This window comes from Danio rerio, chromosome 18, assembly GCF_049306965.1.
Source record: "Danio rerio strain Tuebingen ecotype United States chromosome 18, GRCz12tu, whole genome shotgun sequence".
NCBI lineage: Eukaryota > Metazoa > Chordata > Actinopteri > Cypriniformes > Danionidae > Danio > Danio rerio.
The window spans coordinates 30,577,588-30,649,676 of NC_133193.1; the positions used below are offsets into that span (position 1 = coordinate 30,577,588).

At 36.1% G+C, this 72,089-nt stretch overlaps 1 protein-coding gene across 8 annotated transcripts; it reads left to right on the forward strand.

Annotated features, from left to right (window-relative positions):
• The first annotated feature begins 13,449 nt into the window (after positions 1–13,449).
• Positions 13,450–59,716, forward strand: ppfibp2a (PPFIA binding protein 2a). 8 transcript variants are annotated; one of them, XM_005159197.4, is made up of 23 exons: positions 13,450–13,667; positions 17,919–18,005; positions 19,384–19,497; positions 24,462–24,593; positions 30,491–30,646; positions 31,437–31,529; positions 34,516–34,627; positions 35,626–35,658; positions 36,099–36,160; positions 36,943–37,018; positions 38,804–38,898; positions 41,827–41,894; positions 41,988–42,030; positions 42,392–42,518; positions 54,493–54,616; positions 54,736–54,855; positions 54,944–55,091; positions 56,592–56,703; positions 56,928–57,016; positions 57,111–57,233; positions 58,348–58,473; positions 58,917–59,105; positions 59,196–59,716. In XM_005159197.4, the coding sequence occupies exons 1-23, from the start codon at positions 13,620–13,622 to the stop codon at positions 59,397–59,399; spliced, it is 2,481 nt and encodes an 826-aa protein (XP_005159254.1). In that variant the 5' UTR covers positions 13,450–13,619; the 3' UTR covers positions 59,400–59,716. The 8 variants fall into 8 exon arrangements, with proteins under 8 accessions (XP_005159254.1, XP_068071013.1, XP_073786456.1 ...); XM_068214912.1 differs by having other exon boundaries at positions 13,450–13,538; XM_009293643.3 differs by lacking the exon at positions 13,450–13,667 and adding an exon at positions 14,862–14,947.
• The last annotated feature ends 12,373 nt before the right edge of the window (positions 59,717–72,089 follow it).

Here is a 72,089-nt window from a genome sequence, read left to right on the forward strand (position 1 = left end):
TAAAAACCTACAAATATCAAGATCAAGATAAGCAATTCTCTCAAGAATTCCATATTTTCAGCTTCCAACAGTTTGTAGTAACTTTTGTTACTTCTCACTTTCATTTTCACTTTTTTTCTCCATATATGGCAGGGTAAACCAACCTATTAACATATTAATGTTTTGAGAAACAAAACCAAAAAAAAAAAAAAAAATCAATAAATAAATAAAAAATAAAAAAACAAATCCAACATCCAGGTCTTAACACACAAACCAAAGTAAAAAAAAAAAAAAAAAAAAAAAAAAGAGCAATAAGTCTGCAATTCCATTTGCATCCACACAGAGGCAGTAACTTATTAAAAAGGCATAGGAAGATTTTCTTAAAAAACAACAGCAGAAGTTACTAGTGCTAAAATCAGCTTTTTCTTAGTGCAGCACAAAATTACTGTCAATGAGTTCTTCAGGATGACAACTGCAGTTAAACAGAAAGTATGAAAAATCCTAGTACTGCACTCTGTTCAGACAGAACTCTCACATAGCATCATTGCAGCCATCACTACAAGCAATGCCACCCACCCCCCACCCCCATTGAATCACCTTTAATTGTTGTGAAAACATAACAACGTTTTACAAATAAATTTCAATTAATGCTTAAATATGCAGGCAACAAGTCATAGACAGTATCGATATTTTTACTGAATATAAATTATATTCTGGAATATAATGGGTCGATCATGTTATATTGCTTTGATATTTTAAAAGGGAAATGGTAGAAAAGTTACTTTTGTAGGAAGAAAAAGACAGGGTCGACAATATCAGGTAAGCAGATATATATATATATATATATATATATATATATATATATATATATATATATATATATATATATATATATATTTTTTTTTTTTTTATGGTCACTTCTTGTTTGTGTGTGTGTGTTTGTGTTTGTGTGTGTGTGTGTGTGTGTGTGTGTGTGTGTGTGTGTGTGTGCGCGCGTCGAGTCTCTGGTGTTAGGCTCTCCTCTCTCACAGTTGCTCCTCTTATGAGAATGTGTCTCTGGCCCAATTACTAGAAAATACAGGTGTTACTGATTATGTATAATTGGACCACTGACCAGCCGCTGGTCTCCCCACCCGGGAGATGAAGTCAGCTACACCCATCTGTGCACCCGCCCTGTGGAACACCTTGCATTTAAAAATTAGATAAAACAAATATATCAACAGGTGATGCCACACGTTGGTATACATCATGCGGTGAAGCCACAAGAGGGGGGCATAATACGAACAGATTCTCTGCTCAGGGTATTATAACAGGGAGTTCTTTTTCGATGGGACTGTACTTAAGGAAACCAAAATTAGAAGTGTGTGATACTGGCCCACTGCAAAGTGCAGCTTTAACCTTGGTGAAGGCCTTTTGGCACTGCTCTGACCACTAGACGGTATCTGGTTCTTCCTTTTTTATTGAGATCAGTTAGGGTACTGATGAGGGCTGAATATTCAGGGACAAACCATCTATAATATCCCGCCAGCCCCAAAAACTGTCTCAACTCCTTTTTGGTCTTGGGCTTTGAGCAGGTTGCAATAGCTGCAGTTTTAATAGTTGGGGGCTGCACTTGCCCATGACCGAAGTGCAGGCCCAGATACCTCACCTCCACACGCCCAATTGCACACTTAAAATACTGATAATACTGCCTGCACCAATAATACTGCCTGCAAATGCTGCATATGACAGGCAAGTATTTTATCCATTAGGTGTTTAAATGTGGTCCCCAACAGCCCGTAAGGAAGCATCACAAACTGATGTACTCCAAACGGTGTCCTGAGGGCCATTTCTCTCGAGATATGGCAGTTTAAGGGAATTTGTCGATTTGCAGCATTGGATACGCATCAAATTTTGATACAACATTCAGTTTGCAATAGTCCACACAGAACCAGACCAAAGTAGTCATTTAAAAAGTGAAACCAAGTACTATCACCCAGTATGGTGCAGCAGGGGCCCCACTGTTGAGTCAGGCTTAGAGTTAGAGCTCATATATGACGCCTGTTGGCCGGGTTTTATCCAACAAATCCTAGCAACCATGAGTTTTCTTTAGTTTATGAGAGCGTCATCTTCCTGCGACTGTGGGTAATCTCACAGCAGTGTGTGCTTGGGGGCTGAATACCAGTGGAGAGTATCTGGCCTTCTTGGAGTCCTTATGAGGGGTGCAGAAAAGTTCTCCAACTGGGGGATTTTAATGCCCATGTGGGTACATACAGTGATACATAGAGAGGCATGATTAGCAGGAACAGCCTCACTGATCTGAACCCTCAGTGGTGTTTTGTTTTTGGATATCTGCACTAGTAAGTGTATTTGCCTAACAAACGCTATGTTCGAGCATAAGGGTGTCCATCAGACCTCATGCTAGGCCAGAATTTGAAGATTTCCTTTGATTGTTTTATAGGATCTTTGACCATATGTCTTGGACACTCAGGGTAAGGTAGTGCTGTTAATCTAATCATCACCTTTCAACTAATCATCATAGGAACCAAGACAATTGGGCTGGCCTAGTCAATATGTGTCAACAAGAAGGTGTGCGATGAACTGCTCCAGTATCCGCCACCTGGAAGATGTCTTGCCCATCCTGGATCAGTCATCTGCAGCAGGATTCCCGGAGCAGCTGGGCAAACACGAAGTGCCTGGAGGATGGGTATGGAGGATTGCTCGCTTAAGGTACACCAGGAGATTCTGGGCCAGTAGCTGCTTTGCTCGACAGCAGCGGGATGACTCGTACTGGCTATATATAATATAAACATTTAGTATATGTTTGGGGTCACCCTAACCCCATATATAATGACAGACTGCAGAAATAAGCAGAATATAAGGGTTAAACCATCTAATGCACATCATACACATCAGAGGTGCCACACCCCTGCTAAATTTTCAATGGCCAGAAGGACCCACAGCGGTCTGACCACATAATAAATGGAAACTCTAAAGCCATAAACCACATCCATAGTGAGAATAAAGAGCAGTTACATCAATAGTTACTATTTTTCAGGACTTTTTTGTGTGTGCTGACTTTGGATTTGTTTGTATGTCTTACAGTGATGGTTAAAGACCATCAGATAAATCGTCATCATAACATCAGATGCAAGTTCCATGCTGGAGTCTGCTGTCAAGCAGATGTATGGCGTCATAGTGAGTAAATTTAATAACTTTAATGTATCTAATGATTTGACTCCTACCTACTATGTGTTGCATGTCTGTAATCTTCTATTCTGTATGATTTTAAAAGTGTCACAGATACAATGTATGTTCTTACAGTATGATCTATTTACAGGTCTTTTTTTTTTTACAAACAGTGTTACATTTAGGACAGCTGTGTTCATCAAAACCTCAGAACTATCACACATAACTCCTAATGGCCTTGCATTAGAACAAAACTAAATAAAGCACAAGGTCATATTGCTTTTACAACTCAATGGTTTCACACACAAGTACAAAGTAGTTGAATTCTGTGGAAAGAAAAGTATTAGTTATTTTGTATGGTAATAATGGTTAGTGATATGGATGCCACTGTCAAATCCAATTTCCTGATGGAACTTTGTATACACATTTTAACAAATTATTTAATGTAAGTGGTTCCTGTATATGGACTTTAACAGCTGCGCACCCCTGCTTAGTATAAGTATGTCACACCATTATATTTCACACATGAGTTATGTTTACTAATTTCCTCTCACTTGTGACATCTCTAATTATGTATGGTATTCATTGACCATATATCTCTTTGTCTATTTCTTTGTTTACTCATTGTCTCTATTTGTTCTTCCTTATACTGTATTTAGTTGTGGTTTTCCTTGTTACTTATTCAGTTGAATTTTTATTATGGCAGTTTGTTTTTCTCTGTTGCTTTATTTTTATTTATTTATTTATTTATTTTTGTTACTATAAATCATATGCATTTAGCCACGTCTTCACAAAGAAGTAGCCTTAATAAAGGCAATGCAGTTTCGCATTTCAGCTTTTATTAAATGCCAAAGTTTCATAAGATGTCCGTTCATTCAGGGAGCTTTTTTTTCCTAGCCATGCACAAAATCATTTCTCTAACTCACTTAAAGCCTTCCTCATTAAAATCTTCTTTGAGACTTGAATAGTCACACTCACAATACTTTGATCTGTTTATAGACAGTGGTTTAACATTATAGAGGAGGGAATTTATTTAAAGATTTGCTATGCAATAGGTCTGCCAGTTAAGTGACATTTAATTTGACCCTTAATTCTCCCTTTTGTAACTAATCAAAAATGCGTCTTACAATCAGAAGATGAATAAAAACCAGAGGCGTTTGTAGATAGAATAGGTGATTTGATTAAATTTCTTGCTGGCAATTCAAGTTTTGAAGATTTTCTTCTGTGTTACTTAAAGTGTCCAGTGCATGTCCACAACTATTCAGGTTTATCTAGTATTAACATAGTGAACTTGACACCACGAGGTGGTGCAAATTCTGCTGTTGTCATAGCAGTATAATCTATAAACACTCACCGACCATTTTATTAGGTACACCTTATTAGTACCAGGTTGGACCCCCTTTTGCCTTCAGAACTGCTTTAACCCTTCATGGCATAGGTTCAACAAGGTACTGGAAATATTCCTCAGAAATTTTGGTCTAAATTGACATGATAGCATCACACAGCTGAAGATTTGTCGGCTCTGCATACATTATTATATGATGCTAATCTCCTGTTTCCCCACATCCCAAATTTGCTCTATTGAATTGAGTTCTGGTGACTGTGGAGGCCATTTCCGTACAGTGAATTCATTATGTTCAAGAAACCATTCTGAGATGATTCACACATTATGACATTGCACATTATCCTGCTGGAAGTAGCCATCAGAAGAATGGTACACTGTGGTCATAAAGGGATGGACATGGTCAGCAACAATAGTCCAGTAGGCTGTGGCATTGACTCAGTTAGTGCTAATGGGCCCAAAGTGTGCCAAGAAAATATTCCCCACACCATTACACCACCAGCATCAGCCTGAACCTTTGATACAAGGCAGGAAGAATCTATGCTTTCATGTTGTTCAGATCACCAGTTTCTGAAATACTCAGACAAGCCTGTCTGGCACCAACAGCAATACCACATTCAAGTTATTAAAATCACCTTTCTTCCTCCTTCTGATGTTTGGTTTGAACTGCAGCAAATTGTCTTGACTATGCCTACATGCCTAAATGCATTGAGTTGCTGCCACGTGATTGGCTGATTAAAAATTCCTGTCAATAAGCAGTTGGAGAGGTGTACCTAATAAAGTGACCGGTGAGTGTATCTCACTAGTGTATCTCACTCAGATACATTTTCTAAACTAACTTGAAGAGGAGCATGTGATATGATTCATCGTGGCTGGTCTCTCATCTGCAATCATTGATAAACCAATCAGATTAATCAAAGACTACAATAAATAGTTCATTTCAGCTTACTTTTTTGAAGAATCCCCTCGTCCACCTAATCAACCCCCTTTACCCACCTGATCTTGAACCCCTTTATGCTAAAATGACCAGGTTCTCTCCTGGGACAGCATGTCAAACCTGCAATTAATATCAAGCAATATCCAAGTATGAACTCTTGAAATAAAACGAAGCAAACAAAACTTTTTTTTTTTTTTTTGGCACAGCACTGATAGTCAAGTGTATGTAAGTCAACATGTATGTCTAATTGGTAAGTCAGCCAATTAGAATCATGCACTGGAACTAGCTGTTTTATGATAAAAATAATCTACACCCAAAGAGGTAATGTGGACACAACACAACCAAATTCAAGTATCTTCACATTTTCTGCAGTAGCCTCTCACTTTTTTTGTCAATTCTAGTACAGGGGATTCAGAGCGCTTCGGTTCGAGTCTGGTAAATTACAGTTCCTGAAAATAGGTAAACACATTGTAAAATCATGATAAACTATGTGACTGTTAGGCAATTTTCTTGTATGTTTGCTTTTGTAATCACTTTCGTTTGGATTTAGGGTAGGTTTAGGTCAGTTGATGGCAAAGTGATTTGTACGACAAGTCTTATATTCTCATGGACTGGACATGAACAAGAAGGACATGTAAATAAGACCACCCTCCAGTTGATGTATTATCAGAAGCTCCAATGAAGCATAGCTGAAGCAATGTATTTTATGTTTCACAGAATTGTAGCGTGAGACACTTGTTTTATGAGTCTGGGTTGCACTTACTTGTAGGTTTCAGTTAAGCCAGAATAAATCAATTAGTTTGATCAGGTGTGTTTACTTAGGGTTAAAGCAGATTTTGGCAGAGCTTTGGCCCGTTTGGGTCTTTGCCAATGTCACTTTCAGCTTTCAAGACATAATGGTCTTGTCTGTCTTTCACTGTTTCATGCATGTTTATCTTGTGCATGTCCACCTGTCTCTGTTGGCTTTCCGTTGGCCATACACTCCCTGTCTCACATCCTTGTTTTTATTTAACTACTTTTTAATCTCCTTACTTTCTTCCTTTGTGCTTATTGTCATGCTTATTATTGATGTGTGCTCTTGGTTCGCTTTTGTCTAGATCTACATTCCAGGCATTTCCTTCAGATTTTTTTTTCTGTTTTCTTATGTTTTGTCTTTGGTCTAGTTCCAGTCTTTATTTCAGTTTTACTAAACTTTTGCTTTTATTTATGTTTTTGGATTTTATTTATTTATTTATTTATTTATTTATTTATTTATTCAATCTGTAACGAAGGGTCTGACACAGAGGGATCCATTTGCAGTACAAACGAATAAGAAGCCTGCAGATGCGGGTGATGTTGAAGGGCGTATGAATCCTTTTTCCAAGTCCTCTTGAATATAAGAGTAAATGGTCTCATTTATGAAGGCCCGGAGGACGGAAAGGGCTGTTTGCTAGGCCGAATGGCATTACGAGGTACTCGTAGTGGTCGTTGGCAGTGGAGAAGCCCGTTTTCCATTCTTCACCTTGTTTTATCCTGATGAGATTATAGGCGTTGCGGAGATCAAGTTTAGTGAAATACCGGGCTGAACGTAATTGTTCCAGGGCTGCTGGGACCAAAGGCAGGGGATAACGGTATTTTACAGTGATCTCGTTCAAACCTCTGTAGTTGATACAAGGATGCAAGCCTCCATCCTTCTTTTGAACGTATAAGAAGCCTGCAGATGCGGGTGACGTTTCCAACTCCTCTTGAATATAAGAGTTCATGGTCTAAGTTTCTGCTTGAGACAAAGGAAAGATTCCAGGAATCTAGTACCAGGAATTAGTTCAATAGCACAGTAATCCTCATGGTGAGGAGGGAGCTTGGTAGCTTTCTGCTTATTAAATGCCTCTGCTAGGTCACTATAAGCCTTGGCAATACTTGGATTCACTGGTGGTTCAGCACTTGTGGACATGGCATTGAGCTGGATGGGAACAATAGAATGTATACAGTTATTCAGACATGAGTTACTCCATCTTGTTATCTCAATCTCTTTCCAAGAGATGTTGGGATCATGGGTGTGTAACCAGGGCCATCTTAAGATTATGGCATGTTGAGGAGAATGTATGATGAAGAACTCCATTTGTTCCTCGTGGAGAGAGCCTATTTTGAGGGGAGTTTGGGGGAGCGGTAATTTACAGTTCTCTCCCCCAGGGGGCGTCCATCTATCGCCGTGATAGCTAAGGGGGAATCACAAGAGGTTAATGGAACAGAGTTGTTAATGGCAAACGTATAATCCATGAAATTGCCTGCAGCTCCTGAATTAACCATCACGATTGTCTGGATGGAGGTACTTTAGAAACACAGAGAGATGGGTACAGATAAAGTTTTGCTGGCATATGAAGGGAATGTGGTTGAACTCACCGATAGTTTTTTAAGAGGAGGTTTATTGGGGCATTGGACCTTGATGTGACCAGAAAGACCGCAATACAGGCACAAATTATTCCTGAGACGTCTGTCACGCTCTTCGATCGATAACTGGGTACGGCCGAGCTGCATTGGTTCACTGGTACCTGAAGATGCTAGGGTGATGTCAGGTGCGGGACAGGAGGAGACCATGTGAGATGGTCTTCATGTACGGAGTAGATTATCCAGCCTAATGGAGAGTTCAATGAGTTGATCCAAGGATTTCCCTTTATCTTGGCAGGCCATCTCTGTCTGCAACTCGGGGTTTAGAGCTTTCCGGTAAAGGGTCTTTAGGGGATCATCAGACCAGCCAGTTTGTGCAGCCAGTGTGTGAAAGTGCAAAGCGAATTCGGCTGCAGGTTGATTTCTTTGTTGGATGGTTAATAATTTCGGCCACCTTCAGGGTGATCAAACACCACGCAAAACCTTTGAATAAAGTCCTTGAATGTTGGAAATGTGGGAGTGCTTTCTGGCCAAATAGCGGTAGCCAATCGAGAGCTTTTCCGGCTAGCAGGGAGCACACAAAAGCAATCTTGCTGTTCTCATCCGCAAACATGTGAGGTTGTTGCGTGACAAACAGTTTGCATTGCAACAAAAAAACCCTTGCACTTGGTTGGATTGCCTGTGATCTTCTCAGGAAACGCTAGGCAGGGACTGGAGAGGTTTTGTGCAATGGTTATCGGCGGATGGCTGGGAGAGTAGTTAGCGATGGGTTGCGCTGAGGTTGAGACATTCAATATCTGAAGGGCTTTTACTAGCTCCTCCATCAACCGAGTGAGGTGGAATAATTGCTACTGATGTGTCGCTAGTACCTGGGCTTGGGTAGTGAGTTCAGTGGACAAAACTTGCATGGCTGCTGGATCCATGCTAGGCGAAGTCTTCTGTAACGAAGGGTCTGACACAGAGGGATCCATTTGCAGTACGTTTATTAAACACAGTTAAATAACAAGCACACAGTAGATACTGGTGTGCGAACTCACATGAAAAACAGGCTTATAAGGTCGATAGGCTAGCAGCTGGTAATCATAAGTCGATGTAGCAGGCATGGGTCAGAGGCAGGCGGCGATGATCAAAGTCAGTGATACAAAGCAAGATTCTAGACAGGCGGCAAGCAAGACAAGGTCGAGGAACAGTCCGGGTTAGCAACAGGAGATCAGGCAAGGAGGAATAACGCTCAGTAATGTCAGCAGGGCAAAACAAGACTTCGCACTGAAGTGTGAGTGAGAGCTGCTTATGTGTGTGAGTGTGATGAGGTAACGAGTCTCAGGTGTTGTGTAATCAGTGCCTGAATGGGTTGTGGATGATGTAATGCTCATTAGTCCAGTGATGATGACCTCTGCTAGCCAGCGAGGGGAATGACTGGGACCGAGTCAGTGACACATTCATTCATTCATTCATTCATTCATTTATTCATTCATTCATTCATACATTCATTCATTCATTCATTTATTTATAATAATAATAATTATTATTATTATTATTATTATTTATTCATTTGGTGGTTTTTATGGCATGAAATTGATTTTTAATGTTAGCTTTTTTTTTCTTTAGGAATAGATTTTTTCACATTTCTTGTTATTCTGTGTTTCTTGTCTTCTGTATGTAATGTTTTGTTTGAAGGGTTCTTTCTGGCCACTGTCTCTCACCACCTAGTAGCAAGACTGGCATAGGTCTCTGATTTTCAAGTGTCTAGCCTCTGGATATTTGAGCTTCTGCCAGGATGCTTCATCATTCTGACTGTTGCTGTCTCTTTCTCTGCAGACTTCAGTGTTTGAATGTTTGGGTTAGCTGTCGAAATCAGATTCAGAAGAACAGACAAAGTAAACATGTTCTCCAGCGTACACATGTAAAGCCCAGATGTATAAGAAAGAATATATATATATATCATTCATTCATTTTCTTGTCGGCTTAGTCCCTTAATCCGGGGTCGCCACAGCGGAATGAACCGCGAACTTATCCAGCAAGTTTTTACATTTTTACGCAGTGGATGCCCTTCCAGCCTCAACCCATCTCTGGGAATCATCCACACACACACACACACACACACACACACACACACACACACACACACACACACACACACACACACACACACACTCATACACTACGGACAATTTAGCCTACCCAATTCACCTGTACCGCATGTCTTTGGACTGTGGGGTAAACTGGAGCACCCTGAGGAAACCCACACGAAGGCAGGGAGAACATGCAAACTCCACACAGAAACACCAACTGAGCCGAGATTCGACCCAGCGACCTTCTTGCTGTGAGGCGACAACACTACCTACTGTGCCACTGCCTCGCTATATATATATATACAAACAGATACTATTTCTTTTGTGGTACATTTTCAATATATCAAGCACGAATGGTGGTAGAATGTTGTTGTTCTATTTGGTTCAGCATTAATTTAGTTCAATGTGAATGTCGCTATTAAATATTGAATGATGATTCACTGAAAAAAAAACTTTACTGAATCCAACCATGCAAACCAAAGGTTACAAAGGCAAGGAACCAAAACTCTCCAAATGAACAATAGAGAAAAAATTTTTGGGGGAAAAAAAGGCTCAGTTGGGTGACCAGATGTTTTCTGACCAAATATATAAGAGGCAGAGGTGTAGTCTAGAAATTGGTGAACATCTTTTTAGCCTTGTGAATAATGAGATTTAAGAATGTTCCAGATGAGTGTTCAGTCTGGACAATGGGATGTATTTAAAAGAGAGTCATACCATTACTGAGGTCTTTCCTGAGAATCAATCATGTGGGCTTGACACATCGATGTCCTCTCTAACCATAGCGTTGGATTTTGAAATTGGTTTTAAGGTGGTCCTCTGTGCTTGACAACTATCTTGTCAGGATATGAATTGGATCCAGTATTATGTGACACAATGGTTAGAGTGTTGGACTTGTCATATGGTGCATTTTAAAGTTTTTTCATTTGTGATGAATTGTGTTTTCAACTAAAACGAGTTTATTAATAATAAAAATAAAACAAAACGGCAACAAAAACAAGCCAGAGGGGGAAAACATTAACAAAACACACAAACAAACCTAACTAGGCAGACTGACCGGGATCAGGGCCAGAAAGACAGGACTAGGCAATAAACGAGGACGAACTGGCACAGAACAGCATACAGTAGAAGAATATAAGCAGAAACAATTACCAAATAAACAAGAGAACTGAATAAACCAATAATGGGATAAGAAGGACGGTGGGACTAGACAATAGACAGGAGAGCACATGTCACAAAGAAACAACACAAGTCATGTGCTCACATAAAACAATACTAAAACACGTAGCCAATGAAAGAACTCATTAACCGTGTGTTCACGTGAAACACTAAAGTGCTAAACACAACACCAACAGAAGACTGAACATAAGACATGAGCACACAATAAATAAAAAAAAAACACTTACCATGCACTCACAAGTGACATGCATGTTCTGATCCCAGTGGCAAACGAAACCAACTAGACCGGAGAGCTGAGGAAGAAAAACACCAAATTGTGAACAAAACAACAAACACACCAGAACAAGAGTGTACATCCTGAGCACTCCTTGAGCACGGCCCGAGCACAGTCAAAATGGCGCTCATACAAAAAGCCACCAGTGACAGAAAATGAGTGCTCAACCCGTGAAAACTCAAGCTGAGCAAAGCATACAAAACATGACAGGGCTAGTGTCTGGACTCAATAAAACAAGAATTAACAAGACCAAAGTGACAGAATCCTGACATTTATAGCAATAACTGTGTCCAGCACCCAATCCACAGCAAATTAAATGTTCAGGGTGCAGAGAGAGCAAAACACAATTGGCTTCTTATGTGATGTTGACATTCAAGGGAGTATTTGAAAGCTGCGTCAATCAGTTGATCTGTCAGTGGATCAATAAAGGTGGCTTTCTTAGTGACCTCATCTTAATTTAGATGAATTTTGAATCAAGTGCATCAAAGACCATTCTAGCAAAAATCAAAGGTATTTGTGTTAAGGGTAAGAACACCACGGTCAGTCGACCCATGATTCCTTAAAGACCACAGTAACAGACGAGTTTTCGCATTGTTCCTGTGGGACAGCCTGATTACCCGCAAGTGACCTACTCACACCTGCAGTTCACACAATGAATGTCCAGCGTTCTCCAGCGCCTAGACTGCAGCTCTGCACAAAAATTTTGGCCAGAGGAGAAATGGTCATGCCCAACAGAGCCTGGTTTCTCTAGAGTTTTTTTCTTCCTTCACTTTCGTCAATTGGTGAAGCTTGTTTCTCGCCACTGTCACCATTATCTTGCTAGGTTGTGACTTGTGGAGCTGTCAATCAGTGGATTTGCTCTTTAGTGTTTGGAATTTCAGCAGTAAAATTCAAACCACACTAGACTGAACTAAACTGAACTGAACTGGACTCACAGTTTTAATTTACTAGAACATCTATGTTAAGCTGCTTTGACGCAGTCTACATTGTAAAAGTGCTATATAAATAAGCATAAATTGAATTCCTGCTGACCAGTCCAGAATTTTTGGCATTGTAGATATTGGATTTTCTTGTGTGGTGTCCGTCATGTGTAAGCAAATCTCTTTGATTTGCTGTACACTACTTCCACATTTAGTGATAAGAGCCTATAGCCTACTGATTTTCCCCAGATTACAGCCTGATCTGTTGTCAAGCTCATTCAGTTGTAGCACAAAGACTACAGATTACAACAGAAACTTCTGAAACTGAAGCTGTTTGTAGAAAGCTCAACAAGCCCTGATAAACCTTTGCTTTCAGTCTACCATGAAGCTGTTTCAGCAGTTCATGTCATATTACTGAAAAGTTTACAAATCATGACACTTCTTCCTTCACCTTTCACTGTCTTTATTCACATATTTGTCAGAGTAAATTAAACTCACTTCTATCACTAAAATAAGCATTGATCCAGTTCTTTATCCCTCCTCTACAAATATTAGTCTAGATTTGGTGCAACCAGCTTCGCTGCTGAATTTATCATCCAATTGTCCTCTGTTCTGGACAACCTACAGAGGGTTTTAGTCACTTAAACCAGCCTACAATCCTGCAAATTCAGCAAAAGCTAAAGTGTCAGGCTGATAATTAATAAATTGGAGTCATCTGAAAGTCTTCTCTTTCAAATATCTTAAAACTTTTTTTTTTAATTTATTGGAGTTAGTGAGTGTGTATGTGTGTGTGTCAGGATAAAAACTTCACCCTCATGTTTCCATGAGGTTTGCCCAGCTAATTTCATGTCAGGAAATGTCCTGCTGGTAAATTCTGCCCAGTTTGTTTTGACACTGTCACACATTCAATACAGTGCAGGATGTACTACTTCTCAAGTGGACGCTGTGGCCTCTCTGAGGGGTACTACTTCTCTGGGGCACCCATCTTGCACAATCCATGCATATTCTTTTCGTGTGTCTGAGAGTTTTCCCCCCACAGAAAGCCTCTAAACACAGCACTTATTAATAAAAGAGAGCAAAAGGGGAAGAATAAGTTTAGAAACAAAAAGAAAAAAAATGGTTTGGCAAAGGAAAAAAGAGAGGAGGAGGAGAGTATAGGAGGAGAAAAGGGAGGGAATAAAAAAAGAGCAGCTGGCAGGAGTGAAGCCTGATATTACAGACCGCTGCTCCAAACCAGATGCTGAGGAACTTAAACCAAAGGCTAAATCCAGACGAAAGAAGGAGACTTGTAGTGTGTACTCTAAAGGTGAAAAGAAATATACCTTTATTTCAGTGTAAAGTGTTAGTGGTAGTATCAGACTGAAGGATCTTATAATGGCCAAGCAAAATGGAAGGGGACGTTGATTTTTACAAACATTTTGCATGGTTAAAAAAGGTAAGCATGCTGTCTGTTTCTGTTCTTAGATTCTAACTTTACCAATTGGCAAATACACAAAGAACACTTTAAGAACCGCTTCATAAGCAGATATAACCTTGAATTAGGGCTCATAAGAATATTATTCTCATTCTAGGTTTAGAATTTTGAGGGATAACATAGCTGGGACAGGTAACATCAAATGAGATGCATACTCCTGCTAGCAGTTTAAATGGTTTATTAAATTGTAATAACTTTATTAAATATGTTTTAGCTATATGTTTGAATAATAAAGTCCACAGACATTATTTTATGTTTGTGTGATGCTGTGCAGTCCCAGTATAGTCTGCCAGTATAGTGTTTTACTATATTTTTCAATGTGTGTGCATGTGTTTTTATGGTCCCACTTTCCAATAAGGTACTTATTTACTATGTACTTAGGTAACACTTTATTGATGGTCCCTTTGAATATAAGTGGACTGTCTGCTTAATATCTGCTGATACTGCTCCTTCAATGGACATTTAACTGACTAAGAAACTTTGCAAGTACATGTCAACAGGGCCAGAGAGGGACTCATTTTAAGCCTTGGAGTTTCAAGCCTTGAACCAGCCCAACTGAGTTTACGACTGACTATATTAAAATAATGTCATTTCAAATTCAGTTTCTAATGACACTATCATGTCTTTTTCAAGGACACAGCTGCTTTAGAACTTCAAATGTTTTTCATAACTATGAGATCATTAAAGGGTAGCTAAAACTCCAACACTGTTCTTTAAAACATCACAATGTTCTTTCCTGCAATATCTGAATATATATTCTATATAATTCTTTATTGATATCCAGTCTTTTGTAACGGTGGTCACACACAAAACAATAAAATAAAATATGTACACCTACAGTATATAAGTAACCCAAACAGTATTATATGTCTTAACACTAAAAATGAAGAAAAAAATAAATAAAAATTACTCAGGTAAGGGTTCGATCTCGGGTCGGCGACATCATAACGCAAAGTGCTATTATGGTGGTGCGTTTCGTAATATCTTCCTCTAATGCCATCAACCTCGGACACACAAGTAAAGAATAAAACAAGTGTTGCTCTTGTTATCTGCAAGACTCTTTCAACCAGAGCATTACTTTCTATTGATGGCTTAATCTTGTTCTCTCCTTTTTAGATTTCTGTTCATCTTATGTCAGATTCATGGTGTGTTAAGCTCATGACTGGTGGCTCTTCACTGTAAGCAGCAAACTGGACAAGAGGCTGCTGCTGCTGAAGAGCTACAGTACAAGAACACGTTTGGTACTGTGGTTTGCAGACATTGTTGCACTGCTCCTAACTAGCTTAACATTAACTTCCATCATCTTTATGTGATGTTGTACTCTTACTGCCACTGGTTTTGATGAAAAATATACTTAGCTTTTTTAAATTCTGGCCTTTTTAGCACCACCTTTGCACTTTTCATTATCAATTTTTCAGCACTCGCATGTCTCTTAAATGATTTTGATGATTAGCAAGGTGACGCTGTTAGGGAGTTGAATGATAATTACGTCATCATTAAGCTGCAGAATGCATTTTGCTCATGGGGCTGTGAGAAAATAAATAAAAAGAAAGTGTGAGCTGTATTTATATTTAAATTAACAATAATTTACTACAATGCACTTATTATGTTCTTATATGGTTTTACATTGTACATTCATTAGCATGTAATTACATTTATTATGTAATTACATTTAAAAATAGACTGTTGCCCATCCCTTACACCTTAACCCACCTATACCACTATACCTGGGCCAAACTTTGCCCATATCGCAGTAGGACCATACATGTTAGTAAATAAGGCCATTTAAAACAAAACCATAGTTGTGTATTATTTGTCTGTATTTTAAAGCTTATTATGTCTAAATACCAACAACTACCAAAACAGTGACAAAACCATTATTACATTGCTTTGAGATTTAGCTTGATATTTTGCTTTTGAAATAACACAATCAATCAATCAATCAATCAATCAATCAATCAATCAATCAATCAATCACAATATAAAAAATAATTTTCTTTTCCTAATTTTATCTCAGTCATTCTATTATCTTGAATAATATAGGGTTAAAGCTAAAATGCAAGGTAAGGAGGCTAGGAAATGTATGCAGTAATATGAAGTGATAACCCCTCCCAGTGTTATGTAGAGCCTATAGCTTCTTAATCAAATACTGCTGATCCTATAGGGCAGCTAAAAGTCAATATAGTGAAGTAGTTTGAAAATAAAACAAAATTGCTGGACAGTTCGTCTCCCGGTGAAGAATTGAAGATTCTTTTGGTTTTGGTTCGTTTTGGTGATCGGCCGATACTGAGTATCGATTCTAATGCTACAAGCTTTATAATGCATTAAGCACATTTTCACTCTAAGTATGATCCCAGCAAGCACACAAAATCATAAGACGTTGATATTGGGTTAGATTAAGGTCATGACGTCAGGTGATCAAAATCCAGTTATCTAGCCAGTTTAAGGACAACGCTATTTTAAAGTCTAAAAACGATGTCAAATTACGTTAATATTTGGTTGATTCTAGGTTGTGTTAGAAAGTTATCAAAATCCAATGTCTGACAGATGTCATAGTGGTAACGTTTACACAATGTCAAGGTGTAACATGATTAGACGTTGATATTTGGTTAATTTTAGGTAGGACATTGGTGTCATTGTTGGGTTCTAACATTAACCCAATTTTCATTTCCAAACAAAATTCAACATCCCCACAACTTTGGGGTATGTTGTAGTGCCTGCAGGGATACTTAATTGGAAATTTATTCTTTTATCCTTTTGCCAATTATCCTTTAAACATGTCTTTTACACCATTTAGGTGTGATCATGTCACTGTCAGAAGCAGCTTTAAAGAAAATAATAGAGATTTGCAGTGATTACTGCTCTATTCATTTTACCTAACCAATGTAATGCTTAGAACATCACTGTGCCTCTCGAAATTTGTTAACTTGCCCATTCACTCTCGTTGCTATGAATTTTTATTTATTTATTTTTTACTAAACTGCGGGTGTCACAGAGCCACTATGAATAAGTGGGAGATTAGCGGAGCTTCTGGGAGAGATCATTCCATTGGACACTAAATAGGGGCGATCGCTCTACTCACTTTACAGCAGCTCAAAACAATGGACATGCAAAGGTTACACTTGCAACTAAAAGACCATCACTCGCGTCATTCGCCAAAAGTAATTTTAAACAGTGGTTGCACTACATCTGTATGTATTTTAGCTGCTGTGTTAGGAGCACAGTAATCGCTTATGCCCCCCACACATCATTTCCCCCCTCTGGTGTTTTAGCTTGTAACCTAGGTATATAACCTAGGTGCGCACTTATGTCTTCTTCTGTTTGTAAACTCATAACACTTGCAATTGTTTCATGATATTATAGTATTGATCGAGTCATTAAATGTGATTATCAGCCGAATCCAATCTCTAGCCGAACGAACGGAGCATCCTAAATATTTGCATATACTGTATACACAAACACACACACATATATATATATATATATATATATATATATATATATATATATATATATATATATATATATATATATATATATATATATCTTTGACATGTCAACAGCAATGTCACTCATTTCTGTTGAGCTTATTAATGCAAATCAATCATCAATGAAATCAGTGTGGGTTAATTGACTGTTTTTAACTAAATACTGAACAACTGCAAGTTCATCTTATAAACAAATGTTTGATCAACATTTTTTATTTATTTTACATTCACTTTCTCTCTCACTCACGCACTCGCTCACTCACTCACTCACTCACTCAGTGCTACAGCAGAATGGACTGCCAATTAATTAAAATTAACAATTTACTTTATTTATTTTATGTATGTATTTTTACCGGAAGATGCATTTCCTAATACATAAAAATAAAAAAATAAAAATACAATCATATGACATATTCAAACAGTACTAGTCATAAGTCTCTCAGCATTACTGCATGGAGCCTGTGCACAAAAACCTGATTAGGAAATAAACCTCTTAAGAAATTTCTTTTTCAAACAATATGTGGGTTGGGTAAAGTAAAGCTCTGCTAACACCCTGTGACATATTCAAAAGAAATAGAATCAAATTGGATTTTGGGATCTATAAACAAGTTTCTGTTACACTGCCATCTGTTCAGGTAGCTGTGGGCCTTGCTTCATTGTTTATAGGGTTTCGCTTTCATCTCTGTTGATTGTAAGCATAACTCTAGCCACATGTGAACTACAGGTCAACGTGCACAGCGCATGCAACGGTGAGACCTACCAGGAGCGACTGTCTCGTCTAGAAGGAGATAAAGAGTCACTTGTGTTACAGGTAAAATCTTACAACATTTTTTTTCAAATGTGCTTCAACATTGTGCGTGTGAAAAAAAAAAAAGATACATATTACTGATCTGAATTATTTTTGTTAGCATACAAGTAGACTTTCTGACTGACATTGGTAGAATAAGATGAATGAACATAAAGTTGTCCATTGGTAGTTTATGTTAACTTACAGTAAATTTAATAATGTTAACATCATGGATTTGGATTTTTTGAATGCATTAGTAAATGTTGAACTATATTAATGTATGCTGTACAAGTTTTGTTCATTATTAATTTATGTTATTAAATATATTAACATAAACTAATGACACCTTATTGTAAGGTATGACCAATAGTTCAAGAAGTCTACTAATATCCCAGTACAGTAATATTAAAATAAATGGTATTACCAAAACAGTTTAGATAGTGTATGAATTCAGTATGGTCACATGAATAGTACATTTTTATAGCTCTGCTTAATATATTTAAAAATGTTAAAATGATTAAATAGTTATATTAAATAGTTTAAGTAGTATGTTTAAATGTTTGAGTTAGTAGTATAAAATAACCCTGATATAATTACACCACTATCACCAGCCTGAACCATTGATACAAGGCAGGATGCATCCATGCTTTCATTATGTTAATGCCAAATTTTGAACCTACCATCCGAATGTCGCAGCAGAAATCAAAATTCATCAGACCAGGCAACGTTTTTACAATCTTCTGTTGTATAATTTTGGTGAGCATGGGCAAATTGTAGCCTCAGTTTCCTGTTCCTGGTCCTCTGTTCCTGGTCTAGCCCATCTGCTTCACGGTTTCTGCATACCTCAGTTGTAACTGGAAATGGACATTTTACTATTGCGTTATACTGTATGAATATATTGCAACATCTGCAGTAAGATGTTTGTTTAGGAAACCATTCATAAATGGATTATAGTACTGTATATGTTCAAACATCTCAAACAGCTAAATGTCAGTTTCATAACGATATTTCATAAGAAAAGTTTCAGTTGTAGTATATCAAATAACCGAAGAAAGCCATTGTGCTACATGTGTACAAAGTGCGCCTATCCAAGCCAGTGTAATTGTAATGATTCATGGGAACAGACAGGGCTTTGAGGATTAGTCTTGTTCTGGCTTGTTGGGTTTTTGACAGTAAGTAAAGGTGCTTGGACTGTATATTCCTGATTAACTAGGCTGTCAAGAAGATATTGGATTGCTTTAATTTGTCTGAGGCTCTGTATAATACAGTGTTTTTAATCCAACCGATTATATATTTATGTAGTGTGACTATTATTAATTTGATAAAACTGCAAAGAAATTGACAGCTTTATCTTAGGTGATGCATCTAAATTGAACTAACTTGATTTAAACCTGTTTCTCAGGTCAGTGTTTTGACGGATCAGGTGGAGGCTCAGGGAGCGAAGATAAGAGACCTGGAGAATTCTCTTGGGGAATATCAGCACAAGCTGAACTCCACTGAGGAGATGCTTCAACAGGTATTGGTAACATTTACATACATAATAGAATATTATACTTTACACATTGCCATCCTAGAATTATAAGGTTCTATCTGCCATTTTTGTCAAAATTGAGTTATTCAAAGCTTATTAAATGACATCTTACTTACATTATGGGATTGTTGTTTACATTTCAGGATTTAAAAAAAAAAAGAAAAAAAAAAGTTTTATCTACCAAGTTGAACTCAAGTTTGGCTCTAAAAGATTCTTTTTGTGAGTCTATCAGCATTTCAAAAGCACGCACAAGGACCAATCAGGACCAGTTTTCTTTGTCATTCTGCCAGACTGCTCCATTGCTAGTGGGAAAGACCAGAAAGAAACACAAGATCAGAGTCGACTAAATAATGCGAAGAATTAAACTAAAAATTGAGAAGAAACCTGAAACTGAAAAGATGTGTATATTAAAAGTAAATTATTTTTATTTGTGTATATATACTAAGTGAAACATTTTTTAAGTGTTTATTAAACTCATTTGCTCATTGTTTGATTTCTTTTTAAATTTGATATTAAGCCTTGAACGACAAATACTTAATTTAAACTATGGGACATTTAATTCAATAAATATAATTCAATAGTTCATATAAAACATTGTCATATTAATGACATTAACAGCTGCACTGGATAAAACATTTAGCACAGCCTTGTATACTTAATTTGAAAAAGAAAAATGTCCATCCTAAAACATTAAATACATTTAGCAAAAAGCAAAAAATTTTATAAATGTCTCAAACATTCACATATTGTTACAACACCAATTTATATAATTTTTGTGATTGTATTTCTTGAAAATAATGCTTCAATTAATGCTTTGGCAGATAGAACCTTCTAATTACAAATGGAAGATGTTTTTTTTTTTTTTTTTTTTTTTTAATTAGAAAGTTTTATCTGCATTTTCCCTGTTTGTTTTACCCAACTTGCAAACTTAAGAGAATCTGGAGAATTCACATTTAGAGTACATTTAGGGTCTCTGTCATGTCATTGTATTTAAGAGAACTGCTACACATATATTGTTTACTATATGGAATTCAAAAACTTTGAAGCTCAATATCTTAAAATCATTTAGAAAGCAGATAGAAACTTATTTCCAAGGTGACAACATTCCTCCTACATCATTATTTCTGTCGTTTATGACTAATATCCTGCTTAAATTGCATCACCATGATCAGGAAAATCAAGTTTCTTATTCTGTTTGGTACATGTCTAGATGAAAAGCCGTACCCAAACAACTTTGTCTTTCTGATAGGAGTTTACAATACTTTTTATTTTTTATTTATTTTATTTTTTTTAGGCTTCATGTTTAGTAACATCTTCTTTTGCAGCTACATGTCAACTACCATTCATGTTTGTTTATCATGACTGCTTACACGTTATCTTGATAGTATACCAAAGATGGTCTGACTATTACGTTATTATATCAACAGTCTATGAATGTCCTACTCATACTTTAATGAGAGTTAGTTCATGTATATTTGGAAATTTACATACAATCGACAGAATGTCTAACGAGAAACTGAAGAGTTTAAATGCAAAATGCTGTAGAATAAGCATTTTTCCTAGCCTCCTTTGTTTACGATCAGTTATTTCACTTTGAAGCCAAGGGAAATAACCTATGATTTACACTAGGATTAAAATTACTACACACAACAGCCTGAGAATTGTTTTATTTCAACTTTAGATTATTTTCTTTTGTTTGTTCTTTGCATCCAAACTCTTCAACTTTACCCTTGTGACATTGATTTTATTTTCCAGAGAACTTAGAAATATTTAAAGCTGAGAATATCGTAAAGATTTAGTATTGAGATTGTCTCTTTCAATTTTGTTCTTTGGAACCAAACTGATAGCTTTAATAGGGCACCGGCTCACATCTGTAGAATAATCTGCACCTGATGTGTCTGCAAAGGAGCATTGGCATCTATGAGGAAATTCTTTGGTAGGATTCCAGGAGACTGATCGCCCCGTCACCCCGGTAACCCAAATATTAAGTGGTGGTGGTGGTATTTCAAGGCCTGATTGATGTGGGCATTGGAATTAGCTTGGGAATTGGTTCACAGCAAGTAACCTACTTTTTCTTTTCTAATAATCCAGACAGAGAAGGTGGAGGGAAAGGGAAAATATATTTTGAACTGTGTCCAAACACAAATAAATATATGAATAAAAAAGTGAGAAAATCAAAGAGTGGTTTTGAGGCTTTGGCATTATAGTAGACCTGCTTCATTTGAAAAGGACAAATTATTAGATTCAATCTTAATGAATGGTATAGCTGCTGCTCTTACACAGTGCACGCACACGTTTAAAGGGCTAAATTCACATTCCTCTACTTGTAAATCTCATTTTCCTTATAAGCTAATTGCATATTTCTGTTGAACTCGCCTTTGCTTTGAAAGCCTTATGGCTGATTAAATCCCCAGCATTCAGAGGGGAAGCTTTTTAGGGCATGTGCTTGTGGTCATTGAGGTTTTGGCCTTCAAAGGCAAATCCAATTCCAGTGACACGGGCCTAATATTTTCCATATGCCGTTTTTGAAAGTCTCAAAGCTCACGTAAAACTCCTTAGGACAAGCTACTGACATTTCAAACTGGTTTTCGAGCTTCTGTGTTGTGAAAAAGAGACCTGTTCAGTGTCTTTGTTTAACTATTCTGATCAAAGAAGGTAAGGCTGCTTTTATGTTTTACACCAAAGGTGCTCAAAGTTTTATGGTAAGAGATCAACCATATTTCTAGTTAAATGGCACTAAAGCGACACAGCCAATCTCTTATATCTGGGGCTCTAAGTGCTGGTGGCATGCAGTCATTTAAGAGATCATTAGTTAACATTAATTTGGATTTGTCAATTTTTTTAAAAAAATAATATTTTTTAGATGTTAGAATCGATCTCTTAAGTCAATCTAAAGTCTAGTGTGCAGTAAAACAGAGACATAATTTGTATTTACATTGCTCAGCATAATTGAGTACACCCCTTTTTGAAAGTGGATATTTTTATCCATTTCTCAGTCAATATAGGCAATGTATTTTTGGTCCATTTAAACAAAACATATTTATTAAACATATATTTATGAAAATAATATTTTAGTCACCAAACATATTTAGAAATTGAAAGATAATACAATTAAATTCTATCAAAATATTAATAAAATAATTAACATTTTTAATATTAATAAAAATTACAACCTACAAACTACATTTGTCAATTATTTTATTTATTTATTTTTTTTTTTTTTTGCTTATTTGGATTTGTCCTCTTTTTAAAATTGTATTTAACATTTTTCTATTACATATAAATTTGGGTGTACTAGTTTTTGGAGCATTATCGTAAGTTGTTTTGTTAGATCAACTCTAGATTTGTCTTTAGTACTGACTAATCTAATGTATATACACAAATATGATATTTTATAGCTTCCTATGAAAAATATTAATTTAAAACATAGATTTGTGAGGGGTGTACTTATATATGCTGAGCACTGTGTGAAGATATGAACATTTAAAAATGTAAGCTTGTCTCAGTTTTTATTTGGTGAATAGAAAAAAAGCATTTTTATTACCATGGACCGGTCAAAATTTGATCATTTTGATTAGTCAGTTGTTGTGACAGGCGGTGCACTCGCGGGATTGATTTAACTGGATGCTTGCAAGCCGAGCACCTCCATTGAAAATAATGAACTTGTGCAAACTCTAGAAAAAGATTCAAAGTAAATCGGCACACTGCCACTTTAGCTCTCAAAAAATTTTTAATGTCAATATTACAAAATCACAACGTTTCGACCGACATGGTCTTTATCAGGTTTTTTGCAAACTCTAGAAAAGACATGATATGTGAACGGCTGTCATATGCGATCTCCAGCAGTTGATCTTCTTGCACAGACATGGTGGATTTACCTGATTTGTTGACAAATGCGTTGAGGATCTATTCCTTGGCAGTTCGCGGGTCCTTCACTGGGACTTTTTCCCTTAGAAAATAAATTTTCCAAAGGCGTCTGTTTCTTACTGTTGTTGCTGCTTGTGGGTTAAATTTTGGCGCTCATGTAAACAAGAGAATATGCTAATTTTTCTAAATAAAAGATTTTTCTAAATAAAACATCATTCAGACATAATAAATAAAACGGAAATAATTAATGATTTCTTCTGTGGCCTGGTACCAATTGATTCACAGAGCGGTACCGTGATCTGACCTCATTTGGCGTAAATGTCTGCTATTATGTTTATATTACATGAACCCCCACAGCATGCAGGTCTGCTTCATCCCGCATAGGCTACGCACAGAGCATATCATATGTGCGAGTCTGACCCATTTGAATGCTGAATGTTGTATTTTAAATCAGAGAAACGTTGAGTCATACTCAATGATGAATTCACATTTTAAAGTGCTTAACAGAACCTATAAGAGACAATACAGTTTCTAACAGGTTTGCAGAGTCAAATTTTTTATGCTAACTGCAGACTTTAATATCGAAAAACTTTAAACAGTACATTGGCTAAAAGTTTCCCCAAATTCTTGACATACATTTTCCTAGATATAGGTAAATTTGCAGTTACAACCTATTCTCATCATAACCTAAAGCTCCTAATGACTAGTAGTTGACATGTTAATTGACTTTTAAAAATAAAGTGCAACCAAAATGGTGTCTCATCCATTAATTTTAAACTTTGGTCCAGTGTTTGATATAAAACATTCTTTTTAATCCCTGTATTTTAACACCCTTTGTTTACTGTTGTCAAATGTAATACTTTTCCCACCACTGTCAGAGCACACAGTCTGTGTCTTACTCTCTCTCTCATGTGTCAGTCCCTGTGAGAGGAGCTGGTAAATATAGCCCTCACAACCTGTGTATATTTAGCCATTGTGGGACAGCAAAGTACAGATATTTCGAACAGACTGTGCCCTCAAACAAGTGCGCAGTTTCTTGTTTGCCTGTGTTCACATGTAAGTTTTTGTGTGGACTCTTGTAGGAGTTTTTCAGCAGAAGTTCTCTAGAGTCACAGAAGCTGGGGTTGATGGAGGAAGTGTCCTGTCTGAAACTGAAGCTGGGGGACATGGAGGACAAACACATCAACTGTGCCGAGAGACAACATAAAGCTGAGGTACAACTCTTATAAAGTCAGAATCAGCTGGTGAAAGTGTTGAACAGTTGAATTGTGAGCATTGCCATTTTTAGTAATTTTCAGGGGGTAAGCTTATTCGTTCAGGAGCAAAAATGTAAGTGTGTGCTGAATAAAACGTGTATTTATGTATACAATATAACATAAACAAAACTTTGTTAGTTGCACAGGTTCAAATTCTGCAGAAGTTTTTCCAACAAAATGTGGTTTTCGATGCCTTGAGTTAATAATGGTAATAATTATGAAGATGTAATGGATTGTTCAATAGCTCTTTAAAGAAACTACTTCACAGTTTTTGAATGACCATGTTTAGAAATATTTAAGATACATAAGAAATAGCTATGGAAACTACGTGGGAATGTAAACCAAAAACATATTCAAGTAAAAGTAAAACTGTTGATCCACATTAGTAAAGTATTTTTTTAAATAATGTGTCAAATTTAAGCCAGGCTCAATCTGAAAACATACCCCTATGCATTTCTGGAGAGCGGCAAATACCACCAGAGGCTGCTGAGTACACTTTTTGAGATCTCACATTTTTCTTGCGAGTGCCATTTGCACCTGCTGTTCTCGCATAAATCCACCAGAGGCCACTGTCGACTGACTGATCGACTAACCCATCCTCCTCCTTCCTAAACCCAAACAATAGTGTTTTCAAAAGCACAGATTGACCCTCCAATCCACTTTCCTTAACTTAACCGACAGGTTTAAAAAGCAATCCACAAAAAGAAAAGCCATCATCTGATTTTTACCACATTTTCAGATTTTACAACATTCTCACCATGTTATTTACTTGTTTATTTTAGTTTTTGGCTTCTGTTGTTGTCTTACCCAATCTCGTCGTTGTTGTCAACTCCTTTTTGCGTCTCAAGTCCGCAGATGTACGTAGCAAGCTAACTGAACAAACTGGTAACAGTGGGAAAGCCGTCCACATGCAGGTAATAATAATAATGATAATAATAATAATAATAATAATAATAATAATAATAATAATAATAATAACACATTTCATTTGTAAACAGCACCTTACTGGACCCCCAAGATTGCCTTAAAACAAGCATCAACAGTCATACCGGAATAAATTAAAACAATTAACAAAACATTAACAGGGGTAAGCGGTCAGCTGATAAGCACAAAAAGTAACAGCATCATGTCACCTCGTAGCATTCATTTTAAAGAGTAAATGCAGCCATAGATACTTGTGGCTACATATTTTGTGATCTCCCTAAATGTATACAGGGCTACATTTTCGGATTGAGTTTATGTTGGTCAAATTACTGCTCTAAAATTTATAATCTACTAATAAAAAATCTAATAACATTTAATAGTTAGTCATACTTTATATTAACACTACTCAAAGTCAAGAAAATGTCTATAGCAGACTAAATAAAGTGTAACCAAGTTTGTGGTCAACTGAGGGTGTGCTTAAGCTTATATAAGTATTTAAACTTATGTCAACAAATGTGTGCCTTTTAATTGACTGTGTGCTATATTTTTCATATAATTACTATGCTCAGAGTTATACTACTGCGGTACGGGACCGGTTGATCTAAAATATACCTTTTCTCTAACATTACGATGTGCTGGCATAAGCAGTACATGTTTATGTGGTTGTGTACCTTTAATTTAAACACAACAGGCCTCATTCAAAACAAACAGAACAAATTTATGGTCTAGAGAGGTTTAGAAGTGGAACCTAGCTGACAAATAGCCAGAGTGTTTTTAGCATGGAGAGAGTGTTAAGAATGACCTCAGCGTGACGTCTGACAACTGCTGTGCTTCATACGGTGAAAGAATGGCACCAATCCGCTCGTGAGCATTCCAGTCACATGCCTTTCTCTCTCTCTCTCTCTCTCTCTCTCTCTCTCTCTCTCTCTCTCTCTCTCTCTCTCTCTCACGAGGTCTTGGCCTCTATAGATAGGCCAGTTTACTATCTAGTCCACCATGCTGTTGGTGTCACATGACATCTCTCTTAAAAGTTGTGTTGTCCACAGGCTGGACACAGTACATAACTATAAAACTTTTATTAGAACACTTCCTTTGCTGCAAAAAAAATAAAAAAAAATTAAAAATTAAAAATAAAAAAGTCCAACTTCTGAATATTAAGAACTTTATTGCATTCTTTGGTTTTAAAAGTTTTTTGTTTCTGCTTCTGATGCCTGACATATTGAATGTTTTGCTGTTATTTTAAGTTACAGAGCCATTATTGTGCACACAGGAAGTCAACTTCCTCAGCTAATGACAGCTTTATGCAAGAAATTACGAGTTCACTTGATATGTTTTTGAAGATTAGTACCCAGACGATGAAGCTATTTCAAACGCAACATTGGAAACTGGTTTGAGTTCAGGTTATGATTACCAATGCTGTGTATCCTGGAAAATGAAATTTGCTTGGCTCTTTAACAAAGCCTCTTATACTGTACAGTATTTGAGACCTTGGCTTGTGTGAAATGGGTCAGTGAAAAATGAGCTTCCCTAAAGAAGATGATTTCAAACTGACGGGAAAAGACAGCATGTTTTCATATTGCGGTTTGCTTAGCTAGTATTTGGGATGTTAAATGATGCTATTGAATGATCCTGCAATTGTCCATCCTATTAAACTAAGCAAGTGACCTGGAAAATAGCTATAAAATACTTGTTTTATATGAAAACTCACATTTCTATCATGATTTGTTTTAAAATGCCCCTTTTTTGCTATTTTAAATGATCCCAATTAGCTCCTACAACAGGTTTATATTAACAATAGGTTTCCTCCTGTTGCTCCGGTTTCCACACAAGTCCAAAAACATGCACTACAGGTGAACTGGGTAAGCTAAACTGTCCGTAGTGTATGTGTGTGAATAGGTGTGTATGGATGTTTTCCTGTGATGGGTTGCAGCTGGAAGGGCATATATATATATATATATATATATATATATATATATATATATATATATATATATATATATATATATATATATATTTATATAATTATTTATTTAGAATTACTATATTTAATAATATAATAATATATTTAATATGCAATAAATACTGCAAAAAGGGGCGGGATTAAACAAGATGATTAGGTCCATATTTAGGGCGAGGCAGTGGCGCAGTAGGTTGTGCTGTTGCCTCACAGCAAGAAGGTCGCTGGGTCGCTGGTTTAAACCTCGGCTCAGTTGGCATTTCTGTGTGGAGTTTGCATGTTCTCCCTGTCTTCGCGTGGGTTTTCTCCGGGTGCTCCGGTTTCCCCCACAGTCCAAAGACATGTGGTACAGGTGAATTGGGTAGGCTAAATTGTCCGTAGTGTATGAGTGTGTGAATGTGTGTGTGGATGTTTCACAGAGATGGGTTGCGGCTGGAAGGGGGTCCGCTGCATAAAAACTTGCTGGATAAGTTCCGTTTCATTCCGCTGTGGCGACCCAAGATTAATAAAGGGACTAAGCCGACAAGAAAATGAATGAATGGTCCATATTTAAAACTTCTGTCCAGAGAGTCCATGTTTTGATCATGCAGTTAAGTTATGCGATTTTGCAGGTCAGAGTTTACCAAGCTTGAACTTTGCAATGCTGCGAACTGCGAAACTTGTCGCACGAGCTTGCATTTCTGGTTTGACACATTCACAGCATATGAAATTAAGTCTATAAGAAGAAAAGTGCAGTGTGACCGCAGCTTAATGCCGAAAGGTTTGATTCCACCCTAATCAAACACAGCTGATCCAACTAATCAAGGGGTTTAAGACTACTAGAGACTATTAAGCAGATGTGAGTTGGAGGTGGTTGGAGTTAAACTATGAAGAACTGTGACCTTTCAGAAGTTGAGTTTGAGACCATTGATTTAAGGATTCAGTCTCAAACCCCTCCCTTCTGAAAGTCTGTTCTGCTCTGATTGGCCTAATCTGTTTACATAATGCTATATTACCTGTTCCAGGCTAGTATTTGGCGCTGTCACTTTTTAGGTAAACAGTTGGTATAAGAAAAAGATGGCGATGTTCTGTTGGTACAGTAGCTCCGCCCTCATGTTAATATAGGATTTTATTGTAAGATGCATCTCTGCTGTAGCTAAAATTACTTAATTTTGTTCTGTCCACATACTTCCTTCATGTCACTTATTTTGTGTTGTATATGATCTTGCTCAGTGAGCGTGAGCAAATGGGTTGTGGTTCCATAGTGTTGAATTGCAATTAGCTTTTATTTCACATGACTTTTCAGGGCCCAACACTAAGGATTTGCCACATTTTCTCTAGCGCACCAAAACAAATACATTTATAAATAGTTCTTAACTTAAAATAACTGTAAGCAAAAGAAAGCAGGTGAAAAACATACCATGTGAGAATGAAAGGATGATCAAGTACACACAGTTACCGTTAGGCTCCTTAATAATCTGTCCAAATAATGGTTAAAAATAGACATTTATAAAAATTCTACACCTCCCTCAACACCATGTAGGCACATGACGCATGACATAATGATGCGCAAACATGTAATTGTTTTAAAAGACTCATTTTCAACTTTGGGCTAAAAAGAATGGCATATGTACAACCACATGAGGCTTCCTAGGAAGGCAAAGAAATTATTTTATTAGTTGGTCACACATAAAAAAAAAATAAATAAAAAAAACCTTTCTCTAAATAAGCCATAAAAAGTACTGTTCTGAACAATATGTACAGTAGATTTGCCAGTGTATGCAGAAAACAGCATCATATACATGTTAACAACACAAAACCAACATTTCTAGGCTACAGCTGCAAATACATTGTTTAAGGGTCAAAACAGACTGGCAGCAAACAGGTATTATGGATTTCGTAATAAACCAATCTTTATTTGTAGAAAACAAAAACCAAAAAAAAAAAAATGGAATTACTTATGACTTGTTTTTAAGCCATGGATGCTCAACCCTGTTCCTGGAGATCTACCTTGTTGCAGATTCCATTTGCAACCCATATCAAACACACCTGCCTGTAATTAGCAAGTGCTGTATGGGTTCTAGTTGATTGATTCAGCTGTTTTTAATCAGGGTAGGAGCTAAACCTTGCAGGAAAGTAGTTTTTCAGGAACAGGGTTGAGCACCCCTGGTTTAAGTCATTCAGTATTGATTTTTGGTTTATTCTTTTGGAAAACAATGGCTTCGATAACGGTAACACTTTACAATAAGGTTCATTAGTTAATGCATTTACTAACATGAACTAATCATGAACAACACTTGTACAGCATTTATTAATCATAATTGAACATTTACTAATGCATTATTAACATTCAAGTCTATGCTTGTTAACATTAGTTATTGCAACATGAGTTAACATGAACTAACAATAAACAACTGTATTTTCATTAACTAACGTTTTTTAACATGAATAAATACTGTAGTAAATGTATTGTTCATTATTTGTTCATGTTAGTAATTGCATTACTTAACATTAACTAATGAACCTTATTGTAAAGTGTGACCTCGTTAACTAAGCACTTTGACATTTAACACTTAAATTGTACATTCACAAACTGTTATATGATAAAATACAGTATTCAATAATAATAATAATAATAATAATAATGATAAAAGTTAAAAACTAAAAGAGCACTTTAACCTTTTAGTAGATTTGGAAACATATTCCAAAATTAATCCTATATTAAAGCATAATGATAAAATGTTGATTGCAGTGCATCATTAGTAATAGTATGGGGTAAAAACAGTAATCCAGGAAAGGAAATAATGGGATTTACATCTAGCAAACATAAACCGATACAAATAAGAATAGATATTAAACATAGTAGAGTAGTATATCTGTACAGTAAGTAACCCAGTAGGAAGCCACTGCTTGTCTGTCTCCTATAATCCATCTTTTCCATTACCTTTTTTTATCTGTTCCTCCTCTCCTCCCCATCCATATCCCTCTTTGACAGAGTGTAGTGAATCTGATTAGTGAGCTCCAGGAGCAGATGTGTAGGATTCGTCAGGAGATCTCAAGTAAAAACCCAGAGAAGCCAGCAGAGATGATCCCAGAGGAGGGCTATGGCAGTGAGCCAGCACAAGCTTCTCAGACTGAACCAAAGCCGACGGTGAGTCTGAGATCTGGACATTTAGACAAATGTAAACATTCTGGAACTGTGGCCATTGTGGAAAAGAAATACTTGGAAGCCCTTTGATCTTAAAGGTTAAAGTCTGTGATTACTGAAAAAAGGTTTCCAACTTTTATATGCATGCATTGTTATTGATTAATGATGTTTGTTTTAGTTCGTGCTCTAATCAAGGACATTAGTGACCACCCACATCTGCTGCTAGGCATTGGTTCTGCAAGTATTTAGCTTTTTTGTCCAAAATATTTTGAATGCTTTTTTAGATGCTGAGGTTTTACAGATGTCTTACTGAATTTCTTAACTGTGACTGAAAAAGTTTTATTTATTTTTATTCTTTTTTTATTGTAATCTGGATTTCTCTCATAATATTATATTATCTCATAAAGTTATTTCACGCATTTCATGTTTTAATGATTATGAATTTTATAAAAAAAAAAAATTCTACAGAACCATGTTGCTTTGCTTGTTTACCATACAACTTGTTGTTTTGATCTATTCTTTAGATTTCAATTGCTTGGGAGGAAGAAGAAAAAAAAAACTCTAGTTGTAATGTAATCACACTTACTTTAGCCAATTAATTAAGACAAGTGGGATGGAACAGACTTGGTTCTCAATTCAGAAAGGAAGTGTAGCTCTAGGAGGAGGATTTGCCCACCCCTCCCGAATTGACTATGATATTTTACGTATGCACATTATAAACTTTGTGCTTTTTTGCAGTTTATTTTTCTTTTAATGGAAAAAAAATAATGTTGATGTGTGTGTTATTACACAGAACTTGCTCCAAGAGCTCAAAATTCTCAAGCATCGAGTTGAGGAGCTGGAGCAGGAAAAAACCCATTACGAACAGAAGCTCAAGGTGACACAGGTACTGCCACACTAATGTAACTCAAAAAAAGCCCACCTGGAATCTACACTTATAGAAATCCACAGACAACCAATTATTGCACCTGCCATTCTATCAATTTACTTATGTAAATAAGTATAGATAGATGTCACAGATATGAAAAGTAATATGTTCTACATAGATGTATTACATGATAAAGCTATTGTAAATGTGTTCTGATTAAATTTGCTTTTGAATAAGCCTTAGAAATATATTATCATTTGATTGTTCTACTCAGAAGGCGTTCTGTCTGTTATAAAGATCATTATAACCTTTATTTTTACCAAGACACATTGAGATTAAAAATCTATTTTACAAGAGCATCCTGGCCAAGATTAGGCAGTATACATGTCACATGGGTCTAACAGAAAACATACAAAAACAATTAACAGCTAACATGAATCACACATTGACAAACAAACTATTCAAAACATCTATTCTACATCAATTTCAGTTTCAATTTCTAAATAATGTATTTTCTTTTTAAATCAATTATTTCAATTGCAACTTGATATATATAGCTTATACAGGTGTCCGTGGGGACTTAACAAAGTATAAAACGTTGATAAATCAATTATGAAAAAATTAAGGTCCTTAAAAAGTATTAAAAAGTCTTAATTGCGTTTTTACCAGGTCTTTAATTTTGTTAAAGCGTTGTCCAAAGTGTTTCACTTAAAAAAAAAAAAAAAAAAAAAATCATAATATATTTATTTTTCTCCTAAAGTTAACAATGGTTTGCTCAATCTATGCAATTAGTTTGGGCTGGGGTGTCTGGCCAAGCTCCTCCGTCTGGGTGATGTCACATAATTTGCGACAAGGTAATGTGACGCTCTCCACATGTAGCGAAAACATAGAGCAACATAGGAAAATGTAAGTTTGGATACTTACTCCTGGTTGGAGAAAGACGAGTTTAAACTGGCTGAAGCCTGTTGCTGAAAACAACTATGTAATTAATTATTTCAAGTTTTGTTTCTTCCGAGCTTATTTGAGTTCTGCTGCATGGTTGTGCTCCATTGATTTATTTAACTACAACTGTTTATTAACAACTGTTTATTGAGTTAAAGGTTTTGATACTAATTAAATCTTGAAGTGGCGAGGAGGTCATTCTGAGAAAGTCTTTAAAAAGTCTTAAAAAGTATTGAAGTTACCATTAGGATTCTCACATATACCCTGTTATAATACATATTTCAATGTGTCAATAAAACATTACTCCATTGTAAATCCTTGAGTATGATTGAAGAACCAAAAACATCATTGATGTAAAAGTAAAGGATTGATTATGTGAATGAAGAAAAAAAGAGATCTGAAAGATGTACATACCAATAATGTATTACAGTCTTATGTTAAGGCCCCAAAAAATTCTAAGTGAAGAAAAAAGGATGCAAACATCCCAATATCACCCAAACTGCTATTGAGATAAATATAGACGTACAACTACACATCTCTCTCTCAATAACAAAGGAATTGATGACAAACTGTTGGATTAAAAGAAAATAATTCACACCCAAGGCCGTTACACCTAGGTTGTGCAGTTTTCTTTAATAATTTAAAAGACAAAAGCCTATTATTCTGCATATGTTACGGTTAACGCACCTAAATACATTGCTCAGATCAGGGATCACCAACCCTAGAATAGGCAACTATTCACCTTATTCTTCACGAATTAGCGGGCACAGCTATTAGAATTTACTAGGCTTAAGACTTCAGGTCTCAATCACTTCCATTCATTTTTAGAGTTTAAAAACAGCTCATTCCGCTGCTTAATGTTGCAAACTGATATTTTCTAATTATAGTATTCTACTTTTTATGTATTGTCATGCACACACTTGCTTGTAAAGCAAGTAGTCTGACCATTTTCTGCCATTTATTATTCTTACTTGGTTAGTTCTACCTTAGATGGCTGAATCCGATGTTCTTAAACAATCGCAAAAATGAGCGCACTTTGGCATTGCAGAATCTGTTCAATACTTCAGTTTTAGCACACCTGCATGCCATTATGATGCTACCCAGAGCTACCCAGAGCATCTTGATTAGCTGATTCAGGTCTTTAACTGGGGATGAAGCTAATTTATGGTTGGTGATGCCTGGTTCAGATGTTTTATTTCAACACATTTGTCATGTTTTTTTTTTCATATCAAAACACTCCTTAAAAAAATAAATTAAATTTCAGTACACACGATAATGCAAAACAGCTCTGTGATGCACCGTCAATGGTATGCCCAATCAATATACTACAATACAAATAAGTAATATTGGTCATGGAAAATTGCTCAAGTTTTAATGCCAACACAACTACACTGTTGTTTTAGATTCTTGGCCCTGTCCATCTGCACACTGTTATTAAAACCCATGGCTGTTTTATTCATGCATTTTCCTTTGGCTTAGTTTCTATTTTAGAGGTCGCCACAGTGGAATGAACCACCAACTATTACAGTATATGTTTTACGCAGCGGATGTAATTCCAGCCGCAACCCAGTATTGGGAAACACACACACACTCATTCACACACACTCATACACTACGGCCAATTTAGTTAGTTCAGTTCACATATAGAGCATGTCTTTGGACTGTGTGGGAAACTGAAGGACACCCACATGAACACGGGTGAGAATGTCCAAACTACACCATGCCACCCGATTTTCACAATAACCGATAATGAACATTGTTTACACCGAGGGACCATAATCTCTGTTCGCACATTTACATTCACTTGTATGAAATGTACACACGCAAATACTTAACTTCATGTTTAGTGTAAATCCAGCATGAAAGTTTTCGGTGGTAATGCCTGATCTTTTACATCAATTGGGGACCTTTAATGTACTAATTGTATGAAGCTACATTAAGCTTCCAGGTTGCATTGCATTGGGAATGTAGTACATATACAATACAATACAATGGCCTACATAACATAATAAATCAATCTACATGTATATAATGACAGATGTTATTCTTCTCTCTCATTCAGGCAGAGATTATGACTTTACAGCAGCTATTGAACTGCAAAAACTCTGAAATAGAGAATCTACAGGCTCAGCTGCTCTCCAGAGCTCCAGTATCTGTGGACAGTGCTGAAAGAGGTACTGTATTACTCCTTCGGATCCATCTCAATCCTCATTCAGACACAGTCGAAACTAAAAAAACAGGGGTGCCCAAACTGGGTTCTGGAGGGCTAGTGTCCTGCAGAGTTTACCTCCAGCTTCCTTCAACACCTGCCTCGAAAGTCTTTAATTCAATTCAATTTTTATTTATGTAGCGCTTTTACAATGAAGATTGTGTCGAAGCAGCTTAAAAAGTTCTAGTAAATTGAAACTGTGTCAATCCAGTTTTCAGAGTTGAAGTTGGGTTTAGTTTAGTTTAGTTAAGTGTGGTTTCATTTTCACTGCTGAAAGTCCAAACACTGAAGTAGCGACAGTTGCGAGGAACAAACTCCATCACAAAGTGACAAAGTGAAGAAAAAAAAAAAAAAACCTTGAGAGATACCAGGCACAACCATTTCTCCTCTGGCCAAACTTTTTGTGCTGAGCTGGAGGCTGGAGAACGCTGGACGTTCATCACGGAGAAGCTACAGGTGTGTGTAGGTCATCTGCGGGTGCTCAGGCTGCCCACTGGATCAATGCGGAGACTCATCTGTCACTGGGTCTTTCAAAAATCAGTCCCATGCTATCCACTCCTCCATGACTACCACAGCATCTGGTCAGGATCTGGTCAGGATATGTCCTGGTCCAGGATTTTGGATACCTCTAGAAGTCTTCGATGGTTGGCATCATCTCTTCATTGGGGTTGAAACTAAAACATGCAAGACACCGGCCCTCGAGGACTGAGTTTGGGCACTCCTGCTGATGATTGAGTGCATGTTAATTAATGATAGACTGATAGATTGTTTGGCCATAGATTAATTTTACAGTTCTCTTTGGAGCTGCATGCTAACCTTTATATTCCATCTGCATTGTACTGCAATCAATCAGTCAATCACTAACCCTAGCAGTTTTTAATATTTGTCACGTGTGTTTCTGTTATGTGCTGTGGTACTGTAGCTAACAGTTTATTTTCCTTACTACCATCCAATCACCACTAGAGGAGATTTACAGAAGGAGACTCAACACCAAACGTAAGCTTGTTTATACTGTACTACACAACCTCACAAATTGCCTGAAAGATTGATGCAGAATACATCTGTGCACATTAAACGGCTTTCTGTATTTGATTGTGTGTGTTCTCACTTGTCTTATAGTTTTATATGACCCTAAAAAATGCATGACTGTGTGAGTGTCTTGTGAACTGGTGACTCTGAAATGAAGTCATAACCATTTATTGCAGCACTTAGCTTGCCTTGAAAAAGTTTAAGACCAATGTAATGTTTTCCACGTCTGTAATCTAATTAACGTTAGGTCTTTGGCCAGGTTTGTAGTTTACTAGACTTTGTAAACAATCTTTTATATATACTATTGTTTAAGGCTGTATTTGTTTTTTATTGCCATGGATAGCTTTTTGTGTTGTTTATATTGTATTATTTGTATTATATGATTTTTGTTTTATCTCTGCCAACAGATCAAGAGTTACAAAGGTTAAAGACAGGAATGGAATCACTTATTGCTGCCAATGATGAAAAGGTAAATGTAAACACTAATTATTTATTTATTTATTTATTTATTTATTTATTTATTTATTTATTTATTTATTTATTTATTTATTTATTTATTTATTTATTTATTTATTTTATTTGTTTGTTTGTTTGTTTGTTTGTTTGTTTGTTTGTTTGTTTTAATAATAAAATAATTAAAATTGTTTAAAAAATTTAAATGTCATATTTTCTTTGTGTAGATTTTTTATTTAATAGTTTATGTATTTATTTTATTGTTATACTTTTAATTTAATTTTTGTTTATTTATTATTATTATTATTATTATTATAATTATTATTATTATTATTATATTTTTTATTAATTATATTTATTTATTTATTTATTTATTTATTTATTTATTTATTTACTTATTTATTGCACAAATTAAACACTGAATCCATAACTGTTATGCCCGCTAAGAAGTATAATTTCTGTAAATTCCAAAACATAACTTACTTTGTCAACACACTCTCCTCACCGTCTCGCCATGTCCACAGGGTGAGCGAAAGTCATTTCTGAGCACACTGGGCCCTTTGTTTTTCACATTGGCCTGTGTTTATGAACTTAAGTGTGCAGAATGTCTGAGGAACTGAAGTCAGAAACAGTTTTCCCAGAGAAGTGCCAAATACTTGGGCTTAAGAGACTGGGAGAGGCTTCCTTCTGTGCCATTTAAATTCAAAATGTATAATTACTCTGTTTCTGCTCTGTCTAAGTGATAATTGACGTATTTGATTTCAAAAATTGTGTGGTTTATTTATATGTTTGTTTTAGGATCGTCAGATTGAAGAGCTTACTCTCCTCCTCAGTCAGTTCAAACAGATGAATGAAATCATGACTTTAGTTCAAGGTAACTTCTTTAAACTTTTTTTTTTGTTTTTTTTTTTTGCTTTTTTTATAAGATGTCAGGTCAACAAAACTACTTTCAGAAGGATTAGATAGAAAATAATTAATGTACTAAAGGTCATGATGTCATTAAGGCCTTATAAAGTGTGCATAACAGATTTTAACTATCTAGAAAAGTCAAGTGTTAAATGGTTGTCAGTAGGGGTGTGTCAAGACACGGACGAGACGAGACTCAAGACTGGGTTCATGAAAACGAGAGGAGATGAGATTTCTACTCTGTTTTTAAGAAATCTTCAATGATGAAATATATAAATAGATTTGTATTAAACTGGAAAAACATCACAAAATGCAAAACTATTTAGGTGCTTTTTTTAATAATACTTGTAAGGAATGTTATTTTCCTTCTATTTTAATGCATTCTATGCTGTAAAGGAAACACTGCAAAACATTTGCTAATATATAAATGATATAAATAATATATCTAAAATATAATTGTATTTAACTGAAAAAAAAGTTACAAAATGCATTAATGTAGGTGCTTTTTTAATCAACTAGCAATTATGGTATTTTACCTCTATTTTAATAAGTTATGGCATAAACACTGACTGGCTTCTCCCCTGAACAATTTCACATGAGAAATCAAAAAATGTATGTGATTATAATAGTTTTTGTATTTCATTTTAAAATTTTCAGCGGTTTCAATTTTATTCAGCAACATATTATACTCCTGCGACAAACTCATAGCTACTGGATGTGAGTATGAAGTGATGACTGATAGGAGAAAGTTGTTTTATTGGAGTTTGATACTGCATACTGAATGAAAAGAAAAAATAGGCTGTCTATAGACAGCATAAATGTGTGTTAACGATGATGATGGGTGTGTTGAGTCTCCAGGAGTTTCCTATGTTTTTTTTTTTTTTTGCTTAAAGATGTGTGTGTCTCCTTTACTGTCTCGGTAGGTGCAGAGAATAGTGTCAAACAGCCATGTGTGTATGGCTTATCCTGTTGCAAACTGCAGCTAAAAGTCCTACATGGTGGCAATAGTTTGATTATTATCACATGTCTTTACTGCACTTAAATAATGCGGCTAAAATAGGAATACTACACATGTGCTAGTTTGATTTGTGTTTACGATGAGTATAATTTTAAGCATATCTAAAGAGCTTTTCCATTGCATGGTTATGAGTTGTGGTTAATTTGTGTGATGGCAGTTGTAGCAGCCTTTGCTTTTGGATACGGCAACTTTTGAACTCTTTAAACTCACATCAGCGGTTATGTCACACCTACCCAAGCAAATGAGTGATGCGCAACACTGAAGCAACCGATTTATATTTCTTTTTTTTTTTATTTACCTCTTAGTTTTTTTTTTTGTTTTTTTTTTAATCATTGTGAATAATCGAATGATTATTATTGTAAGTGATGTGTAATAAATGAATTTAAATAGCTAAATAAAATTAAATTGAATAGCTCAGATAAAACAAAACTCTGCGATAAAAATAACCTATACTTTATCAAAAAAGTAAAAAAAAAACTCATTTAAGAATAAAGTTTTAGATGGCACTTAGAGGTTTTTGCATTCTGCTCTTCATGCACTGTAAAAAAGTGCAACACTGAGGTAGCCCGGGTTGCCAGGTGTGGCCCGAGAACTCGTCACACCCCTAGTGGTCAGGTTACATAATGATTTGTGTGTAATTTGAACATTAGTTGAACGTTATAATAACACAATGTTTTAAAATGTTGAATAAACTTACAGTTAACTGTAGCACAATATGACTGATGTTTTCTACAGGTACAGAAGACAAATCTATTCAAATCAGAAGTGAGGATGAAAAGCAGAACGGGGCTGTGAAAATGAAGACGTTAATACAAAAAGCTCATCCTGAGGTGTGTACATGTATGTGTGTGTGGGTGTTAGGAAAATAATGAATATTTTATTAAGATCTACTTCCATTTGGATTTACAGTTTTTCTTGATTGCTTTGATGCAGCCGTCAACTAAAACTCCACATTTTTAAAACAGTTAACACAAATCTAAACAGCGGCACTCATGCAAAATGCAAAACGCACATACCGTGTCAAAACATTTTAAATATGCAACAAAAGCTAGTTTTACCTTTAAGCAATACCACTTGCAAACAAGTATTTTAGCTCTTTTAATCCATCACTACAAAATGGACAACAAAATACAGAATTCAGTGTGAATCAGTGCAAGATTGCTTGCCATTGCCAATGCCATTTGTTGTCCTTCTATTTTGGGCTGTCAAATTTGCCTTTTTACAAAGAATTAGATACAGAATAAGATTTGCTTTGATCAAATATATATTGAATTCATGACATTTTTCAAACTGTGGCTGAAAACTGAAATACTGTCAAAAAAAATAAATAAACAGACAAAAGTAGTAAAATACTGTAAATAGAGAAAACACATGTAAACCAATATACAGTCAAATCTATTGGGAGTAAATAGCCACCATTAACCTCTTCCATCCATGCTAGCACAGAACAACACAGACCTTTCACCGTTTTTAATATTTGCAGACTGAAAATGTGTCAACCCAACACTGTAAGAAAAAAAAAATCTTAACAAAAAAAAGGTCAAATGACTGGCAGCTACGGCTGCCAAACAAAAACCATAAAATTACGGTAAAATGTCTTTGTTGAAATAAAGTGCAAAAAATAATAAATCTACAGATATTTTCATTAAAATGTTTACAGAAAAACACTGTTATTTTACAGACTTTTCCTAGATTATTACGATCAAATCCGTTCAATAAAGTTACATGCTAAGAGTTTTACAAAGAAACACTGTTATTATACAGACTTTTCCTAGATTATTATGATCAAACACCATCAATAAAGTGACTGCACTAAAAGTTCAAGAGAAAACAATGTTATTTAAAAGAATTTTCCCTAAATCATTTCGATTAAACACCTTTGCTAACATGCCAAGACATGCTCATGATCGTAGTTTAACAGTTTTATTTTGGATCAAAACATTTTGGAAAAACAACAAACGAGATACAACTGATTAAAATTCTCACAACTTTAAAATTACAGTTGTTACATTTTATTGAATAGTGTTTATGTAAAACATGTAGAGGTTTAAGTTAAATGGAATGATTCAGTTCCAAATCTTAAATGAAATGGAACTGTAACATGAAGGGGACGCTGAGAAAGAAGTGCAGATCCAAATGCAGGTTTATTACACAGAGATGGTCAGGCAAATAACAGTCAACACAGTGGCAAACAGATGTAACAATATGCAGGCAATCCAGAGTCATGGTCAAATAACAGGCAAATGGTCAGTCTCGGCAGCAAACAACGTAAACAATTAACAAACAAAGCAAGGCAAAAGAAGAGAACCGCGTCATAATGTTCACAGTAACAGTATAACAAGACTAAGCAATTGGTCTATGCTGCTTTTAAAGTGCATGGAATCAGTTCATAACGATCCTCCAACTGTGTGTGTGTAATCAACGGAATCCGTAACAGGTGTATGTGAGCGCACTAAGTGTGTAACTTTATTGAACGGATTTGATCGTAATAATCTAGGAAAAGTCAGTAAAATAACAGTTTTTTTTTTCTGTAAACATTTTAATGAGAATATCTGTAGATTTATTATTTTTTGCACTTTATTTCAACAAAGAAATTTTACCATAATTTTATGGTTATTGGTTAGTATATTACTTATATAGTACATAAAATAACAGTCAAGCTGTTAATTTACAGGTATTGTTTGTAATTTTTACGGATTTTTGAATATAATTTAAAATAACAGAAAAAATAATGTATAAATAATACTGTAATTTTCCTTTATAAAAAACAAAATTGTCAGTAATTTGTCTTTAATGATAAAGTACCTAAATGAAAGTCAAACTGTGAATTTAGAGAGATTGTTTGTCATTTTACTAAGTTCTACATAGAATTTTAAAATACAAAAAATTACTGTAAAAAAATGTAGGGATATTCTCTGTAAAATTAGTTGTTGAATGAACATTAAGTGTAACCTAGTTCTAGCCTTTCTGTCATGTTCTGGTAAAATCTGACCGATATACAGCTTAAAACACTCTTAAATATTTTGCTTTACATATGATTGCCTCAAGGCCTTATGATATCCTTCACACTATGCACTTAAAACAGTGATGATCACCTCTTTTCTGGAATTTTAAGTGTTTTAATCGACTTTGTTTCTCTTCTTTTTTTCTTTCTTTCTTTCTTTCTTTCTTTCTTTCTTTCTTTCTTTCTTTCTTTCTTTCTGTCAGTCCACAAGAAAGTATACAGTTTTGTTTGTGCTTTGGTTGATAAATTATTCGGATGGAATCAAATTTCAATTTCTTTGGTCAGACCTTGTGATATTTATTTTAGCAAGCTGTCTATTGGTAATGGAACAAGGATTTCTGTCATCTTTTGTTTATTTGTAATACGATTCCAGTGTCTATTTGTAATGTCACAGCAGTTATTGTATGTCTATTTCTATAAATTTATGTTGAACACTACTTTAAGACACACAGCTAAAGAATGTTGAGTAAAAATTTGGTGGTGAAAAATGCTTCTTTGTGCTAATTTAAGAGCAATTAAAACTGAACGGTCAATTTTCACTAGGAACACTAAAGTAAGGAGCGTGATGTAATCATGTCAGGAGAGTTAGTCAGATTTTTTTTCCTTCGTCTGTATTGTTTATCTTGTGCATTATTATATTAGCTTTTTGTGTCATATGGCATATGTTTGTTTTGTATTGCTATTCTGATAAAAAATCAATATACTCTTTCTTTTCTATTTATTTTTTTATTTATTATTTATTTTTTTGACACAGCTGACCTTCAGCAGCTCAACTCCTCTACTATTTTCTTCAGTTTCTTCCCAGAAAGATGCAAACTCCAGGTAAAATGATCTGACATATAGTACAAACAACCTCATTTCAGACAGGAAAAAAAATCACATATATTGCATTTATTTATTTAATTTTATCCACAGGTCTAATAGTATAGAAGACTTTAATGGCAGTTCAACTCCAAAGGTTTGACCATGCATCCAATATCATTTATTTAAAGTTGTTTAGCTGTTGACAAAAAAAAAAAAAAAAAAAAAAAAAAGATTTCTGGTTTATGTCTGGTGGATTACAGGCTTTTGATTTTAGGCTTTGAATGGAAAACTGGTAGAGCCTGTTATGTCAGAGGAGGTACTTAAATTACCGTCTTTATAAGTTATCAATCTGTCATCATTACATTTGCCTTTAATCTTACAGTTCAATTAAATAATTGTGTACAAATTAAATCATGCCCATGTTGTTGCTGGCAGTGGTGCAGTTCTGATACTATTATAAGAAGTCGCAGCAGCCAGTTTTACACCTCACCTCACTTCTTACCCATTTTTTTTAGACTGGACAAGCTGATAACAAACATCAGACGCTCCCAGCTGTGACTCTCCCAGAGAAGAGAGAGGGTGAGACGAGTGACACATCAGGCAAAAAGTCTCCAGAGAATAAGGATGAAGACATCAACATTAGTATGTGACCTATTCAAAGTATCTCAGACTGTTTTGAAGTCACTGCCGCTGGTTTTGAGGCTTGGGGGGGCGGTTATGTTTTAATAATTAGGTTTTCAGGTGTGAAACAATGGACCCATATAAACTGGCTAAACTAAAAAGCCTAGAGACTTGAAACCTAACTCAGATTTTTGTAGTAAAAAAAAAAGTATCAACAGCCATATCATCCTGTAGCCCAAGACCGATTACTCACTGAAGCTAAGCAGGGCTCAGCCTGGTCAGTGCCTGGATGGGAGACCACATGGGAAAACTAAGTGGTGTTAGAGAGACCAGCAGGAGGGCCTCAACCTTTTGTCTGTGTGAGTCCTAATGTCCATTAAAAATCCCATGGCACTTCTCGTAAAGAGCAGGGGTGTAATCGACCCTTATGATCATGGCCTCCCAATCATCCCCACCCCAGCTCTATCATTGTCTCTTCACTCCACCAATAGCCGGTGTGTGGTGAGCGCACTGGTGCCATTGTTGTCCTATGGCTGCCGTCGCATCATCCAGGTGGATGCTGCACACTGGTGGTGGTGTGGAGAGACCCCTCTCATGATTGTGAAGCGCTTTGGGTGTATGGCCATACACAATAAATGCACTATATAAATACACATTACATTTAAAATTTGCAAACTAGTCTAGTGTTTTTCCGATAATTGGAAACAAACTTATGGAGAGAGATTCCGGAATCTGAATATTAATAAATAATGATAAATAATAATAATAAAAAATAATAATAAGAAGAAGAATCTTTGACTAAGGGCTGATGGGAGCGCAAAAACATTAAAAAGTTGGCAGAGCCATTTTTCTCTAATGCTGACTCTAACACTGTATCCTAACAACATATGATGTGCTACTGAAAAAAAATCTAAATAAAAGTTACATTTTATTTCCATATATATATATATATATATATATATATATATATATATATATATATATATATATATATATATATATATATAGCACATCATATGTTGTTAGGATACATATGTATATATAAGGGGCAACGCAGTGGCGCAGTAGGTAGTGCTGTCATTCCTCAGCTCATTTGGAGTTTCTGTGTGGAGTTTGCATGTTTCCCCACAGTCCAAAGACATGTGGAATTGGTGAATTGGGTAGGCTAAATTGTCCGTAGTGTATGAGTGTGTGTGTGTGTGTGTGTGTGTGTGTGTGTGTGTGTGTGTGTGTGTGTGTGTGTGTGTGTGTGTGTGTGTGTGTTTGTGTGTGTGTGTGTGTATGTGTGTGTGTGTATGTGTGTGTGTGTGTGTGGATGTTTCCCAGAGATGGGTTGCGGCTGGAAAGGCATCCGCTGCGTAAAAACAAGCTGGATAAGTTGGCGGTTCATTCCGTTGTAGTGACCACAGATTAATAAAGGGACTAAGCCGACAAGAAAATGATTGAATGAATAAATATATGAGACAGCTCATCGGCGACAGTTGACGTTTTCTATCCACAAGATGGTGACAGAACCCTTAGGCTTAGAAGATATAACAGTCTGATTTCTATCTATAGCGGATCAAATCAATCAATATTAAACTGGTAAGCACACCTGCCAACACTTCAGTTTTTTATGGGAATATCCCGTTTTTCAGAGCAGTATCCAGCAATATCCCATTTTTTTTTCTTTTTCATTTCTTAAATAAAAACTCCCGTAATTTCACCTCACCCCCGAACACACACACACATATATATATATATATATGTTTTTTTTTAAGTTGTTTTCCAAAGTAATTATTTTAGAAACAGTTGCGGCTGCAACAACAACATAAACAACTATGACAGTGATCACCTCAGATGCTCATTGTGTGCTTTATTATGTGTCAAATGTTACCAATGTGAGTTTGAATATCATTCTTAATATCACACCTCAAACTGAGGTTTACCTAAGATCTTGACAATAAAATAACTAGCAGACATACAGTAGTTTAAATATGAGCATTGGAACTGTGATGCAATGAAAAACATCAATATCAGTCACTCAGCATGTACTTTTATTGTTAATGAGGTTTAATATATTTTTATTAGATTATAAACATGTCAATTTTTTTGAGAGTACAGTTTCTGTCATGTAGTTTCGGGTGCAGACAACTAAATTTATTGTTGCTGGAATTGTGTCGCATTGTGTGTTGTTAGGAGGTGATGTGAGTACACACATCGTCCATTAACAAAAACAACTGTTTCAAAATCATAATCTCAGGTGAACTGAATTTTCCCTTGACATGCCATTGTTTAAGATGCAACCCATGTCTAAGAGTGTGTATCTCGAAAAGTCTGGCCACCATCAGGCAGTGAGTTTTGAGAACAATCAATTAAATAAATCAATGTATAATTATTTGGATGAAGAGGGTTGTGGTTGTCAGAGGCCAGGTAATTTCAGGTAGTCTGATATGTGACTTAGCATGCAGTTTTATTTCTATGTGAACTGATCAAACACCAAATTTGAAAGCATCATTAGACAATGATTTTCGCAGATTGCATCTTATCAATAAAGTTCAATGATTCTGTGCTTCCTGAATCCATAGTTTAAAGGTGCAGTATGTAAGTTTACGCACATAACATTTTGGGCCCTATCATACACCCAGCGCAATGTGGAGCAAGGCGCTGCGCAATACGTGTTTGCTAGTTTTAGCTTGGCGCAAGAGTTGTTTTGAGGCGTTGCACCACGCTCTTTAAATAGCAAATGCATTTGCGCTCATATGTGCATCCATAGGCGTTCTGGTCTAAAAAGGAAGCCATTCTGAGGCCACAGCTGGCGCATTGCCATTTTGAGAAACTATAATAGATTTTTCATTAGACCAAAACAAACCCGGTCTAAACTCCAGCGCAAAGTTGCGCCTCACTTACACAATACTTAATAGCCTACACACAAGATGTAGAGCATTACGCAAATATACATATGAAAAAATTTATATATTAAGGCCTATATATAGGATATATTAAGAATATATATAGGATATAAATATAAAGGATTAAAATATTACAAAACATTATTTTCTAGCCTACATAAATATAAAAAACCACTGCTTTTTGCCTTCTTCATCTCAGGAGGCTTTTTCAGTTCATTCATAACAATTTGCTTTTGTGTAATGTTATTATTATTAGCAGTATTATTTATTATATCCATATTTATATTTGTTTTATTAAAAACAAGCTTAGATTTGCCCACCTGCAGGTTTTAGATATGGGGCACAGCATGTGTTTTAGGATATAACTCAGGTTTTTGAGCACACTTCGTTATTATTGTTTATTTATTCGTTTGCTGGAAATTATAACTGAATTTAGAAAGAGTTTTGAAACAAATATTTGCGCTTAACAAACAAAATTAATTATTTATAGGCTAATTGATGTCTGTGCGTAAAGGTTTCCCTATCCAAGAGCAAAAGTGAAAGTAGATCGATTATCTCTCATTCTTGTGCGGTAGATGCTCTGTTTGACTGTTTTCTGTTAAAAAAAAAAAAAAAAAAAACTGTTAACTGTTAGCTTGTGAAATGCTCAGTTTTTACACTTCCACTTACTTTACATCCTGTAAATAGCAAATGCACTTATGGCGAGACGCAGCTGGCTCTTAAAGGGAATGGGAGATGAGACTCTGATTGGTTTATTCTCAAAACACACCCATAACTCACTAAGAAAATAAACTCAACCCTTTTAGACCATGCACCACAGCGCAAAGCGAATTTTCCCGTCCTTAAATTAGCAAAAATGCATTCTGACACGCCCTGAAAGCGTTTGCGCCCTGCATTTTGCACTTTGTGCATGGAAATAGAGCCGGAGGTCGCAATTTGGTCACTGATGCATGCTTTCAAATTTTTGAATGAATGAATGAATGAATGAATGAATGAATTAATTAATTAATGAACCAATAAATGAATGAATCAATCAATCAATCAAATATGTGATTTTCCACAAAGCCAACCAGAAGTGCTGAAGTATAATTGGCTAAACTGGCATTCGGTGGATTAAAAAAAACTAAAACAAAGAGAGTGTGTTTTAAATAAACATAAATGTTCACTTAGCATGTTTCTTAAACATCTGAAAACACATTATGGTATTTTTATGCTTTAGAAGAGTCAAAAACTTACATACAGCACCTTTATGCCCCATTCACACTGGCTTCAAAGCTTCCCATTCACTTTGAATGGGTGAAGTCAGGCTTTGCCAAACTGCATTGTGGAACCGTCGGCGCCATTTCAGAGGCGTTGTCTGCTGCAAAATTGGGACTTCAGATTGCTGTATGCAAATTGCTGACAAATTTTTTTGGCTGACGCTGCTATGATGATCAATCATATCAGCCCCAACTTCAGACACACCCTCTGTCAAACATTTGTGCTGAAACCCCATGTGAATGGGGCATTAAGCTTTAGCATTACACATTTGTGTGGTTGGAACCAAAGCTGTCTGTTAAAATGTGCTTAGAAATGCTCTGGTTACTAAAGTAACCCTCCTCGGGGAATGGAAATGCTATTAGTGGATTTATTCATTAATCCACTAATTGGGGGATTTCGTTTCAGAAAACCAATCGTCTAAAAGAGTATACAACGGGCCAATGAAATGCCAATGAATTGGCAGTGTAAGCTTGCGCACGTGTGCCTTATTGCCAATTATCTCCGCATATAAGCACAGGTGAAGCAAGTGAACGCCATTCTTTTAAGCTGAAGAGACTGACACTTACAGCTAAGGAACAGTCATTATCACCGAGGAGGGTTACTTTAGGAACCAGAGCGTTCCCTTTCGGATGGGGAACTTCAATGCTATTAGTGGATTTATTCAATTATCCACGAATTGGGGGAATGTATGAAAAATGCCATAATGACTGCACCTTACCTTCGCCTCCGATGAGAGGATAGCCAGGCATAGCGTGAGCACTCCTGCATCAAAGAGAGGGGCGGTCCTCCGACGTGGTCCCTGGCCCTTACTTATCCCACTTCAAAAGAAGTTTTACGTATTTATATATATTTTTTGGGAAGTCTTAAGCATCTAAATAATTCTAGGAAAATACGCAGTCCCGATAGGGAGGACGCTGCGGAGGCCATCTGCTACCCAATGGGGGAGAATGATGGCAAAAATACATATGGACTAACCCTGAAAAGGGGGAGTACACATACAATAAGATGGTTAGCGGAGAGGGAAGACACGGGTCCACCCGTGAGGGGGGACTGCACCGTGGCTGAATAAGCATATGGGATCGTCAAGTGGGAATCACGCATAGCGGGCACCTATACCCAAAACGCGGGCTGACCAGCGGGCAGACGTACAATGTAGTGGGCCAGCAAGTGACTCCTCCGCTGAGTCAGTGCTGGGGGCCTTGGAGGAATCTGCAGGGCTCACCTGACAGGGAACTTTACTGACAGATAAAAAGGCGCACGTATCTCCGTGCAAGGGAGAATGGCGCAGCAAGCGTGTTTCAACACCCTCACCAAATTGTTTCCTCAATCACCAAGGGTTACCTTATACCCTTGAGGAAACTGGCTCCACTCGCAGATAGTAAAACCTTGCAAATGTATTAGGTGTCGCCCAGCCCGCAGCTCTACAGATGTCTGTTAGAGAGGTGCCGGGTACATGTGCCCAAGAGGATGCGATGCTCCGAGTGGAGTGCGCACGCACTCTCGGGGGACACGGCTCGCCTTGGCTCTGAAAGGCGAGAGAGATGGCATCCACTATCCAGTGGGCCAACCTTTGTTTCGATACGGCACTTACCTGCTGCCGACCGCCATAACAGACGCAGAGCTGCTCAGATGATCTAAAGCTCTGAGTGCGGTCCAGATAAATACGCAAAGCGCGAACTGGACAAAGTAAGGAAAGGGCTGGGTCTGCCTCCTCCGGGGGCAGCGCTTGCAGGCACACAACCTGGTCTCTAAATGGCATGGTGGGAACCTTGGGCACATATCCCGGGCGGGGTCTCAGGAACGTGAGAGTAAGCCCGCCCAAATTACAGGCACGAGTCACTGACCGAAAAATGCCTCCAGGTCCCCGACCCTCTAAATCGATATCAAATCGACCAGCAGAGCTGTCTTCAGTGACAGAAATTTTAAAGATACTGAGTTAAGGATCGAAGGGATCTGACGCAGGCTCGTGAGAACGAGGGCGAGATCCTAAAAGGGCATGAGAGGGGGGCGGGGTGGATTAATTCGCCAAGCGCCTCTGAGGAACCGGATGATGAGGTTATGCCTTCCCACGGTGCTGCCAGCCACAGCGTCATGATGAGCGGAGATAGCAGCCACGTAAACCTTGAGTGTGGAGGGCGACAGCCTACTCTCCAGCTTCTTCTAAAGGAAAGAAAGCACAACGCTGATCTGGCAATTTCGGGGGTCTTCTCTGCGAGAGACGCACCATTCAGTGAATAGTGTCCATTTCAGGGCGTAGGTGCGCCTCGTGGAGGGGGCTCTAGCCTGAGTGATGGTATTAACCACCGTAATCGGTAGGTTACCTAAGTCTTCCTCGCGTCCTGAAAAGGATGTGCTGCACGACTGTGTTGCTCTTTTAGGAAATAAGCAACCTATACGCACAGCTCTGGAGGACCGGACCCAAAGAACGCCAGGCAAGGGAGAATCCCAGCTCGACCGTCTGCTGCCACGTATACCCACAGTGGACCGGGAAAAACTCTCGTTCGCTCAAATTGCTGTAAATAGCAGAAGGAACCCTCATCGACTCTCTCAGAAGGCTGTAAAGTCTCTGAAGTGAAAAGGATGGCGTTCCCTTGCTTCACCTGTGCTTATATGCGGAGATGATTGGCAATAAGGCACACGTACGCAAGCTTACGCTGCTGATTCATTGGCATTTCATTGGCCCGTTGTATACTCTTTCCGACGATTGGCTTTCTGAAACAAAATCCCCCAATTCGTGGATTAATGAATAAATCCACTAATGGCATTGAAGTTCCCCATCCGAAGGGAAACATAATTTATTTTTAAAGGGGTGGTTCAATAATAGAAATTCTGTTATTGATTACTCACCCCATGTTGATACAATTCTCTGAGACCCCTGTTCATCCTCAAAGCATTCAAATTAAATGGTTAGTTAACCTAACAGTGAAGTTAAAGTCAGAATTATTAGCCCTCCTGTTTATTTTTTCCCCAATTTCTGTTTAACAGAGAGAAAAAAATGTTTCAACACATTACTGCCTGAGAGGGGTTTCAAAGATGTCCACCGAGTGAAATGACTTGCCTCAAAAGGACTTTGCTTTAAATCTGTACAAATGAAATAATGGTCCTATTGCTGTCGGAAGTTGTATAGAATCTGGTTCTCAGTTCCCAGCCCTGTTTCCTTGTATATGCTGGTTTGATTTATCGGGGCTTGTAGTATGAAGTCAATTTTTAGTAGCTCCCCTCCCATCTCTTCTGTGTGTGTGTGTTTTAATTTAACTAAGTAAAACCACTTCTACCATCCCTTGCCTTTGATGGGCTCTAATGAAAGGGTCTCCCGCCATGGCCAGAGCAACTTTCGTATGGGCCCCACCTGTTCAGGACCCACCCTGTGTCTAAAGCTTGACTGAGGGGAGGCAAATCACTGCCAGATGGGCAAACATGCTTTGACAGGCAGGGAAACTGGAGACTGGCCCGTGAAAACCTGTTCCGTTTGACTTTACTGCTCCATTAGCAGCGCTGCATACAGGTAATTTATACAAATATATAACAATGGGCTAATTGTACTGAAGCTCAAAATACTGCACACAGAGTTCTTTGTCTTTACAGTAAATGTGTAATTGCATGGGGATTTGTCAAATTGCAGCTAAAAGTAAAAGAGTGTAATACCACTGAATGCCACAATTAAGAGATCTGTTTGCTTTTTCTGGAATCGCTCTCCCTTCTTTCATGCAATTTCTTCCTTTAATTTAGATTTTTTTTAAATACACTTTCACTGTATTTAAGAGGATAATCCAGAAGCTATTTTTAGCAATGCACCACATAGCATTTCAATGTATCTATTACTTTGTGAGAATCTATGAAGCCATACAGCCATAAAGCCATGCAGTTCTGCGAATGATGATGTTAAATATAGATTAGAAATATTACTACTTGTTTTATTTATTTTTTTGTTTTTACTATTGTTTTACATGTTATCAGCACTTGTGCAATATTTGGTATGCCTAAAGTTAACAAGAACCGCCAACCTGATTTCGCCAAGTAGGACATGTTCCTGGATCAATATCTATGTTGATCCTGGAACAACATTTATATCAGCCAATCAGAATTAAGGGACACAATTACTGTTTATGTTAAGTTTTATTGATAGGCTTATGGATAGGTTTATGGACTTCTAGATGATTGTTATCCAACTATTATTGTCCTCTGATTTTAGAAATAATTTACAATATTGGTTGGGTTTAGGGCAGGGGTGGCCAACTGTTCCTGGAGATCTACCTTTCTGCAGATTTCAGTTGCAACTCATATCAAACACACCTGCCTGTAATTAGCAAGTGCTGTTCAGGTCCTAGTTAATTGGTTCAGGTGCGTTTGATCAGGGTAGGTAAACTGCAGAAATGTAGATCTCCAGGAGCAGAGTTGAGCACCCCTTGTTTTAGTGGTGGACAAAGCGAGGCTTCTTGAAGCTTCTAAACGTTTCGAAACCCAACTCTACAGTGACACCTAGTGGTCATCTTTGATGGATTGCACTGAAACGGCTTCAGCAAAGAACTGTTGTACAAATTGAGGTATTAAACCCCACTTTGTAGGATTGAACCTTTAAATGATTTAGTGGAGCAGTGAGGATTCCTGACTACCATGCAGGGATAGTGGGTTCGAATCCAGGCTAAAGCTGTTTTGAATGGTTAATATCTGCTTGAAAGGCTTTTATCGTTTTGTTTTAACATTGGTCTGGCATCCTAATAAACACATTGTGAATAAATATGTCTTGTTTTGGTCATAAAACAGGGCTGTTGCTAGATCAGACACGTTGTGGCCAGAAGTTAACAATTACTATTTATATTATTCATTAAATTTCCCATTTATTGTATTTTATTAACATCTACCCAAACCCTAAACCTGATCATCACAGTACTGTAAAAATAATATTACAGTGTTACAAAAATTATGCTGATATGATGCCGTATGCGCAGCTGTATCCTATCTAGACTAGACCAAAAAACAGTAACATAAATTAAAATACATAAAATCATGATTTCGGAGTATTTGTACAAGTCGGGATTTGAACCCAAAAGCCATTTGAAGCACAGTAACAAAGTGCACACATACGGTCCACTATGAGACAAATGTTGATTTTGACCCTGTCAGTCAATGCAGATTCACCAGGTCTCGAAACGCTTCTGAACTGATCAATGCTTTGAATCGAATTAGTCACGTGACCTGAGTGTTTCGGATCATGCTTCGTTGCAGTGTTTCGAAACACTTGCGCTTCAGGATCTCGACACTGTGTCGAAATATAATTTTTATGTCAGCCATCCCTACCAGGCAATATCTATGTACTACAATTTCGAACAAAAATTATGATCCAGGATCAACATAGATGTTAATCCAGGATCGCATCATACTTGGCAATATCATGAACAAGAATATATGTGAGCAGTTTATACATTATTAACAACCCTGCAAACAATTTTGTGTTTAATAGACATCTAAACGTAGATAGCTTGGCTAAAACAAGACTAAACTTGTCAGTAAAGATCTAATGCACATCTAAGAATAGCCAGAAAACTAGACTAGTTGTCAAATAGACAGATGAGAGAAACTTTATATGTGTAGTCATTCATTTCTGTGTTTTTTTTTTTTTTTTTTGTGATGACTAGTTTTGGCCTATTCTTAGACGTCTTTTAGATTTCACTGGCAGCCCAAGTTTAGCCTTGTTTTAGCCAAGTCAACTATGTTTAGACATCTATTAGACATCTTAAAAAAATGCTTGCTGGGAAATAGGGCCAATTACAATAATGGCAATAAGGAATAATTCACAAATCTGTAAATAATCTATTACAATGTAATCATTGTAGATAAATAACTCTACCTCAAGCCAAATGTAGAGCTCAAATAAATTTAATTTCCACACAATTCAACATTTTAGACATTCTGTTGACTATTGATCAGCAAATATGTCACTTCATGTGCAATATCAGTATGTGGAATGTTAGTAGACCACTTGATTATTGTCTATTTACATGTTACTTTTAATGCCACAACTCCCAACATTCTATTGGTTATAAGTAATTTCGCAATAATGTCTGAGCGTATTCTAACCCTAACCTAATAGTTTACTAATACGTTTCTAACACTCAAATGTGGGCAAAACTGTAGTTTACATCAGGGGTGTCCAACCCTATTCCTGGAGATCTATCTTCTTGCAGATTTCAGTTGTAACTCATATCAAACACACCTGCCTGTAAATATCAAGTGCTGTTCAAGTCCTAGTCAATTGGTTTCGGTGTGTCACACTGGACTTTTCTCCCCATAGACTTCCATTCATTCGCATGCGAATGCGTCAGACCAGAAACGCAGGGTCATGCGTCAAGTTTTGCAGTTTGCTGAGATGCAAAGTTCAAGCTTGATGAACTCTGACCTGCGAAATCACATCACTTGACTGCATGAAACCAATCGAGGATCAACACATGACCTCTCTAGACAAAAATTGAAAACATGGACCAACCGCTCGCTTTTCTTATCATCAATCGAATTGCACAAATGCAAACTCTAGTGCAGGGGTCACCAAACTTGTTCCTGGAGGGCCGGTGCCCTGCAGATTTTCACTCCAACTCTAATCAAACACACCTGAACAAACTAATCAAGGTCTTATTTGGTAAACTTGAAACATCCAGACAGGTGTGTTGAGGCAAGTTGGAGATAAACCCTACCTTAAACAAGGCTAAACTTGGGCTGCCAGTGAAAATCTAATAGTCTTCTGAGAATAGCTAAAAACAGACCAGTCGTCAAATTTTATATGTGTACTTTATTTCTGTTTATTGGATGACTAGTCTAATTTTGGCCAATTCTTAGATTATTAGATTTTCTCTGACAGCCCAAATTTAGCCTTGATTTAGCCAAGGTGGCTATGTTTAGACATCTATTAGACATATTTTAAAAACAAAAAATGCTGTAAAATGTGGAAAATTACAATGATAGCAATAAAGAATAATTCACCAATAAATATGTAAAATATCAATAAGTTTATAAGTGTAGATAAATAAATCTACCTCCAGCCAAATTTGCAGCTCAAACAATTGTCATTTCTACACAATGTCACATTTTAGGCATTCTGTTGACTATTGATCAGCAAATTTGCAACTTCAAGTGTAAAATCAGTTTTGTAATGTTAGTAGACTGCTTGCTTAGTGTCTATCAACATGCTACTTTTAATGCTTCACCTCTCAACCAGTAACTTTGTTGGGAGTTCATACTGACCTTAACTTTAATCTAATAGTGTACTAATACTTTTCTAACACTCTAATCAGAGCAATAGTTTACATGAGGGGTGTGTCCAACCCTATTCCTTATTATGGAGATTCACCTCCCTGCAGATTTCAGTTGCAACCCATATGGAACACACTTCCCTGCAATTAGCAAGTGCTGTTCAGTTCCCAAGTAATTGGTTCAGGTGTGTTTGATCAGGGTTGAAGCTAAACTCTGCAGGAAGGTCGATCTCCAGAAACAGGGTTAAGCACCCCTGGTTGCTTGTTCTTGCAACATTACCTGGCTACAGGCAAATCATTTAACCAACAAAAAAAATAATAAATATGCTGTGTGTAGGAAGAACTTTGAAATGAGTGCTAGTCCCAATTGGAGATGATGACTAATTAGAAAACACATGAAAATAAAGCATGTCAAACCATACTCTCAGAAACTAAGAACTATACAAAGAAACTCAGAATATAAATAGCATACAAAGAAACAGCCAACAATGGACTAGTATTTACTAAAAATGCTAAAACTGGAGCCTAAGATATAAACTTACAAAATACAATTTGTTGTTTTGTCATGCTTATTGATTCACTCTCATTTTTGCTTTACAGAAACAATGAAGGACACAACCAATTCTGATCTTTCTTCAGTATCGTCTGGGGCTGAATCAGGCCAGCAGTCTCCTGTCTCACAGGAAAATGTCAAAAACACCAGCATACGCAAATTGTGGGGAAAGTGAGTTTATTCATAATAATACAATGCAAATGTGACATTACTATTGAAGAAAACACAATTAAACAATCTCTGCCTTCTCTCTCCTTTTCAAAAAAAAAAAATAATAATAATAATAAAAGGATGAAGAGGACAGGTGTGCTGTCAGATGACTTGGAGCCCACACAGTTTAAGAGAGGGGGGTTCAGGGCTACAGCTGGACCTCGGCTAATACGAACACCTGATTCTGGACGCTCATCTCGGTAGATTTCCCTTTATGAATTAACATGGTCAGAGCCACTTATGTAATAATAAATAATATTGCTGTAATTGTTTTCTTGTCTTCATCAGTTCACAAACACCCTTCTGTAAGTGGACAACAGAGCAAGTGTGTGGCTGGATGGAGGAGTGTGGTTTGGGTCAGTATGTCAGTTTGGCCCGCCAGTGGGTGGATAGTGGACAAACCCTCCTCTCTGCAACTCCACAGGAACTTGAGAAGGTTTGTTTTCATTAGTATGGTATTTTATCTTTAAACCATAGTTTGTCTTGTGTGCTATTGTTTTACCAGCCACAAAAATAAACAATATCCAGGCGATTGTTGTTACAGAATAATGCTCGACAGGCTTAACATTAGATGTTGTATATGACTGAAGTTTTTTTATTTTTTTTATTTGACAACATCCTGGATGAAGTTAATCCCGCATATAAACAAAAACGATATAAAGATTAGACTCAAAACAAAATTAACAATAATAATAATAATAATAATAGTAATAATAATAGTAATAATAATAATAATAATAATTTATATGTTTTTTGGTTAAAAGCAAAGCTAACAGAAACAAAAATGGCTGAATGGAGCATACTTTATCTTATTTATTATTCAGTCACAAGATGTTGACAAACAGTGGCATGACTAGTGTCAGCCTCAGATGTCACACTAAGCACCACTCTTGGACCTGTGGCTAAACGTCTGACGCACATATGGTATACTTTTTTCTCAACACATTAACAGGCCCCTAGTTGTCCTCTGATTGCTTTAAATATGCAAGATTTCTGGGAGTCAAGTGGTCAGCAAACTTACATCTGGAAAGAAGTATATAATAAAGCCATAATGTTTATCTCAGTCTGCATCTACATACATGTCCTACTGATTTCTTATATTTTTTGTTGATGTATTTTTAAGGATATTGATGCATTGTTGTTGCAAATGTTTAAAGACCATTATGAGTGAAGGCTGTTATTCTGTGGACACTCACATGCCCATAAACATGACGCAACTCAAAAGGAAAGATTATTCATTGCTTAAACTGTCAGTCAAATAGCATTTTGGGCGGTCCTTGATCATTCAAAGTGAGCAAAGTTCTATGTCATTAGTTTGAGCGGTTGTTATCTCAGAATAACCAGCCTGATCTCACAGGGAAACGTAACTATTTTACATTTTGTACGATTTTAAAAAGGAGGGATGGCACCAAGCCCCACTGCTAAACCCACTCCATTGGGGGATAAGCAAATTCATTGAATTAGCCACTTAATCAAAAAGTTATGAATTGCTTTAAGATTGAGTTGGAATAACATTCCTTCAAATTTTGCGACTGACCAATCAGAATCATAGCCAAGTAATAAGTATACAGACATCCCAAGTTGGGAAAAGTGACTTCCGGGGGGAAAATACATGATTTGTGGGAGTTGTTTTTGTTGCATGATGTATATGAAGAGTGGTGGGTTGGTGGGGTGGGTTTGTGGTGCTTTTGTATTTGATGAGCTGGGAGTGAAGGGGTTAGGTTGGGCAACATATTTGAAGAGCAAGGGCGTATTTGAGATACTCACGACTTAAGGTAGATTATTATTTCGGGAGTCTCTATGCATATGCGGGAGACTCCTGGAACGTCTGGGAGACTTGGAATGTCTGAGAATATATGGTATATCCACCATGCAATAAAGTCTTTCTGAAACATTAGTAGTACTAATAACGTGTCTTGTGCTCTGTTCTGAATAGGAGATTTGTATTAAACATCCTCTGCACAGAAAGAAATTGCAACTAGCTCTCAGAGCATTCAGTAACAAGACAATGGAGAAATCTTCCGAACTGGATCATATCTGGGTTACACGTATGTAATAATCTTAATATTTTAAACTTAATGAAGCTGAACTGTTGCCCTCTGTGGAGTTGCACTACAGCTAAGTCACAACTTGCACCATCAATAACAGCTTGCGATACAGTACATTTTGCTTAAACTGCATGTTCATAAATGAAATTTCATCTGTTTCTGTTTGCCATTTCAAATAAATGCATGTGTTCTGCCAATATTTTCCACATCCTTATTTGCTGTAGGTTGGCTTGATGACATTGGTTTACCACAGTACAAAGATCAGTTTTATGAAAGTAAGGTTGATGGGCGCATGCTACAGTACCTAACAGTGGTAAGATGAAGTTAATTTTACCCCTGTGTAACAACGTTTTCATCTAGGTGAACATGAGTTTGTAAAATGTTAAAATGATGTGCTTTTCTCTCAGAATGACCTCTTGTTTCTGAAAGTCACCAGTCAGCTTCATCATCTGAGCATTAAATGTGCAATCCATGTCCTTCATGTTAACAAGTTTAACCCAAACTGCTTGAGACGGAGGCCAGGAGATGAGGTGATTGCAGTTTTACATTCTATAAACATGCAGACAAGCATGCTCTAATGTGCTACATGCTCTAAATGTTATAGCAATGTTAAATATAATAGAGCTACTGTTAACCATTTGATCACTGTGAAATGGATGCCTATTGTAAACTGTCAGTAAATTAAGTTGCACATTAACAGTTTTAATTATTTGGGGAAACAAATTAGCCCAAACATTTTGATAAAAGCGATTAAAATTTTTCATCTTATTTCATATTAGTTCATTTAAAAATAATATTTATTATTGATTAACGCTGCTTAAATGATTCATAATTTGTACATGAAGTAATCACTGAAGAGCAGACACAATTAGATAAGGCAAAAATCTGTAAAAGGAGAGATGAGCAAAACAACAACACGGTTCTCCCATCAACAGAGACATACAAATACAAGGGCACTTTAAATCTCTCAAGATTTCACAAGACAATGATCCAACTCCACAATCAGCATTTGCCATTTTTACTTATTACAAACCAATTTGCTTGTAATTGTTTCAAATCCCTATTGAGTTCATGATAATGCACACTTTACCCTTGAATTAATTAATCTCTGAATCTCTTAATAATATCATGAATAAAATATGAAGCTGAGTTGTATTAGCTTTTTTTATTAGTTTTTTTTTCTTTTTTCTTTTTTTTCTTTTTACTTTTAAGTCACTTTTAAGGGTCACACTATGTTATACGATCCATCCTCAGGCAGGTTTCCCAGTTCATTTAAACTGCTAAGTGTGAGTGCTCCAATTCGGGCCCAGGTGTGGTTCAGTTGGCCAACCCTGGCCCAGTTGGAATAGGTGTGCCACAGTGCGGTTCAGTTGGGGTTTGGCGTGGTAGGATTGTAGTGTGAGTGCAAAGCGTGCCTGAGTGCGAAACTGAAGATGCAACTTCACATTTAAGGGACTTCATATGGATTTATTATTCATTCCTTTTTTTTTTTTTTTTAAGATTTATTTTTGCCAAACAAGCTTTATAATCAATCATCAGCTAAGTGTCAACTCTTAAAATGTAAATTTTAGGGTGAAATATCCCCTTAAGTTAACATTTTGTTAGAATTCACTGTTTTAAACTAGATTTAATTCCATTCTGCAGTTCAAGACGTCTCCTTCTGAGGTGGTGCAGTGGTCCAACCACCGTGTGATGGAGTGGTTGAGGTCGGTGGATCTGGCTGAATATGCTCCAAACCTGAGAGGCAGTGGTGTTCATGGAGGCCTAATTGTGAGTCCCAGGGGCTACATACATATGAGGGGGTACCACACAAACTACTTGTTCTCCCGTAAAACAATTTATGATCCAATTACAGATGTCTAATCAGGTTCTGATACACAATCTGTTTTTTTTATATTTACACACTGTGTAAGTATTGTACTTTCACTTGAACAAAGAGTGTAAAGTGTGGATGAGTTTTCACCTTTTTTTTTAGTTCCAAATCGCAAAAAAATATAAAGCTTAGAAATATTTACTGCAAAAAAGACCAAACACTCATTGTTCTGATTAATGAATACTTAATTTATACTTAAAATTAATAAATAAAGTAATACAAATACAATCTTTAATTTCAATTTCAATTTTTCTTTTTTTTTTTTTTTGCAGAAGAAAGTCCATGTTTTAAATATTTTGTCGTGAAATATCTGTCTATGTTTTGTGTTTATGTATTGCAGATCCTAGAACCTCGTTTTCATTCAGAGACCCTGGCGTTGTTGCTTAACATCCCTCCACAGAAAACTCTCCTGAGACGACACCTGGCCACCAATTTCTACACACTGGTTGGGCTCCAGGCACAGCAGGAGAAACGAGAGTTTGCCAATGCCAGTGGCCATGCTCCCCTTACCACCACTGCGAAAGTCAGGGTATGATATTCCAAACACTGTCATTGAAATTATTTATGGTCTTCTATGTATCACTTATAAAGTATTTTACTCTTTTTTTTTCTGTTTTAGCCAAAGAAGCTTGGTTTTACTCACTTCAGACAGTTGAGAAAGCTCAAGATGGATGAATCAGCAGATTATATATGCCCCATGGATACAGGGACCTCACCAGTGCTAAATGGAACACCAAAGAAACATTATGCAAGCTTCAGGGGGATCAGCCCCATCCTAGCCAGAGAATCAGACAGACTGGAGCAGGTTGGGTCTAAGGGCTGATTCATTGCTTCTTTAGTTCAGCCTCTCTTAGCCAAGTAATACCACGCTTAACTCCATCAAATGTCAGCAAAAGAGTAACTTCAATCTGCTGCTTGAGAAACATCAGAATTAATTATGCAATCAGTCATAGCATTATTCTGGATGAGATGGGCTATAATCTCAGCAAAAATAATAGATACATATTATTATTATTATTATTATTATTATTATTATTATTTGTTTTTGTTTAGTGCCAATGCTAAAATTTGTTCTTGAATGCTTAATTTTTGAGTTCTTTTTTATATAATAAATGTCCAATAAAAAGCTTTTTTCTTTAATATTTATTCATCTCTTTGTCTTTAACAAACCATTTGCAACATTATAATACAAATTGTGTGCCAAACTAAAATGAGGTAACATTTTAGAATAGAGTTTCATTTTTAATGAATCGGAAATGGGTAATGCAATATTGACATGCTAGTTTAAATTATCACAAAGCATCTACTTTAAACGTGTAAGTGAGTTTCTCTGAATCTTATATATATATATTTGTTTTTTTTTATATATAACAAGTTTGGAACGAGTGAAAGTTGAGTAAATAATAACAGATTGTGTGTGTGTGTGTGTGTGTGTGTGTGTGTGTGTGTGTGTGTGTGTGTGTGTGTGTGTGTGTGTGTGTGTGTGTGTGTGTGTGTGTGTGTGCATGTGCATGTGTGCGCGCGTGTGTGTGTGTGTGTGTTGTAACTTTAAATTGACAGTGGAAGGCTGAGTGAAGTAAAGGAAACAACTTGCTTCTCTGATCCATTTTAGGTTTTCATTGACTAAAATACACTCTTCAAAATTGTGTTTTCAGAAAACTGACACAGAATTCCTAACATAATCCATGTTGTACAATAAAATTTCAGTACTGGCTCATGGAGTTATACAAAAACATTTGTCATGTAGAGAAGTATATACATGCTATGAAGTCACAATAGAAAAGATGTGAAACAAACTGAAAAGGGGAATCTGAATTAGTAAACCTTGCCACAACACCACACATGTTCATTCTTCAAACTTGTGTAACCCATGGGAGGCAGTTTCACTATAGACCGCAGCTTCTTTTTTCCAGTTTTTTTTTTTAATTTAGTCATGTAAATGAATTGAAATGAGTTTACTTTATGTTAGTTTCCACTGTCAGGTACCAAATAACCTAATTGTACTGTACCAATTTTTTGGCACTTTTCCACAAGATGCTTAAAAAAAGATCTGTACCAAAAGGTTAGAGCTAGGCTTACAGCTAAAAAATATTGCTTGATAGAAAATTATCACCAGCAAGTGTAAAATGCCAAAGTAATGACATGACAACGTAATACACTGACACTGCACACAAATAAACCATCATCAACCTCAAACAAACCATGTCATCTTCTTGTGACAAACAGCCACATGCCAAGAAGCAAGAACATAATCTAATGTTTGTCTGCTATTGTTGTTTACAAGGGTATATAAAACATGTGGAAAGCATTAGTGGTGCCACTTGATTGCCACATGTCTATATTTAAATGAATAAATAAGAGTTCACAAAGGTTGTGATATATAAATGACCCATATGGCTTATTTATCGACAGCAAAGTTTTGCTGTGCAACATGCTTACCAAATTGGTGCCATTAGCAGTGGAGATGCAACTCTGCTTGAGTTGACTCATACTGTATTAAACTGAACCATACCGCTCAGTGGAAACAAGGCTTTAGGGCAGGGGTAGGCAAGATTGGTTCAGGACAGTTGCTTGTTCAGTTTCAATTATGATCATATCAACAAGTCAATTGTCCCTTTCACACAGTGATACTGGTAAATATTAAGAACATTTTCTGAATAACTTTACCGATAATTAAAAAAAAAGCGTTTTTTTTTTTTTTTTTTTTTTTTTTTTTTTTGTGATCAAACATAATTTATTGTGTTTGGACCACATCCGACATATAAAAGGATTACTTATGCGCATCACCTCAAAAACGGGAGAAATGGCCCTGAAGTGCACAGCATAAGAATAAAAACCAAAGTGATGCTTATGAGCATAAAATTTAGATTCTACACTTACAAACTAAACCACTTAAGGGGTCTGGTGCAATACTAGCCCTTTATATCTTTTAAAAGTAAAAGCGAAAGTCGATGATGTCACGGACCCGGTACGGGGTCTGAAGAGTTTAACTGTGCTTTTAAAAAAGATGTCTTGTGTATTTGCAAGGGCACTAGGAGCACTTTGAGCACATTAAGTTGCAAAAGAGTAAACTCTAACATCTATATATATATATATATATATATATATATAATAATAAATTCTGTATGAAAGGGGTTATAGAGAAATATAACTGAACACATCACATACTTATTATTAGTTCACCTGCTTGTCTGTAGGCTACAGAGTATGATTTATTGATTATTTTTATTTATAATGACTATAATGTTTAAGTAAACAAGTGATATGCTTTTTTTCCTCTTCTTGTTTTTAAAGCACTGTCTTGTTTCATTAAGCCACATTGGGTGTTTTAGAATGACAAAACACTGAAAGGAAGGCTTATGCTGTGTGAGACAAAGCATATCATACGGTCTCATCAGGCTTTCCATATTGCATGCACAGTTTAATGTCTCACACAACCAGCACAAACATCTGAGCACACATTGTCACTTCAGTGTAACAGAAACCACAGATTTGGCACTTTGTGTTGAAAATGAATGAGAGAATTGTGCTTTATGGATCTTGCATGAAGCTGATTGTAGAAGTGATGCTGCTGCTACTTAAAGTATTATCAGGCAAATGGGAATTCTTATAAATATTCCAATGGATACTCAGGGCATGAACAAAAGCTACGCATGTTACATTATATACAATCGTAGCTATCACAAATTGGTTGCATGCTTAAAAGTTGCAGATCATCTGTGCATGGAACATATTGCTTCTTGAGATCATTGGCATAATGATTATAATATGTCTCTCACTAAGTGGCCTCTCTTTTGAATTACCTTACATAAACCACATATTATCATTGTAACCTCTCCCTTTTTCAGAGCAAAATTTGAACCAGAGATTCCTGCATTGGAGTCATGTGCACTTCTAAGACTACAGCCTCTAGCATCTCGCCAATGCTTGTCTTGAGTTCAAAAGATTGCAGGATATATGCACAGCTCTCGCTAGCTGGCCCCCATTACACGTGGAAACATCCAAGCATCCTTCAGATCTATCATCAAATATATCCTGACCAAATATGGGGTATTGTCTGTAAAAGTATAATTACACTATGAAAGAAAAATATGATGAGGCTGGCCACACTGAAATTGGATAGTGTGTTCTGAGAAGCCACAATGATATGCTTGGTAGAAATGTTCATGCTGCCAGATGGACAGGGAGACACATCAGGCACTTTGCAGCTAAAGCCTGTATCATAGGAGTATGATTGAGCTTCTTGAGCCTATACATACAGTCAAATCTAAAAAAAACATGAGGGAGCGTCAAACAAACCACTGCAGAACACCGCAGAGAACAATGCAGCCATAAAAATAATTACCTTAGAGCAAAATGAGGACACACTGCATGCATCTACTGTAGGTTGACACACAGCACAGCTCCGTTGCTATGTTTTCATCAACATTTGTATATTTTGGAATATTGCATAAAAACTGCTTAACTGGAATGCCAAGATGTACATATATTAAGCAAATGTGCATTCAAAAATATTTGCGCATAGGACCAACGGTTTATCCGATAAGGAAAAAAAAAAAATGCATAAACTAAGATGGAAACACATTTACCCCATACATTCCAGATCGTGTGATAATGGGTGCAGTGGGATGACTTTAACCACAGTCAATTCCATTTTGGCACCAGGTTTAGCAAGAAGTGACAGTTTTTGTTTTCATTGACAAACTTTGGCTACTGGCACCTTTCTGTTTTGACTACTCTTTTTTTTTTGTTGTTCAAATTTCGCATGTAACCTCATTTGCCTTTGCTTTTCTTAAAAAAGAACAAAAAAAACTCAATTATTATTATTTTTTTTATTTAAAGAGCCCATATTATACATGAAATAGGGTCATATCTTGGTTGTAAGGGTCTCCAACAACAGTTTAATATGCATGCAAGGTCAAAAAACACTTTCATGGTCTTATAATCTGCATTTATTTTTACCTAATTATCCCAGCGACTCCTGTATGAATCGTCCAGTGATTCATTTGTTCCCAAACCCCTCCTTAGCGCGAAGCTAATCTGCGCTGATTGGACCAATGACAGTCTGTTGCGATTGGTCGACTGCCTTCAGTCAGAGAGTGAAATGCTAAACAGCTAATCAGCAATATAAAAGTAATCACAGTTCATACACGCTCGATAGTGTAGGCGTGGATTTTAGCTGCCAGTGGGTCAATGTAAATACAGACTATGGACTTGAAAATTCAGACGACTAACTATCTTATTGAGCAAAAACTCCAAAAACAGTTGAGGAGATCTCCTAGCTTCTCACGCTGCTCTTTTCACAGACACACACACACACATATTGCACACAAACACACGCACTTAACCCTGCTCCGGACGACAACGCGCGCGCGCACACACACATACACAAACACACACACCTCCGGACGACAGCGCGCGCACACGCACACACAGACACACACACTACTCCTCGTCCACGGAGCTCCGTTAACAAAGCAGCACGCGTCGCGTTTTTAACGTGACTTTGCACGCGATAAGAGAATATAGCCAGTTAACCTGATACAGTACACGCGGTTACAAGTAACAAATCACAACTAAATACATTTGCAAGCTAGAGTAAACGAGGCAACTTTAATCGCACGAACTTACACTTGAGAAATGGAGGAAGAAAAATCCATCCTGACGTCCAGCATTAAGTTACTCTTTACTGATCCTTCCTTTAACAAACGCTGATGAAGTATTCTTTGTAGCATGTAGTTTCCAGAAGTTTCCAGTAGTTTCCAACTGCTTGGTTATAATGCTGAGGTTTCATCTTTGGGTAGAGACTGAATATATCCATCTGCAGTGTGACTTCAATCGACCGGCATGTTTGTGTGTGTGTGTGTGTGTGTGTGTGTCTGGGTTTCTGCGTCAGAGGGCGGGGCCTCAGGTTTGAAATCTCCCGGGTTTGCGCGTGCACGTGAATAACTTGGTTTCGTTCGTACGTCATGGCGAAACACCTAATGAATCGGTATCAAGGCGACTCGTTTGAAGCACTATGAGTCGACTCTTTTATAGATGAATCAACAGTTTTAAACACTGTACACTAACAGATTTAAGCCTTAGCTGGAGACTTCACTTCACTTAGAGCTGTGTTACACACTACATGGATTAGAATTTTCAAAAACCCATAATATGGGCTCTTTAAAAAAATGTTAAAAAAAATTCTTGTGTGTCCAAAATTGCTTCAAGAAGATGGATTAATCGTATCTTGTCACAGTTGTACATAGGCATGGAATGATAATCGTTTTTAAGGTATATACCATAGTTTGGAAAGATCAAGGTTTTAAAACCGCTCAAATGTTCTGCTATTCATTAGGTATGTTCAAGATTTTTTTATTTACATTTGTTGCTGTTTTTTTAGAACAACAGTATCTGCAGCAGAAAAGATCTCCAAAGATGCCAATTTAAATTGTAAAGAAATCTGTGTTTTGAAACTATGAAAAAACGAAAAAAGCAGAAGTCAATGATTTATTTGAGTTATTTAGTGAGACATGTTTACTGCTCCAAAATATTTGAAATGTTTCTCAAAATAATAGTTGTGTTAAAATGGGAAAGAAAGTTTTTTTTTTTACCCAGATATTTCAAAAGAATATATTTTGAGCAATACTGTGAAACCATGATATTTTATTCAAGTTAATACCGACGCATGCCTAGAAGTGCATTTCGTCACCTTGGAATTATAAAGTTCTATCTGCGTTCTGAATGATTTTGAGATTTTGAGCTTCAAAGTTTTGTCAATAACTCAATTTTGACAAACATGTCGGATAGAATCTTATAATTCTAGGGTGAAAATTTATTTTCTTCTCTCATCAGTCAAAATGTCTCCAACTGCAATTTATGTAGTTGGGGCAGTATCTGGATATGTTTGCCCACATGGGTTTTAATATAACTGTTATAAAAGATAATTGTTAAAAAAAAAAAAAATGTGTAAGCTCTGTTGGCGATAGCACCCTCCATCTCCTTATATGAATAAAAGAGCCATTTTTAGTTACCACTTCTGATTTAGATAAATCCAACCATATGTATTTTAGATGTAAAGATCTACTGACTCTGATACATAATGTAAGTATATATATATATATATATATATATATATATATATATATATATATATATATATATATATATATATATATATATATATATATATATATATATATATAACTATTCAATTAGATTTGTTGCATTAAATTGTTCATGTTCCATATGGTCTACAACATGAACATTGGTAAAGGTCTAGACACATTAGGATTTGTTGTTTGAAATAGGCTTATTTTTTATGGCTGTATTTATCTTTCTTCAAAATACATTAAAACAGCAATACTACATATTACAAAGTAATTTGTTCCTGTCAGCCATGAAAGATATATTTTCCATCTGTGTCATTATCTTTCTAAAATTATAAAATTTATAATTAAATTACAATTGGCATTCAATTGTTTAAACATTTATATAAATAAATTAAACTTAATACGAGTTGTTTCATTTGTGACTTTCTTATATGTAAATTAACCTGAGTAATATCCTGGAGTACATTCAATGAAGCCTCAATAAAAGTAAGAGAATTGATTCTCCATCTGTAATGGAATGCTGTCTCCATCTGGTGGAAAAAAATGCACATTAGTTTGAACAAATGAAGAAGCTAAATTGTCTCAGAAATAAACCCTTCAGAAAATGTAAAAGTGCATTTTTATAAATATCCTTTTCCATTTGTGTAAAAATTGCAGTCTCAAATAAATAATCTCTTACAAAATGAATAAATAACAAACAAAAATTATAGTTAATATACATCTATCTTTGAATATTTTTCTAAATGTTATGAACCTCTCAGCTAACAGTTGTGCACAGCATTGCAGGAATATAGTAATATAAATACTTGATAATATTTAATTTGTCAAACTACACATATATACATAAATCAATTTAGTAGGCATCATTAAATTAGTAATTAATTTGGGATCAGGTTTTATAAATAATTACCCTGCATGACAGTGCTGTTTTGGTTTAGAAGAGGATTGTGGATGATGGCTTTCTGCTTGGATCCTGGCCAGAGAGAAAAGACCTTTTACAGAGTGGCAGGCTGATAAACCTGCATCCCTGCAGCCACTGATGAGGCAATCAATAGCAAAGAGGTTCAAGAGAGTGTCATATCTCCTGTTTAACAGACATCTCTTTGATTACAAGCACATTTGGATATGCTTGTAATCAAGGATTGTTAAAAATAAAAAGAAAAAAAAAATGTTTTATTCATTTGTCCCCATGTAAGAAAAAGTTACATGATTACAAAATAAAGAATGAGAGAGTGCTATAATGCAATTATCCTAAGTGTTTTTAAGTTCTCAATGCAAAAATATCACTGAAGCACTGAAATAAAATGAACCAACTTCAACACTACCAACTATGCAAGTTTGATTGATTATAATGATTTGCTGTTGTTAGCAAAGAAAGAAAGAAAGAAAGAAAGGAAGAAAGAAAGAAAGAAAGAAAGAAAGAAAGAAAGAAAGAAAGAAAGAAAGAAAGAAAGAAAGAAAGGAACATCCACAATCTTGTAAATATTAAATTATCTCACCAGAGGATGCTTAAAATCTCTTTAAAAACAGTATTGGCACATTTTCTTGCAGTATATGAAGTATACATCAGAATCATGAACGTAGTCTAACAAGCTTTGCAGTTTCAGTTTTTTTATAAATAAAACTGTCTAGATGTTAGGCTATATTTATTGGCTTCACTGTCCTGAAAAGTTAAGATTTCCAAACGCCAACCCAGGCTCATTGTGGATAGGTACCCAGATCTACATTTCTGTAAACCATTAAATATGTACTTAGAGGTAAATACGTCTGCTTGCAGTTTTTGTTTTGATGAATTCACAAGAGGCCACTTTTGATGATCACATTTTTTTTTCTTGTATTTGCTTGTGTTGCGTTAAACACACCTGAGGCTGTTAGTTAAGGTCTTAAGTAAAGCTACGGTTACACTCTGAGATTGTGCATGCAAAATTCTGTCAGACGATGCCTGCAGAAAAGGGTGGGATAAAACAAGATGATGTGATACTAATAAAACAAACATTTGCTCCATATTCTGTCGCCTTGGAATTGTAAAGTTCTATCTGAATTCTGAATGATTTTGAGATATTGAGCTTCAAAGTTTTCGCATTCCATTAGCAAACAATATGTGTGTAACAGTTATGTTTCATACATTAACATGACAGAGACCCTAAATGTACTCTAAAAAAAAAAAAAAAAAAAAAAAAAACAGGGCAAATGCAGATAGAACCTACTTATTCTAAAATGTCATTTTCTGTTTGGAATTTTAATGTTCTATCTGGCAGATCATTAATTGAAATATTACTTTTCAAGAAATGCAATAAAAAAAATGGTGTTGTAACAATACACTATGTTGATGCTTTCAAAAGTGAAATGTTTGCTTTCTTTATCATTTATTCAATGTTTTAGGATGAATATTTTTCTTGTTTAAATTAGGCATACAAGGCTGTGCTAAATATTTTATCCAGTAAAGATGTAAATTGTGTGTAATTTATATGTTAATATTTATTTAATTTTATGCTTTATATGAATTATTGAGGGTGAAGTGGTTGCGCAGTAGTGCGGTCGCCTCACAGCAAGAAGGTCGCTGGTTCGAGCCTCGGCTGGGTTAGACTGTGTGGAGTTTGCATGTTCTCCCCATGTTCGCGTGGGTTTCCTCCGGGTGCTCCGGTTTCCCCCACAGTTTAAAGACGTGTGGTACAGGTGAATTGGTTAAGCTAAATTGTAAGTAGTATATGAATGTGAAGGAGTGTGTTTGATTGTTTCCTAATGATTGCTGCATAAAACATATGCTATATGTGTTGGTGGTTCATTCCGCTGTGGCGTTATTGGTCTCACCCATTCATGTGACACAAAATCGCAGGTCAGATTTTCCCAAAATTGAACTTTCAAATGCAGTGACAAACTTTCATTTTCAGTCCGCTGCAGATGAATGGAAGTATATGTGATAAAAGTACAGTGTGACTGCAGCTGAAATGTAAACTCAACACATTTCACATCCACTAATCTAGCTGTTTAATGTCTTGTCTCATCTCTCACATAGTTTCTCAAACCATTAAAAATTCACCCCAGAATAGAGGATTGCGTTTTAAAAAAAAACATTTTGTGGTATGAATGAAGCCTATAAGCATGGTGATATAGAATATGATCATGTTTAAAAACCCCAGCTTTAAAAATATAGTTTATCATTTATCATTAGAACTTTTAGATTTTAATACTATCACAAACTGCTTGAAGAAGCAATAGGCTATTTATTGTCAAACATAAACATGTGGATATAATAATCTAGATTACATTTAATGAAAATGTTCTGAATCATTGTATCTTATCCAGCATTAGTTTTAGGCAGCGGATGCCCTTCCAGGTGCAACTCCATCACTGGTAAACACCCACCCAAAACAGTAATTCACACATAGACAATTTTATTTTACCCAATTCACCTATAGTGCATGTTTTTGGACTGTTGGGGAAACCGGAGCACCCGAAGGAAACCCATGCCAATGCGGGAAGAACATGCAAACTCCACACATAAATTAAAACTGATCTAGTCGAAGCTTGAACCAGCGATCTTTCTTGCTGTGCGGTGATCGTGCTACCCACTGCGCCACCGTGCAGCCCCCAATAAAAGTCATAACAGTGTTATTTAATGAAGTAAGTAATCAATATTGCTCAGTTGTATTTTTTACTTATTTTTTTCTGTATTAATTTAATTAACAAATATTGATATAGGGGATGGCACGGTGCCTCAGTGGTTAGCACTGTCGTTTTACAGCAAGAAGTTCACTGGTTTGAGTCCTGGCTGGGTCAGTTGACATTTCTGTGTGGATTTTGCATGTGCTCCTGATGTGTAAAACATATGCTGCAATAGCTGGTGGTTCATTCCGCTGTGGTGGCCTCTATTATAAAGACTAAGCCAGAGAAAAATGAACGAATGAATGAATGAATGAATGAATGAATGAATGTAGAGGGTCAGCTATTGTATACCTTATAATCTTTTGCAAACATTTTGCTAACTATTTTGTTTAAAAATGTAGTTTACTTTTGAATATTTGTAAAGTGATACACACAATTCTAGAGCTCTTTTAGTTATTATATATTTTATAGTAACCCTTTTTTAAAACCCTTTTTGGATTATGGGTTCCCCCCCCCCCCCCCCCCCCTATTGGTGTCAGTGCCGTTCATTATTTTAAAATAATAATAAATAAAAACTAATTAATTAATTAAAAAAAATGTGTGTGTGAATTCAATAGAAAATACCAATCATGTTTCTCAAAAACAAACACATGTACAAGAATAAAAGTCTCAATAAAGGCAATTCATGTTATATTTTAATAATTTGTCAAGAGGTGGCACTGTTGTCCACGTGAAAGCCAGCCCTTGTGGTGAGCAATTTATCAAAAAAAGAGCTGGGCTGTAAACCTACTAGTCATCTGCCAGTGGGGTAAGCAAAATAATCTTGTTTTTCCTCATTACTTTGATTTAATCTTGACATTTCAAGATTACTTTGCTTATCCAATTGAATGATTATTTTGTTCGGTTTTAATGTAAAACTCACTTCATTTTGACATATTAATTCTTAAAACAAGACAATATGTGTTGCTTGTCTAGAAAATGCTTCTTGGTTTAAGATTTGTTAGATATGTGAACTAAAAACAAGACAAAAAATTCAAGTTACTTCAATTGAAGTTAAGTAAGCCCTATTTATTTATTTTTTCTACTATAATATGATATGATATGATATGAACTAGTGACAGAAACTAGTTAGTGTCTGCTATTAAATGGCATAGGTGGTATATTTGTAGTACAAACAAACAAAATGCAGTTTAGTTTCAAACTGGAGGAGTGAAATGTTACAATTCCTATAGTTTCAACAGTAATCTGGGTTTGTTGTAAAATGTAACATTTTCCATTTTTATATAAATAAACATTTTATATAAATTACACATATGTGTTAAAAACTGATTTTTTATTATAACTGATAACTGATGAGTGTCTCTGTTACAAAGCTGAATAAAATGTGCAAATGTGCATCAGCTTCAACGACTGAGCACTGTTTTTGTGTTCACTGTGCAGGCATCATGAATTGAGGTCTTTCTCTTTTGAGACAGTGACATACTCAAATTAAATTATAATAGTACAATCTTAAAAGGTTTGGTGGTATCATTTCACTGGTGTTACTAACAGAGCATTGTTACAACTGACTCAGGGTCTTGTAAACATAAATCTCTTGAGACCTACCTGATTTCGGACCCCCTTACAGTACATGCTATTGACCAGGCGGGAGCCCTGGGCTCATTTATCTCCAAGCTCAGGGTTCTCTTAAAAAAATGGAGAGATTGAAAGTGTTACAACTGACCCGTGTTACAAGTAACAACTATCTCCGATCTCCGATCTCTCTTAAATGTTGACAGCTTTTCATTTTTAGGTGAACTGTCTTCAAGACTTTGTTGACTTGTACACTGATGCCTCATGTTGGCCCTTTTTATATCATTCCCTATAATAATTAAAAAAATGAAATAAAAACAATAATAATAATAATAATAATAATAATAATAAAAAAAAATAATAATAATAATAATTCAGTCAACTGAAAGGAAAGAATATGAAAGGCGTAAGTGAATGCATACACGGAGAGGCTTTCGCTTGTGCTCGGTGTTTTTATAATAAAACTAGCTGACAGCGTGGTTGCAGATGCTTTATGTCACGTGCAATGCTTGCCTGCACAGACATTTATAGCTAAATTTCTTCTGCAGAGATGTGGTTGGTATTCATTTGGCACACTCTCACCATGCATTATAGGTATTCTGTAGTTGCTAAGTGTACATTATTGCACTGCATTATGGCATTTAATAAGTGCACTTTATAATCAAGTCAGGACACCTTTATCTTTATGGTGCTTAATACAACAGAAATTGTTTCAAAGGGGATTTACAGGTTAATAAAGGAAAGTAACAATTAGTGATGGAAAAAGGGAAAACATCTCTATTCTGCCACAGAGACACAATAATATCCGGCTGCACTCTTACATGTGTACTCTTAGATGTGCACTCCTATGCGTTCACATACACTTTGATTAGAGAAATGTTTTAAATAAGTAATTTATTCAGTCAATTCAGATTAGCAATAAATTTACTCTGAATATGTGCATGTGTAATGGCTAGGCCCACACAGATTTTTGCAGATTTTTAGCCCATCATTAAGCCTATTTTTTGCTTGTGTTAATGTGTGTACATTTATATTTATTCAGTTTTTAAATTATTTTCATTAATAAGATTGACTAATATGAAAGTGTTCGTTTTTATTTACAATACAGTTTGTAAAGTACTTTCTTTCTTTCTTTTTGGTAGATATATTATATGAGAGACTTGCTTTGTTTAACAAATAATTGAATCTAAATGGGTTTGCACTGTAAACATTAAATAAAAGTCAAAAAGCTATTATAATAC

Bases quoted from the DNA above. Each gene is read 5' to 3' on its own strand.
- ppfibp2a (XM_068214912.1), top strand. From the start codon at position 13,470: ATGCTGAGGAACTTAAACCAAAGGCTAAATCCAGACGAAAGAAGGAGA. The intron at 30,647-31,436 runs GTGAGTCTGAGA...GTTATTACACAG, and splicing joins AGACTGAACCAAAGCCGACG to AACTTGCTCCAAGAGCTCAA. The intron at 54,617-54,735 runs GTGAGTTTATTC...TAATAATAAAAG, and splicing joins ATACGCAAATTGTGGGGAAA to GATGAAGAGGACAGGTGTGC.